The sequence below is a fragment of the Pelobates fuscus genome, chromosome 3 (genome assembly GCF_036172605.1).
Source record: "Pelobates fuscus isolate aPelFus1 chromosome 3, aPelFus1.pri, whole genome shotgun sequence".
Taxonomy (NCBI): Eukaryota; Metazoa; Chordata; class Amphibia; order Anura; family Pelobatidae; genus Pelobates; species Pelobates fuscus.
In genome coordinates this window covers 296,072,086-296,144,174 of record NC_086319.1, presented here as the reverse complement: position 1 = coordinate 296,144,174, position 72,089 = coordinate 296,072,086, and the positions used below count along the sequence as shown (strand labels likewise).

The window sequence follows — 72,089 nt, the reverse complement described above, 5'->3', positions numbered from 1 at the left end:
TTTAAATATTTATTCCCTCCATTTAAGCATAAGTCCTTAGTGCATCCGTCTAAACACTTTGCTTTTGTTAGAGAATTTGCTCATTATTCCACCTCTCCTGCACATTGGAATCTGGCATTAGAAATGTACCATCATAGAGCATTTTATAGACTATCTATGCCTTGTTTTGATAAACTTTAAATTTGTTCTGCAGTTAAAAACCACACAAATAAAATATTTCCCGATCACTACAGATATTCTTAGCTACTCTGCAAAGGATTGTCTCCTAACGATTTAAATGGTGATACAATTCCAAGATGTCTGCCTCCACACTGAAACATTTGCAAACAATGGATTCCAACCAGACTGGAGAACACCTGAGACTATAGTTTGATAATATCGGAATATTAATCCATTTGCATTGTTGTTTTAATTTTATTTAACCCCTTGAGGACCAAACTTCTGTAATAAAAGGGAATCATGACATGTCACACGTCATGTGTCCTTATGATACCGGAGAAACTGACGGAAGCCAAGCACAGAGAGATGGACACAGGTTTCTTCAGGAAGGAAGAGATTCTTTATTGGATCACCGATCGGGACTCAGAGGGACTAGCGTCACCAAAATACAGCAAAGTCTGAGTACTGAATACATAGAGTACATTCCTTATATAGCACTGTAGCTCCTCCCACAATTAACTACACCCACACATACCCTTAACCTATTTAATGAATAGAGTCTAAACTCATCCATCCGGTCTAACCACGTGGCTCATCTGATACAAAGGAGAGGGACGCGTAATTCCAGTTCTTACATTCCTGCACCTGGTCAGTACAGTGATGACAGTATCTTAGCTACGTGTTATTAACTAACTGATACTACAAACACATATACATACATATGCCTTGTGGCAATCTTAGCCTGCTAAACTTGTATTTTACTGGAATTACATCACATTCCCCCCTTTGATGCCTCTGATATTTCACAATTACTTGAGGCATCACTTAACCTTGGTTTGCATATACCTCAGGTTACCATGAACCAGACCAGACTTATCTTATGATGTGAATCTTCAACATTCATCTTCTTGCATTGGTTCTCCCTGATCTAGAGCCTTATACTTATATATCGCCATTATCTGTGCAGCAGCCTTCCTCTCTGCTATACTTCCTATCAGGCTTTGCACAGACCTAACTACTAAGGGTATAAGACACGGCAGGAGTAGACACAACAGTAAAATCAGTAGGACTCCACCTACCACTGCCTTAAGCCCTCCAAACCACTCATACCAGCTACCAAACCAACTACTTGGATTGTACCCTTTCCATACCTGAGTAGGCACATGCGCTAGTTTAACCATATGGCTAGTAAGCTCAGCTATTGCTTGCCCTTCGTCATCTATTTGAAGACAGCAATTACTTAGGTTAAACTTCCCACATACACCTCCCTCTACTGCCAAAAGGTAATCCAAGGCTAATCTATTTTGGTAGACTGCTGTCCTCATCCTGGTGTTATGCTTCGCTAGAAGATTGAGCGCTTGTGATGTCTCATTTGTGATAATCTCAACTACCGCCTGTAATCTTATAATACGGTTGAGCATATAAATAGGGGTTCTATAACCAAAGGTACCATCCTCAGCCCACGTGGCTGGCCCATAGTAATCTATAATACGCTGGGGAGGCCATTCATCATCTTCCCAGGCGCCTATCTCTATGGGTCCCCTTTTCTTCCTATGATTCACATCATACACTTTAACACCTAAAGTCTCACCTGTTTCAATCGGTAACAAGAAGAAGGATGGTTTGAGCATACCCAACACACATGCCCCTTCCCAGTCCTGTGGCAACTCCGAATAGGCTTTCTTACCACAGATCCAGTACAAATTTGCTGGGGCTCTCCAGGTAGATGTGATGGATAGATCAAACCACACATCCTTTAAATTGGCATATCTAGCAAACGGGTTAGATGGTTCTGAGACATTTGAAGCCGACCACCAAGTTGTATTCTTTGTATCATCATCATAAGCTTTTTGCCCTAGACAAGTTAATTCTCCTACAGAAGTATTATACATTATTCCTTTCCTTGCTATGCAAACATAACCTATGATGGAGGTCTTTAATCTCCACTCAGATTTACCTCTAACACTCATATGATAATCGGCTTGTGTAGATATTAATTGGTCAACTGCCTCAGAACCGGACATTACCTCCTTTGTTTCCCAAGGCCATTGGTCTCCCATGTTAGTACCTCCACACACATAGCAGTTGGTAACATTAAGACTACCGGCAATACTTTCAGCTAAATCGATGAACAGGTTTTTAGCATTATGGGGGATCTTATTATCTATACTCATCTCTTCGTAAAAGGAATGGTATACTTGATGAGTCTGGGAGGATACCGTATCAGTCTCTATTCCTATAAACAATAATGTCCCAGGATCTAAACCCGTCCCGTATATTTGAAACCCAAATAAATTTCCATACTTATCTAGGAACTTGTCGGGGTTATTAATAAGTATATGGACTGGGTTGCATTCCATAGACTTACAATAAGGGCTAGTCGGCAACTTAGTCACTATCATGTCTTTATCTACTGTCTGTCCCCAAGTCGCCCACCCCACACAAGACCAATATGGGCAAAAGTTATAGTCTTTATTTGGGCATCTAGGACTTACATATTTATTTTTGCTACTGGGACAAATATATTTATCGTTAGACCCATACGTCCTCTCCCATCTAAGATCCCCACATACATTCCACGGCTTTCTACCACTCGATATCGCTTTACACGCATCAAATAGCAGAACACCCGAAGAATGTACGGATTCTAACACCGTTTTATTAATTAGGGTCCCCTGAGGATCTCCATTCCTGAGAGTCAACCAGATTGTACGAGGCTGATACTCCGGACTGAAGCACTTAGGTTCTCCTACTCTTAAATGGCACACACTATAATCTATATTTAAGTATCTACATCTCGATACATCTCCTTTACATTCGTATTGTGAATGCCAAATTAGGGTTTGGGAAATATGGTTACCTGTTCTCGTAGTCTTAATGCATACCTCACAGCTAGGAGTGTCGGTACCTCTTCCTTCCTGAATATAAAAACACATATAAATAAACACTATCAAAAGCACATCTTTCGCCGTCATCCTCAGTCTTCGTCCGTGCGATGGCGCCTCAGCTTCCAGGATGTGAGGGGCTGCAGGGAATGGAGTTCTGCTCATCTTCACAGGTGTCCCTTCGAGACTTTCCTGGCTTATACACTATGTGATGGTAAGCGGACAGGCTTTATTATGGCCTTCTCACTCACACCTGTAACAATAAAATTTGTAATCCACAATAATTCCTCGTTACTCCGACTGAGTAGTGCGTTTCAACCGGATCTTGCAGGGATTCTCTGGATCTGCTGTAACTTGCCAAGAATCGACTGCTGCTGGTTTAACCCTGGAGTGATGTATCCACGGAGTCACTTCTGCTACTTTTATCGCTGTAGGGGTAGACAAAAGAACAACATAAGGACCTCTCCACTTGGGCCCTAACGGTACATTATTCCACTCTTTAATCCACACTTGATCTCCTGGATGATAACTATGAACAGGGGGATAAATATTCACAGGTAATCTATCTTGTACCCATTTCTGTACCTCCTCCATAGTCTTACCCAACTCTACAACCTGCTGCCGAGTAATTCCTTCTCCCAACTGACTCAAGTCCCCCCTTAAGTTACCAAGTACGGGAGGTGGTCGCCCATACATGATTTCAAAAGGAGAGAGGCCCATCCTGGTAGGGGTACTGCGGATTCGCAATAAGGCTATAGGTAAGAGAACGTTCCACTTAAGTTGGGTTTCCTGACACATTTTAGCCAACTGGTTCTTTATAGTTCTATTCATTCTCTCTACCTTACCAGAACTCTGGGGTCTATATGCAGTATGAAGCCTCCACTTTATACCAAGCATATGAGTCAGTTGTTGTAGGCACTGATGAACAAAAGCTGGACCATTGTCCGATCCTATAGAACAGGGTAGTCCATATCGGGGTATTATTTCTCGTAGCAGGAATCTTACAACTTCTCCTGCTTTCTCTGTACGAGTAGGACATGCTTCTACCCAGCCTGAATAGGTGCACACAATTACCAACAGGTAACGATGTCCACCCGATTTAGGCATTACTGTAAAGTCTATTTGTAGATCGGACATGGGGAGTCCCCCCATAAACTGGACTCCTGGTGGCTTTACTGGTCCTTGTCTTGCATTATTCTTAGCACACGTTACACATCTGCGTACAATGGCCTGAGTCAAGTTGGACAATCTTGGTATGTAGAAATGTTTCCTGAGAGATTCTTCAGTACTGTCTCTCCCAGAATGTGTCCCGTTGTGATAATTTTGGACAATTTCTACCGCTAGTGATGCTGGTATGACTATTCTTCCATCTTCTAGCTGATACCACTTGTTCTCCAAATACTTTCCCGGTTCAGTCTTTAACCACTCCTCTTCTTGAGCTGTATAAACTGGAGTCCATTGGGACAGTGGAGTTGGTATAAGAGCAGCTATATGCCCCACATACTCCTGTCTTCCTGATTCAGCAGCACGCTTAGCTGCACTATCTGCCATCCGATTTCCCTTGGTTACATCACCATCTCCTCTCAGATGCGCTCGACAATGTATGATACCGACTTCTTTCGGCTCCCACACTGCTTCCAATAGTTGTAGGATTTCAGCTGCGTACTTGATTTCTTTGCCTTCTGAATTCAGTAGTCCTCTTTCTTTATACAAAGCTCCGTGGGCATGAGTGGTTAAAAACGCATACTTAGAGTCCGTATAGATATTTACTCTAAAACCTTCAGCCAATTGTAACGCTCGTGTCAGTGCTATCAATTCTGCCTTTTGTGCTGATGTTCCTTTCGCCAGTGGCCGAGCTTCTATCACCTTGTCTATGGTTGTTACTGCATATCCTGCATAGCGGATCCCTTCTTTCACATAACTACTGCCGTCTGTATAATATTGAACATCGGGGTTCTGGATGGAAAAATCACGAAGATCTGGTCTACTTGAGAATACTTCATCCATTACTTCCAGACAATCATGTTGACTTTCAGTAGGTTGTGGCAAAAGGGTAGCTGGATTTAAGGTGTTTACAGTCTCTAAATGCACTCTTGGGTTTTCACACAACATTGCTTGATACTTGGTCATACGGCTGTTACTAAACCAATGATTTCCTTTGTAATCCAACAACGTCTGTACTGCATGTGGGACTCGTACATAAAGTTCTTGACCCAGAGTGAGTTTATCGGCTTCAGCTACTAGCAGGGCGGCTGCAGCTACGGCTCTTAGACAAGGTGGAAGTCCGCTGGCCACTGCATCCAGTTGCTTAGACATGTAGGCAACAGGTCTTTGCCATGATCCCAAGTACTGTGTCAATACTCCCACAGCCATTCTTCTTTGCTCGTGTACATATAAGTAGAATGGTCGTGTGTGATCAGGTAGACCTAATGCTGGGGCACTCATCAAAGCCTTCTTCACATCTTCAAATGCCGTTTGCTGTTCTTGGGTCCATAAGAAGGGGTCGTGCTCTGTACCTTTGATAGCTGCGTACAGAGGTTTTGCCAGTATCGCATAGCTGGGAATCCATATCCTACAGAAGCCTGCTGCCCCCAAGAATTCTCGCACTTGTCTTCTATTCTTGGGTATTGGTATTTGGCAGACAGCTTCTTTTCTCTCTGGCCCCATAATTCTTTGACCTTCAGAGATATGGAATCCTAGATACTTGACAGTTGGCAAACACAACTGAGCCTTCTTTCTAGACACCTTGTATCCTGCCTTCCAGAGAATGTGTAGTAGATCGTGCGTTGCTTGCTGACAGATTTCTTTTGTAACTGCTGCTATCAACAAGTCATCTACATATTGTAACAATACACACTCTCCTGGGATGGACTCGAAATCCAATAGATCTTGACTTAGGGCTGAACCAAATAGGGTAGGTGAATTTTTAAACCCTTGGGGCAGTCTTGTCCAAGTCATTTGGCGTTTTGAGCCTGTTACAGCGTTCTCCCACTGGAAAGCGAAAATACATTGACTTTCTGCGGCAATTCGGAGGCAAAAGAAGGCATCTTTGAGATCTAAGACTGTGAAGTAAGTAGCCCCGCCCGGAATTAAAGCAAGCAGGTTATATGGATTGGGTACAACTGGATGTATACTAACAACCGCATCATTGACTGCTCTTAAGTCCTGCACAGGTCGATACTCATCTGTGCCGGGCTTTTGAACAGGCAGCAATGGGGTGTTCCAGGGGGAAGTACAGAATTTTAGGATACCATACCGTATGAACTTATCCAGATAGGATTGGATGTTCTTCTTAGCCTTCTGCGGAATGTGATATTGTCTTAGGCTCACTGGATAAACCCCATGTTTCAGTTCAATTTTTATTGGTGGAATATTGCGGGCCAGTCCTGGTGGGTTGTTCTCTGCCCAAACTCCTGGTATGTTAAACAATGTCTCATCACTCCTAGGGTTTTGGCTAGTCAACACTGTATAAAGTCGCCACTCTTCTTCCTTTGGTACGGATAAAGTCATAATACCTGAAGGTCCATTAAACTTTAAAGATGTTGTTCCATCTGGTAGGAACGTAATCTGCGCTTGTAATTTGGATAGCATATCACGTCCCAGCAATTGGACTGGACATTCAGGCATATAAAGGAATTGGTGTTTTACTACGTGGCCTCCCAATGTACAGAGTCGACTTTTAAGAACCGGTCTTTCAGCACTTCTTCCAGTTGCTCCTATCACAGTAATAGTCCTTCCAGATGGAGGAGCAACTAGATTAGTCACCACTGAATGTTCAGCACCAGTGTCGATCATGAACGCACTCCTTTCCCCCCCTATTGATACATCGACCATAGGCTCCGCTCGACCAAGGGGGATGGAGCCCGGTCGGTATCAATAGTCCTCCATGACCGTGTCAGCCAATCCTACGAAGTCCCTACCTTCTCTATCGCGGGACCTTTGCGCTGCTGGAATATACCTATCTTCCCTAACACTTCCTCTGTTCCCATTACTCCCTCTATACCCATTACTCCCTCCGGGGCCTCCTCTACCTCTCGCTCTGCCTCTAAAGTTTCCGTAGCCTGCCCTGGGTTGGTCTCTCTCGTACTGCTCTCTTTGCGGACATTCGTTCCTCCAATGCCCTTCTTCCTTGCAATACGCACACTGATCCCTACTCAAAGGCTCCCTACTCCATCTATTATTGCCTCTATCTGGGCCCCGTTTATCTACGCCTGCGATCGCTACCGCTAGCATATCAGCCTTTTTACGCATCTTGCGCTCCTCCTCTTTCTTGCTTTCTGTTTCCCTATTCATATAGACCTTATTAGCTACCTCCATTAGTTGGGAGATTGACATACCTGCAAACCCTTCTAACTTTTGTAGCTTGCGCTTAATATCTCCGTAAGCTTGGCTGACAAAGGCGGAGTTAACCATTCGGGAATTGTCTGCGTCTTCCGGATTAAAGGGGGTGTACAAGCGGTACGCCTCCAATAATCGGTCATAAAAGACACTGGGCGCTTCATCGCTTTTCTGGATCACCTCAACTGTCTTCGACATGTTAATGGCTTTCTTTCCTCCGGCTTTCATGCCAGCAATTATAGCGTCTCTATAGGCTCTGAGTTGAACCATATCAGCACCATTTACGTTCCAATCGGGATCAGTGTTGGGATAATGTGTTGCGGCCCATGCTGCTGGATTGGCTTGGTTCAAAGCACGGGCTCTATCCTCTAATGCTTTAATGGCTGCTTGATTTATTCTTGTCCTTTCCTCATTGTTAAATAAAGTCATTAGTAACTGCTGGCAATCAGCCCATGTCGGATTATGCGTCTGTACTATTGAGGTGAACAGATCAGTCATAGCTTGTGGTTTCTCAGTATACGAGGAATTATGGGTCTTCCAGTTTAAAAGATCGGTTGTGGTAAATGGGACATATACGAAGACAGGGTCAGCTTGTGCCATTTGACCTGCGGCATTAATATAGGCTGACCCGGGATTCAGACGAAGAGGCATCTGATAGTGTCTCAATTGTTGGGCACCGGTCAACTGTCGGGTCTGTATGGGGCTACGTGGAGGGGCGTCAGTCATGGGTTCCGGTCGGGGAGAGATAGGGTATGGGGATGTGGGAGGTTGGTTTTGGGAAAAGGTGGTAAATAGAACACTTCGGGCCGAGCTAGATGAAGCTTGACCGGAAGTCTGAAGTGGCGCCAAATCAGGATATTCGTTTCTAATGGAGGTTGGTCTATCTGGTTCCGGAAGGGGGGATTTAGTACGAGGGGGGGTGGATCCTGCACTGGAGGAGGAAGCGGAAGTGGATGAGGGTAATGAGGGAAGGGTTACAGGACTTCCTGTATTTGCGTCACTTCCTCTTACCGGAAAGTAAGGGGGCGGCAAAGGGATCTCGGACTCAGGGGGCGTGTCCAAAATGGGCCTAACACCAGCCCTAGTGGACGAACAAGTCCTAGCTACCATGAGGCGACACTGCTCCTCGTGGCATGTCTGGAGCCATTTTGGCGAGTCATTTACGGCCTGTCTCCAACAGTCAATATAAGGAAACTGGCCGTAAAGTTCAGGCCTACCCGATACAGCCACGTGTAAGCGCTGTACCAGAGTTAGATCCAAACTGCCACGTGGCGGCCATGCCGCAACCAAAGTAGGCCACTCCCTAGTACACAAAGTGACCAAACGTACAGGAGACATCTTTACCCCAAAATCACAAACTTTGAATCCCTTTTTAAAATTCTTAACCATACATCCTAAGGGATCCGGAATCGTTGACTGCGACGCACCCATACTTAACAATGGAACGTCGTCGACAACGAATACTATACACGCGTACTATTCAACAGTCACACCCGTTTCCTCTGGCAACAGCACCACGTGGTACGGTTACCAAGTGAAACGTACACAATAACAATAAACACTCAGGGAATTCCCGTACACACACAGCTGCTACACCAGTCACTATATAATCAATATTATGCCCTTTGGCGTAACTACACAGTCACCCACGCTATAATTCTCTATATACGAATTACCCGTCTATAACACACCCCAGTAACATCGTCTTTTACAAATAGCGGTTACAGTACGGTTAGCATAGGTCAAAGCACAAGTTAAGGTCACAATACAATTATTAGTGGTTATGGTGTTAAACATGCAATGGACGACAATGATTAGTACTTATTATATAATGTCAGTAAATATACAGGGTTATGGTACCGTGCACTATAATACAGCAACACACTATTAACACTCTCGCTAGACGGCTGAGCTCGCGCTATCTAACAAGATATACACTTTACTAAAACAATCGTTAACACATTTACAATTCCCAACTAAACTATTGGCCAGTACCTTGAATGGACTACCTAAAACTATATACACCCGTTTTGGTTAGCCACACTGCCCAATCACCACATATACATAGCGAGCTAGAGAACCGAATTTACACAGGCGCCTCTTAGTCGCACTATACAACGAGCTAGAGATCCGAATTTACACAGGCGCCTCTTAGTCGTACTATCAAAAGTCTAGTGGGTTCCAAATTTACACGCCTTCCCACTTAGCCCAGATAGGATGAGAACTAGCGAACCGAATTTACACAGGCGCCGCTTAGTCTCCCGGTCCCTCCGACCTAGCGAACGTAATATACACCCTAGAACGCTAGTCTAGACAAGACACCGGTGTCCGGCTAGGGCTATCTTACACCAGGACCCCGCCTGACTAACCAAATCAAACGGTCTGACTAAAGAGCGTTCGATCGAGCGGTGCGCCTTCGCTCCTTCCCTCCGACAGAGGGGGCAGATACAGATTCAAAAACCCCTTTGGGCCTACCGCACAATCGGTATACCCCTAGCGGGTCCTGCCGTCTAAAACAGCAGTTATCTTACCTCCTCGTTCCTGAACCTGAGTTCACACTCATCGACGGGGACACCCCAGCACTTCTCACGTAGAGGCCGATGATCTCCTGGACAACAGACCAGTGGCGCCGAGACGAAGGGAGGTCCACGCAGAAGTTCAGGGGTGCAGCCGTAGAGAACGTGGGCAAAGATAGACCGTCTCACGCCTCTGCCTCTCAGCTACCGTTGAACGATGAGCTTCCCGGCCAATGCACCAAATGATACCGGAGAAACTGACGGAAGCCAAGCACAGAGAGATGGACACAGGTTTCTTCAGGAAGGAAGAGATTCTTTATTGGATCACCGATCGGGACTCAGAGGGACTAGCGTCACCAAAATACAGCAAAGTCTGAGTACTGAATACATAGAGTACATTCCTTATATAGCACTGTAGCTCCTCCCACAATTAACTACACCCACACATACCCTTAACCTATTTAATGAATAGAGTCTAAACTCATCCATCCGGTCTAACCACGTGGCTCATCTGATACAAAGGAGAGGGACGCGTAATTCCAGTTCTTACATTCCTGCACCTGGTCAGTACAGTGATGACAGTATCTTAGCTACGTGTTATTAACTAACTGATACTACAAACACATATACATACATATGCCTTGTGGCAATCTTAGCCTGCTAAACTTGTATTTTACTGGAATTACATCACACTTAAGGGGTTAAAGGAACACTATAGTGTTAGGAATACAAAGCTGCCCCCTTCCTGGCACCCACACCTGCGGCAATTAAAGGGTGACAAAAACTTTTTTCAGTTTACCTTATTCCAGCGCTGAAGTCCTTTGTCACTGCCTTTCTCTTCACTAACAACAACACCGAGGGGAGACCTACTGCGCATGCGCAGCAAGCGCCACGTGCACATTATGCCTTCCCCTTAGGATAGCATTGAATCAAGAGGACATCAGAGTCAAACCCAGTGAACAGCAGGAAGTGCCTATAGTGTGTCTGCGTGCCTATAATGTCCTTCTAAAAGATTCACGGAACTATTTGTTCAGGTGATAGTGCCACTTTTAAATAGAAACAGAATACCTGTCCTTGCACCGAGAGACTACCAAGAGATCCAACTTATTCTCCTTGTTCGTAGACTGCGGTTTTGTAAACCATTGTTTCTACATCGTGTGGCAAGTGCTGTCTTTATTTTCACAGTTTATAGGATCGATAATTGAACAGATTAGATAGATCATCTATATAGGTGTGTCCACACAGCTGTTTTACAATATGCAGTAGGTCAGGGTTTAGAATTCAGTTCCAGTTAAAGTTTGGTTGTGATATCAATGAAACCTGGCCTGTTTGGTTGAAATGGGGATGGCTTTGGAATCACTGACATGGACCACAAAAGTCAAATGTTGTTTTTGTATTTTTCTTGTCCTTAGATGCAGATTTTATTTACTTCTCCCCTTGATATGGATTCTGGGAGTGTTTTAGACATTTTCCAAGTCACCTTTGGTAGAATTTTTAATGACTGTGTATTAAGAGGAGTTGAGAGGTATAAGCACCTGGTGCCTGTTTATTAGAAGGAGGTGCAAAGTATGTGTTTGTTGTTTTGGTCTTTTAGGAAGCTAGAAGCATGTGCCCCTGGTGCCTGTGTTAGGAGAAGATGGTAAGTGCCCCTGGTACTTCTGAGTTAAAGGTATATCCCCCAGGTGCCAGTTTATAAGGAAGAGGTGAGTAGTGTCTTTGATGATGGTCCATTAGGGTGATTTGGCTATTCATAAACAGCAGGATTGCAGTCTAAATGGGTTCAGATTGTTCCAAATCCCCCGATAAGAAACAGGGGATTGCACTTAATCCTTCCCCAGACCCCTCTTAACCCTATAAGGTTAACCCAACCCTAAATCCCCCCAAAGTGACTCTTACATTAGCTGCTATATTGTATTTTTACTTGTAGCAGGGATTTTCAGTTACCATTTAGTTGGAATATAATTATAATTGCAGTTTGGCAGTTCACTGCAGCAGTGAGATCCATTTGAAAATAGCAGAGCCATTATGTTCAATTTGGTTAGCATTCAGTTGTTAGTGAATACAGTGAAAACAGAGGAATTGTATTAGAATTTAACAGCTTAATAGACCCCTTAGTGGTCTCCTAGGGATGCAGAATATTAAGCATGTACCCTGATGTATGCAATATGTGCAGAACACCACAGGGAGGAATTCAACCAATTAAAGGGACATTTCAGCAAGTAAAGAATTTTAAACAAACAAAATACACAAAGCAAAATAAAGTAAGAAAAACTCTGAAAAAGTATTTAATAAACATTTATAATCTTATTATAAATGTGATCAGGTTGCATTACTGGGCACACCTTTCAACTAGCAGAGTTTTTTTAGCATTCCCACCCTCCGTTTTACCCACCCAGTTCAATTTCAGAACAGTCCACTAATGACAGAAACAGGACATCATTGTGCAGCACCAGAAGAGAGAAATCTAACAACGGAGCCATCTCTGCATGCAGGGACGTTTTAGCCGCGAGGCAAACAAGGCATTTGCCTTGGGCGGCATTTTCCAGGGGGCGGCAAAAAAAGCCGCCCCCAAATGCCCAGGGCAAATGCCTTGTTAGCCTTGTGGCTAACAGACATGCCGGCGGGCTGCTGGGCGGACGGCGCGGGCGGCTGGCGGGGGAGCACTTCCTCTGAGCGGTCTGCTCAGCTCCCTTGCGCGCCGCCGAGTGAGGCTGGGAGCCGGAATATGACGTCAATTCTGGCTCCGCCTCCCAGCCTCACTCTGTGGCGCGCGAGGGAGCTGAGCCGACAGCTCAGAGGAAGTGCTCTCTCACCAGCCGCCCGCCCAGCAGCCACTGGACCACCAGGGAGAAAGAGAACCCCCCCAGCATTTCCAAAGGTAAGGAGGCTGGGGGGTTAAATAAAACAAAAAAATGTGTTAATGTGAGTGAGTGTGTGTGTGTGTATGTCTGTTAATGTGTCTGTGTATGTCTGTTAGTGTGTGTCTGTGTGTCTGTTAGTGTTTGTCTGTGTGTCAGTGAGTGAGTGTGTCTGTTAGTGAGTGTGTGTGTGTCTGTTAGTGTGAGTGTGTTTTCCTGTGAGTGTGTTTCTGTTAGCTAGTGTATGCGTATCTGTCAGTGAATGTGTGTGTGTATTTAGAAGGCGGGGTGGGGAGAAGGGTTGGGTGGGGGCAGCACAAAACCAGGATACACCACTGTCTGCATGATTACACTGATCAATACTCCCTCTCTTCTTCCCCTGTCAGGATGTTGCAAGGTGAAGAGATCTTTAAACTGCACAAAAGTTAGGCATATTTAAACTGCACAAATGTTAGGCATATCCAATGCACTTTTCCAACATTCCTAGGGATAGGACACTGATTGGTTAGATCAGTGCCCGCCCCCTAATGTGGTCATGGAAAGCATAATAAAGAAGAAGTAGGTAAACATGAAACAAAAACCCTCCTGCTCTACAGACAATCCTCCTTCTGTTACACAGCCCTTAATTAAGAATTACCACTCCTCACCTCCTAAATGAAGAAACATCAGTCTCCTCTTAATATCACCATAACAATTCCACTTGCTTACTCATAATACAGACATCAACGTCATCTACCTTTCACCAATCCTCACCTGGTTATTTACTGAAGTGAAAATTCTGGGGAATTCAAAGTGAATTTCAAATTTAAAGAAAACAAAATAGCAGAACCAGAAAAAAATCCCCAAGTAAGCTATGCTTTCAGTTTGACTTCTTTTGCCTTAAATTTGAAATTCCCTTTGAATTCACCACAATTCTTATTTTAGTGAATAATCTTAATAGATATCCGGAACACATGTCTCTCATTTCCAAACACATATGGCTTACTTTCTCCTAATGCACCGTTGCAGGGGCACATAGCTCTCATCTCTTTCTAGTTCATTGGCATCAAGAACACAAACCTCTCACCTTGATACTAAGACATCAGGATATTACTGCCTCATAATGAACAGCTATCACAAACAATACCTTTCACCTAATGTACATTTTCCTAAAACACAGACCTCCAACATATATATTTCTCACTTGCTCCTACAACACAGGCATCAGGAGCACACACACCTCTCATATCCCCCTAATATATACGTATCATGGCACACACCTCCCATTTCCTCCTAATAACGCAGACATCATGGCGCACACCTCTCATTCCCTCCTAATACACAGCCACCAGGGGCACACACCTCTCATAGCCTCCTAATACAGAGGTATCATGGCACACACCTCCCATTTCCTCCTAATACCCAGCCATCAGGAGCACACACTCTCCTATTCTCCTAATACACAGGCATCAGGAGCACACATTCTCATTTCATTTCCTCCTAATAAGGCAGACATCAGGGGCACACACCTCTCATTTCCTCCTAATACACAGCCATCAGGGGCACACACCTCTCTTCCCTCCTAATACACAGCCATCAGGGGCAAACACCTCTCATTCCCTCCTAATACACAGCCATCAGGGGCACCCACCTCTCATTCCCTCCTAATACACAGCCATCAGGGGCACACACCTCTAATTCCCTCCTAATACACAGGCATCAGGGGCACATACCTCTCATTTCCTCATTTCCTCCTAATACACAGCCATCAGGGGCACACACCTCATTTCCTCCTAATACACAGCCATCAGGGGCACACACCTCATTTCCTCCTAATACACAGCCATCAGGGGCACACACCTCATTTCCTCCTAATACACAGCCATCAGGGGCACACACCTCATTTCCTCCTAATACACAGCCATCAGGGGCACACACCTCTCATTTCCTCCTAATACACAGCCATCAGGGGCACACACCTCTCATTTCCTCCTAATACACAGCCCTCAGGGGCACACACCTCTCATTTCCTCCTAATACACAGCCCTCAGGGGAACACACCTCATTTCCTCCTAATACACAGCCCTCAGGGGCACACACCTCTCATGTCCTCCTAATACACAGCCATCAGGGGCACACACCTCTCATTTCCTCCTAATACACAGCCATCAGGGGCACACACCTCATTTCCTCCTAATACACAGCCATCAGGGGCACACACCTCTCATTTCCTCCTAATACACAGCCATCAGGGGCACACACCTCTCATTTCCTCCTAATACACAGCCATCAGGGGCACACGCCTCTCATTTCCTCCTAATACACAGCCATCAGGGGCACACGCCTCTCATTTCCTCCTAATACACAGCCATCAGGGGCACACGCCTCTCATGTCCTCCTAATACACAGGCATCAGGGGCACACGCCTCTCATTCCCTCCTAATACCCAGCCATCAGGGGCACATACTTCTCACCGTCTCCTAATACACAGGCATCAGGGGCACACATTCTCATTTCATTTCCTCCTAATACACAGCCATCAGGGGCACACGCCTCTCATTTCCTCCTAATACACAGCCATCAGGGGCACACACCTCTCTTCCCTCCTAATACACAGCCATCAGGGGCAAACACCTCTCATTCCCTCCTAATACACAGCCATCAGGGGCACCCACCTCTCATTCCCTCCTAATACACAGCCATCAGGGGCACACACCTCTCATTCCCTCCTAATACACAGGCATCAGGGGCACACACCTCATTTCCTCCTAATACACAGCCATCAGGGGCACACACCTCTCATTTCCTCATTTCCTCCTAATACACAGCCATCAGGGGCACACACCTCATTTCCTCCTAATACACAGCCATCAGGGGCACACACCTCATTTCCTCCTAATACACAGCCACCAGGGGCACACACCTCATTTCCTCCTAATACACAGCCATCAGGGGCACACACCTCTCATTTCCTCCTAATACACAGCCCTCAGGGGCACACACCTCTCATTTCCTCCTAATACACAGCCCTCAGGGGCACACACCTCATTTTCTCCTAATACACAGCCATCAGGGGCACACACCTCTCATTTCCTCCTAATACACAGCCCTCAGGGGCACACACCTCATTTTCTCCTAATACACAGCCCTCAGGGGAACACACCTCTCATTTCCTCCTACTACACAGCCATCAGGGGCACACACCTCTCATTTCATCCTAATACACAGCCATCAGGGGCACACACCTCTCATTTCCTCCTAATACACAGCCATCAGGGGCACACACCTCTCATTTCCTCCTAATACACAGCCATCAGGGGCACACACCTCTCATTTCCTCCTAATACACAGCCATCAGGGGCACACACCTCTCATTTCCTCCTAATACACAGCCATCAGGGGCACACACCTCTCATTTCCTCCTAATACACAGCCATCGGGGGCACACACCTCTCATTTCCTCCTAATACACAGCCATCGGGGGCACACACCTCTCATTTCCTCCTAATACACAGCCATCGGGGGCACACACCTCTCATGTCCTCCTAATACACAGCCATCAGGGGCACACACCTCTCATTTCCTCCTAATACACAGCCATCAGGGGAACACACCTCTCATTTCCTCCTAATACACAGCCATCAGGGGCACACGCCTCTCATTTCCTCCTAATACACAGCTATCAGGGGCACACGCCTCTCATTTCCTCCTAATACACAGCCATCAGGGGCACACACCTCTCATTTCCTCCTAATACACAGCCATCAGGGGCACACGCCTCTCATTTCCTCCTAATACACAGCCATCAGGGGCACACGCCTCTCATTTCCTCCTAATACACAGCCATCAGGGGCACACGCCTCTCATTTCCTCCTAATACACAGCCATCAGGGGCACACGCCTCTCATTTCCTCCTAATACACAGGCATCAGGGACACACGCCTCTCATTCCCTCCTAATACACAGCCATCAGGGGCACACGCCTCTCATTCCCTCCTAATACCCAGCCATCAGGGGCACACGCCTCTCATTCCCTCCTAATACACAGCCATCAGGGGCACACACCTCTCATTTCCTCCTAATACACAGCCATGAGGGGCACACGCCTCTCATTTCCTCCTAATACACAGCCATCAGGGGCACACGCCTCTCATTTCCTCCTAATACACAGCCATCAGGGGCACACGCCTCTCATTTCCTCCTAATACACAGCCATCAGGGGCACACGCCTCTCATTCCCTCCTAATACCCAGCCATCAGGGGCACACGCCTCTCATTCCCTCCTAATACCCAGCCATCAGGGGCACACACTTCTCACCGTCTCCTAATACCCAGCCATCAGGGGCACACGCCTCTCATTCCCTCCTAATACCCAGCCATCAGGGGCACATACTTCTCACCGTCTCCTAATACACAGGCATCAGGGGCACATACCTATAAACCTAATTTTTTCTTAAAGGGCCACTCCACACCCCAAAAGTACACCAGCTTGTTGAAATGCTCTATGCGTGATTAGTATCCTATTTGAAGACCAGTTTAAAAGAGAGACGATTTTCTTTGAGAAACCAGTTTTATAAATACATTATGTATCAGTCATGGAGGTTTGCAGCCTCCTCCTGAAGCCCATGGAACAGTGAAACAGGGGAGTGGGCCTTGACAAGGCCAGGAAGTAGGCAGGTGGAAAGTTATGGGATGTTCAGGGCGGGGCTAAGTAGGGGAGGAGTCAGGTAGTGTAAATAGGCGGCCATCTTAAGTGAGGAGCCAGTTAATCTGAATTGCACTGACCTGTCACTTGTGGCTGGTCGGCGGAGTTCTTTTTCTTTTTCTCCCTCTGCAGGTAATGGCGTCCCTAGAGGAGATTCTGGACGGAGTTTGGGCGGCGGTTCGTGACAGAGGAATGGCGTGGCTGCACGAACAGATCGGGGCTGCTGCCACCCACGCGGAGGGACCGGAGAGGAGGTCGGCGCGGAGGACCAGGCCGCCGCAGAGGTTGAGCCCGGGAGAGGCCCCTGCGGCCCGGCGGCGGAGGAGCCCTTCAGCGGTCGGCGGTTCGGAGGCCGGACCGAGCACAGCGGCGGAGGAGGGAATGCGGCAGGCGCCTTCGGGCGGACCCGCCAGGCAGGCGACTGCGGGCGCAACACGGAGGCCACGAGGTCAGAAGGCGCCCCGCGTAATGGCGGCCGGCGGGACAGCAGAAAAAGGGACTGCGGCAACACCAGCGGACCATGCGGCTGCGGATGGCTTCACCCACGCGGCCAGTGGGCAACGGACTGAGCGTCCCGGTGAGTCAACCTCCAGCGGTATCACTGAGGGGCAAAGTGGGAATGCTAGTCGGGTTACTACAGCACCAGCGGTCCGCCAGGCAGTGCGGGGAGACCAGGCCAGCAAGGGATCCGAAGGGGCGGCCGGAGGGAGGGCCAGGACTGAGATCAGTAGACTAGGAGTAGAGGACAGCGGAGCGGGTCGGGCGGCTCAGAGGGTCTCTGGAGCTAGGAAGGCGACAGGCGGCCTATCCTTAGGGGCTAGGGCAGAGTCAGACGGGGTGGCCGGTGGGGGGCCAGGCGCAGCGGCTGTGGGAGAGCCTGTGGTTTCAGCACGATACCGGGGAACAAGAGGTGGCAGTATAGAGCGGGGGGGCCCATCCGGCTGCCCTCAGGTACGGCCTAGTGACAGGGATGCGGCAGTAAAGGGCCAGGGCGGCCAGCGGCGCAGCAGCAGCGCCAGGTGCAGCAGTGACAGGAGCTGGTCGGGAGGACGGGACAGCAGGGACAGGAGCCATTCACGGCTAGGCCGCAGTGAGTCCAGGTTCAGCGTCAGGGAGAGGAGAAGGAGGTCCAGGTCAGAGGAAGGGAGGCGGAGCAGAAGGCACAGTGCATCGAGATCTTCAGAGAGGAGCTTCAGGGAGCAGCGACGGGGAGCGCTCGGCAAGGGAGGTCGGAAAGAGCAGTGGAGAGGATCCAGGGCAGTCGGAGAAGAGCGTAGGGAGGAAGGGCGGGTAGGGAGCTACTCGGGCAGACTACCCAGGATGTCTTCTCCTTACAGGTCGCGGAGTAACTCACCAGCGGTTCCGAGGCGGGACCAGGCGGGCAGGAGTCGGCGTCTATTGGGAGCTCCAGTGTCAGAAATGGCGGATGGAGGGACAGCAACCCCGCGGCCTGCGGCGGCCAGGGGCATCAGCGGTGAGTCTTCCTCTACACCACACCCGGGGACATTCATACATTGTTTGAAGTCATTTATAGATTCATGGTCAGAGGATAGGGAGCCACTTAGGTTCGATAGGGTTTGGTCAGCAGGTGAAGGCAGTGGGTCGGGGTTGGTGGGGGTATCCTCAGGAGTGACAGGTGGTACTAGGGAGGAAACGCGGCCCACTGATAAGCCTGACGGATCATCGGTGGGGGACGGGGTACTCGACGTGACGGGGGGGGACATTACGGAAGCAGCACGTCAGAATGTACATGTGTCCTTCGCGGGGCCGTTAGGTTGCCATTTGAAAGGGGAGGTGAAGGAGAAGATTGCGAAAGGGGAATTCGTGGAAATATTTTCCCTTCTTCCCCTGGAGGAATTCTTAGATTTAAAAGAGGAGGACAAGAAGGACGCCAAGAAGGAAGAGGAGGAGAAAAGGCGGAGGTATCGCAAGATACCGAAGACCTTCGGCAACTGGCTGCGAGCTTTTTGCATTTTGGCCAGTGTTATTGGGGAGAAGCGGCCGGAGTGCTGCTCTCAGTTGTTTTGTTACTTGGACGGAATCGGGGACGCATACCGCACCTATGGAGGGTTGGCATGGTGGAGGTATGATGAGCAGTTCCGTCAGCGACTGGCGGCCAACCCTTCCATGCGCTGGGACCAAATGGACCTGCCGCTTTGGATGCGGTTAATGATGGCGCAAAAGAACGCGCCCTTTCCAGGGACTGCCGGCACCGCTCCCGGGGGGGCGGTGGCGGCAGGTCAAAAGAAAGGTGCCTGCTGGGCCTTCAACGAAGGACAGTGTAAGTGGGGATCCGCTTGTAGATTCCGGCATGAATGCTCAGGGTGCGGCGGGAACCACGGGGTCAACAGGTGCTTCAAGAAAGGTAAGTCGGCCGCAGGGGGAGGAGCAACGGGAGCGGCCGCTCCCACAGCTCCCGCTGGGGGTGTCACCAGTGAAGGTAGGCGCGATGTTGCCTTGGCTAAGGCAATACGCTGATCAAGCCGTGGCAGAATTCCTTCGGGCGGGCTTTGCCGAGGGTTTCAAAATTCCCTTCAAAGCCACGGGGCCGGGGGCACCTTGTGAGAACCTCAGGTCGGTCAGGGAACACCCGGGGGTAGTGCGGGAGAAATTGGCCAAGGAGGTGCAAGCTGGGAGGATGGCAGGGCCATTTCCGGCTCCGCCCTTGGCGAATCTGAGGTTGTCACCATTGGGGGTGGTCCCCAAAAAGGAAGAGGGAAAGTTCCGTCTGATTCATCATTTATCGCACCCGAAAGGGTCTTCGGTGAATGATGACATCGACGCCGACCTATGCTCGGTCTCCTACACGTCATTCGACAAGGCCGTCGAGCTGGTTAGGAGAGCGGGGCGTGGGGCGCTGATGGCCAAGGTGGACGTGGAGGCGGCTTTTCGGCTGCTGCCCATACACCCGGACTGTCACCACCTGTTGGGGTGCCACTTTGAGGGTGCAATCTTCGTGGACTTGTGTCTGCCTATGGGTTGTTCCATCTCTTGTGCTTACTTCGAGAGGTTTAGTACCTTCTTGGAATGGGTGGTGCGCACGGAATCGGCCGGGGGTGCTGTTGTGCACTACTTGGATGATTTTCTGTGTGTCGGCCCACGGGAACCTGAGCGGTGTGCTCAGGTACTGAGGGTTTTTCAGCGGGTGGCGCATACCTTTGGGGTGCCGTTGGCGGGGGACAAGACGGTGGGCCCCACCACGTGCCTTAGCTTCTTGGGTCTCGAAATTGATTCGGAGCTCGGGGAATGCAGGCTGCCTAGGGATAAGCTGCGGCATCTGCGACAGCTAGTGGACGTGGTCAAGGGGGCGAGGAAGGTGACCTTGCGGGGGCTCCAGTCCCTCGTGGGGAGCCTTAATTTTGCGTGCAGGGTGATCCCCATGGGGAGGATATTTTGCCGGAGGTTGGCGCAAGCAACAAGTGGGGTGCGGCGGCCGTAGCACTACATTCGGGTGTCGGCCGAGATGAAGGACGATTTGGGGGTTTGGGAACAGTTTTTGGGCAACTTTAACGGGACAGTGTTCTTTCGGGAACCGACGGTGTCGTCGGCCGCAATGAAGTTGTTTACAGACGCTTCCGGCAGTATTGGTTTTGGGGCCTACTTGGCAGGTAAGTGGTGCGCGGAGGCGTGGCCGGAACCGTGGAAGGTGAGTCCTCTGATTAAGAACTTGGCGTTCTTGGAGTTGTTTCCCATCGTTGTAGCGGTGGTACTCTGGGGTACGGAGTTGGCTGACAAAAAGGTGGTATTCTACTCCGATAACATGGCGGTAGTGCAAGCGATCAATAGCTTGACCGCCTCGTCGCCCCCGGTAGTACGCCTGCTTCGACAATTAGTGCTTAGTTGTATGTCATTCAACATAGTGTTCAGGGCTAGGCACATCCCGGGGCTCCAGAACGTGGTGGCTGACTCACTGTCTCGTTTTCAGTGGGAACGCTTCCGGGAGGCCGCGCCGGACGCGCTGGCCCAGGGTCAGGAGTGCCCGGGTGTGATGTGGCAACTCGGGACGGCCTGCTTGGAGACTGTGTGAGGAGGTCACTGGCGCCGAGCACGTGGGCGTCCTACGTAAAGGTTTGGAAACTGTGGGACGAGACGGTGGCTCAGGTGAGTAGCCCCCCTACGGAGGGGCAACGCTTGGATGCACTTTTGTGGTTGCTCTGTCGATTGTTCGCGGCTCAGGCGTCGCCTGCCATGGTGGATAGGCATCTCTCTGCCTTGGCTTTCCTGTTTAAGTTCAATGGCTGGGTTGATGATACCAAACACTTCCTGGTCCGTCAGGCAGTGAAGGGATTCAGGAGGGGGAAGAAAACGGTAGACTCGCGTAGACCAGTGTCCTTTGAATTGTTGCGGGAGCTGGTGGGCGTTCTTCCGGGTATTTGCAGCTCCACATTCGAGGTGTCGTTGTTCACGGTGGCATTTGTGTGGGCCTTTTTCGGGGCTTTTCGGATCGGGGAGTTGGTAAGCGCAAACAAGAAGGGCCTTGGGGGTCTTCAGCTCACAGATGTGGAGGTTCGCGAGGACAGGGTGCAAATTCAGTTACGCCGTTCGAAGATGGACGTTTTTGGTAAAGGTTGCACAGTTGTGCTGTTCGGGTTGCCTGGGTCAGGGGTGTGCCCAGTTGAAAAGGGGTCGGAGTACCGGGCATTGCGCCCGGGGGGTGATGGTTGCTTCTTGGTGCACCAGGACGGCTCGGCCCTGTCGCGCTTCCAGTTCGCGAGGGTGTTTAGGATGGGGGTAAGTAAGCTGGGCCTAGAGCCGGGGCAATTTGGGACTCACTCCTTTCGGATTGGGGCGGCAACTGAGGCCGCACGGCTGGGACTGGGGGACGAGAGGATTAAACGCATAGGGAGGTGGGAATCCTTACGTTTTAGATCATACGTTAGACCAGATAGGCTGGTGTGAGCAGGGCAGTGTGATGCTGTGATGGAAGTGGAATCCATCTGTTTGGTATTAACGTGTTTTTCTTTGCAGGATGGAGAGTGTGGATCTGGGGCCACTCGTATGTCTATTGGGCTCAGAAGAGGGCTGCTGTTCGGAGAAGTGGAGCACAGCTGGGTTTTACTCAAGGAGAAGTGTTGATTTCTTGGTTTGGCTTTAGGGGGTTTAGCTGGCAAAGCCTCAGTAGTTCGTTGTTTAGCAGGTTGGCCGGAGGGTCTGCACCAGAAATAGTTTTATTACACGGGGGAGGGAATGATTTGGGTCTGATTCCGCAAAGGGAGTTGGTTAGACGGATGAAGAGAGACGTTGATCGGCTGTTGGACCTGGTCCCTGGCGTGGTGGTGGTGTGGTCGGAAATGGTCCCCCGTTTCACGTGGCGGCACGCCAGGGATCCAGCTGCAGTGGCTCGATGCAGGGGCAAGGTTAACAGGGCAATGGCGAGTTTTGTGCGGCGAATGGGGGGTATTGTAGTTCGGCATAGGGAACTGGAGGACATGCTGCCGGGCTATTTTAGGAGAGACGGGGTACACTTGTCAGATGTGGGTTGTGACTTGCTCAATCTAGGCTTTCAGGAAGGGATTAGCTTGGCCCTGTTTCAGGGTGGTGGGGGGCGCACATGTCCTTAAGGGATCAAGTCATGTGCTATGGCGGAACAGGGCGTGTTAAAGCCAGGAGTTAGCTGGAATTGGGAATGGACAGGCCAAGGCCTAGGCTGGAGTAGGCCAGATGGATTAGATGTTGGTAGGTTCAAGCTCTTCGGTGGCTACGAACCTAGGGGGTAGGGGTGTCTGGGTACACCCCTACAGTTAACAGATGGTTTTGGGGCCTCTCTGGTAGGCCGTGTGTTTCTGGTTATATGTTAAGTGAATGTTAATTATTGTTCAAAAGATAGGGTCATTGTCAGGGGTATTGTGCGGGGGGATAGTAATATAATGTTAGCTGGACAATGACCCTAAATTGTTAATTTATTTATTGATATATTTAATAATTAATAAAGCTGTGGACGTTATAATCCAACAGATAAATTCGGTGTCAGTGTTTTATTTAAGGTAAACTAAAATAGCACCTGCCGAATAACGACGGTGCATATGTCATGAAGCCCATGGAACAGTGAAACAGGGGAGTGGGCCTTGACAAGGCCAGGAAGTAGGCAGGTGGAAAGTTATGGGATGTTCAGGGCGGGGCTAAGTAGGGGAGGAGTCAGGTAGTGTAAATAGGCGGCCATCTTAAGTGAGGAGCCAGTTAATCTGAATTGCACTGACCTGTCACTTGTCCCACCCTCCCTCCCTATAGTTGAGTTTTGATCCCGTTTGGTCACAGCGGCGGGAACAGGGCGTGTTAAAGCCAGGAGTTAGCTGGAATTGGGAATGGACAGGCCAAGGCCTAGGCTGGAGTAGGCCAGATGGATTAGATGTTGGTAGGTTCAAGCTCTTCGGTGGCTACGAACCTAGGGGGTAGGGGTGTCTGGGTACACCCCTACAGTTAACAGATGGTTTTGGGGCCTCTCTGGTAGGCCGTGTGTTTCTGGTTATATGTTAAGTGAATGTTAATTATTGTTCAAAAGATAGGGTCATTGTCAGGGGTATTGTGCGGGGGGATAGTAATATAATGTTAGCTGGACAATGACCCTAAATTGTTAATTTATTTATTGATATATTTAATAATTAATAAAGCTGTGGACGTTATAATCCAACAGATAAATTCGGTGTCAGTGTTTTATTTAAGGTAAACTAAAATAGCACCTGCCGAATAACGACGGTGCATATGTCATGTTATTTTCCCTGAGTTAATGGAAGTGGCAGTAGGGCATGCCTTCCTCCTCCCACACAGAGCTCAGATCCACTCACCCAGCTATTCCAGACCTCAGATCAGGTGTGTGCTGTGCATGAGCTGGCACGAGCCCACCAACTCAAAGAGTCTCTTCTGGGGGAAAATATTGCTAAGACGGAAGTTTATAAGAACTGCAGCTTTTACAAGAGATATACCCCCAATGAATACATGTGTGAAAAAAGCATGAATGTATTCATTGGGGGTTTATCTACTAAACAGTTTTTAAAAACGGTTTGCTCATTTGGCCAGTGGCGTGTTCCTTTAATACAGACACCATGGACTTGCATTCCTTACTTCTGTCTAATACACAGCTATCCAGCATTAACCCCTCTTCTGACTAATAAAGTACAGGATTATCCCATTGTACAGCGCTACCGAATCTGATGGCACTATATAAATAATAAAATAGGAATAATAATTCAGGATGAACAATTTAAATGAAAACAGTTGCAATTAAGCTATGCTTCCAGTTTGGTTATTTTGACCTTACATTTATATTCAATTGGAATTCCAGGCAGTTCTCTCTTTAGTAAATTACCCTAAACCTCTCACCTGCTAGAAAACCCAGACATCAGGGATAACACTTACCTCCTCCTAATAGATCCCACTTGTGTTATCCTACTACACACATGTCCCTAACCTTATTCCAATACACTGATTATTGTAAAAACAACGAAATACTCAGTAAGAATTTTACTCTATGCAGAATACAAGGCATTGTTGCCTTTCTTTAAAACAAGTGCACCTTCGGTGAAGAATTTACTGACGTTAGGAATGACAATGTGTCATCTAGACTCAGCCAGGACAGGTAGAGTTTGTACCCTCCCTCTCTGATCTTAGTCACTGGTGGGCAGCCCAAACAGCTTGGTGTCTGTCTCTGTACAAACCAGTCTGACAAGTCCTGAATGTTTGGGGCAACAAACAGAAACCAAGGGCATGTATAGTGGAAGAGAGCGGAGCCAAGGGGGTGTGGAAAGACAGGCGTGATTGGATTGAATTGGTGAATGCCAAGCAATATGAAATTAAAGACGGTGTAAAGATTGTATACAGTTCTATGCAGACAGCACTGGTGCAGAAGGTGAGTGTGTGGCTATTACTGAATGGACTTACAGATGCATAGTACTTGCAATATTATATGCCTGTATGTACATTTGCATGTAGCAGTTCTGTTGCAGAGAACACATGAGCCTTGTACAGTTGCTCATCTCCTTTAACACAAGTTTTGGAGAAAGTGTATGTACATAGTTTGGATGGTTTACAGTCCTTTCTCTGAACCTGTTTTAATGGGCAGATTCTTCACGGTCTAAAACTGACCCATAAATAATGGATACTGATTTTATGACCATTTAACCTCAAAGGGGATCCTGTGTTAAAAACTTCACTACCTAACAAGAACTATAGTTATTGGGAATGACTATGAGGGCAAGCACATCATTTTTGTTATAACCTAGATTGGTTAATTTCGCACCGAATTGCAGGGTTATTCACAAAAGTGAGAATTCAAGGTGATTTTGAAATTCAAGGTATAAATAGTTGGACTAGAATCATTCTCTAAGCCAGCTATGCTTCTAATTTGGCTATTTTGGCCGTAAATGTGAAATTCACATTAAATCCTCATTTTAGTGAATAATCTTATTGGAGTAAATCCATTTAGGAAGGTAATTGGTCGTTATTTAATTGGGGCCATTCTATCTGATTATAAAATGCTTACTGAAACACTGCATTAAATTAGTGCAACCTGCAGCCTGCATATTTTAAAATATGTCTATAATGCTTAATTAATATTCTGCAAAAAAAAAAATGAATTAAGGATTTATTCCCTAAACTGCAAACTGTGAAAGAGAGTATTCACTTAAGTGAGAATTCAAAGTGAATTTTAAAATGAATGCCAGAGTAGTCACACTAGTAGCACAGCCGAGTTAGAGAATTCTTTTAATTTGGCTATATTGACCTTGCGTTTAAAATTCTATTTGAATTCTCACATTAGTGACGGCCACTGAAATTTTTAGGACAAAATAGTTGAACTGTAAAATTAGCTCAGTTGGAGATATCTTCCAGATAAGCTATTTTGGGCTGACATTTGCATTTCCATCTTAGACTTTACGAATTTTTACAGTTTGACTATATTGCAATATTTTTGCGCTAAATTTTTAAAGGGACACTCCGGCACTATCACAACTTTATTGGAATTAAGTTGTCATGGTGCCAGGAGGTTGCTGGTGCAGGACTTACCTTTAGGGATTAAACGATTCACAAATGGTTTAACCCCAAAGTCCATGATCCAGTGCTCGATCGCTCTGACCCCTATCCTTCCGCTGCTCAGAATCTTTCTCAAAACTTTTTGTGAATAGGTTACTGCTGATTCTCATCAGTGTAAGGAAAAGGGGCAGAGCGATTCGGATCTGGATACTGAACTTTGCGGTTAAACCGTTCATCCCTAAAGGAAAGTCTATGCCAGGGACCTCCAGGTTCACACTTCAATGAGTAACCGTGTTAGTGTTTCCTATTTTGGTGGGCTTATTTAGGCTGACTTTAGAGAGCAGTATTAAGTATTACATTATCCGCCATATTAAAAAGTGTCACTAATACCTTAATATAAATTACTTTCATTATAACTGAATGTAGTAACATTATGATGTGTATGTAGATGTTTGAGAAGTTGTTTAAAAGAACATTCAAAGCACTATAATTAACAAAGGGGTTATGATGTCAAGAGTGACCCGGTGCCCTCACTGGCTAAGCAGTCGAACTGTATGCTAACGATTTGACAACTTACCTGGGATCCACTGGTCACCTTCTCTAGGAGAGCCAGAAGCTCTGTGCTCTGAGATAGGCCAGTAACAAGGCTACAAACCTGCAGTTCAGGGGAGCTAATGGATGCTCCACATAGGAGCTTCCAACTCTCCAGGAGGCTGTGACTGGCAAAACTGTTTGATTACTTACCTAGGGAGGGCACCGGGACACTCCAAGCAACATAATCCCCATAGCACACTGCAGTTGCTATGGTTCTTTGACTGTTCCTTTTAAAGTTTGTTTTAGTTTTGCAAAGTGTCCCTACTTAGAGGAACATTCCCCTATTTTGGGCCCCAATCCTTATATCTTTCTTTTCCATCCTAATGTTTCTGTTTTTTTAGGAACGTAGAACTCTTGGTGTGTCTGTATGTATAATAGAGCAACTGGACGACAACAACACTCCCAGTAATGTGTCTTTACATTACAATAAATGTGTTTAGAAATCAGTTTGTGGAAATGCCCCCAAAATGTTCACTTTAGTTAATAATAACCCTGCAGAATTCAAAGACAGGTCCGTCACTGCTGTAAAATGCAACCCATCTAAAAGCAGTATATGTAAAATACGCACGTACTAGTTTTCAGATGTTTGGAAAATGTGCTATTGTGTATATCAGTACTATCTCTTTAAATGACAAATATGAGGTACAGTCACAAAGCCTCAACATGAATCTGACTGTATTTTGTTATATTTTACATGCATTCCATTCCACACACACTTTGCCCCAGTCTCTTTGCAGGTGCATGTAGAACTAGTTTGAGTGCAATACTTCCATATTACTCTTTAACAGACCCATCCCCACCTGGTTACATATTAACTCATAAAATATTCCTTGGGATTTAAATTTGTTCAGGACATGACATTGAATCACAAACAGTCTATTCAGGTCATACAGCAATATTAGACTAGTGGTGGGGAACTTTTAACATATGTACTTTCTGAGCTTGTGGAGAGACTTGATCTTCCTAAACTGAGCCTAGCATTAACCTTTTGCATGCCAGAACGGATTAACTGCATACAGCATCCCAGAAGGTAAGGACTGTATAGCTCAATAGGAGATCTACCACCAGGCTGGCCTATTTGCACTTATTTGCGAGGTCATACACCCCAACCTTCTATGCCGTACACAAGAATATATCTAAATCCTAGTTCCAGTATATCTGAGGATGGTAGTAGGCTTCTACCTATACACTCTACACCCCTTCCCCTCCCCCCCCCCAAAAAAAAAACCCTGCAAATTTCTATATATTTTTAATTTTAAAACACAAATAATTCATATATTTCACCTATTCTTACATAAGAATAACACAAGCTACATGCATTTTTACATCCAGCAGCATATGCACCAGAAACATGCTATACTAGCTAAGTGTGCATATCTGCAAAGTAATAGCAGTGATGGCCAATCTGCTACTCCTTAACAAAATTAACTTCCATCAAGCTAAGGCAGTAAAAAGGTGTGTGTGTGTGTGTATGTATGTATGTATGTATGTATGTGTGTATGTATGTATGTATGTATGTGTATATATATATAATGCCAAAATACCAGAGTATTGCAGTATGCAATGATACCTTTTTTTATTGAATATAATATTTCAAAGACAAGTTTTCCTCTCTTCCTCGGGTCTGAAGCAATCCTGATCTACTTGACTAATACTGCTAATCCAGTCTACACTATTTACACATATATACATAAAGTATAATGTTATTGTATATGCATGGTGTATAGAGCCCATCCCAGTACCTTGTAGAACCATCTAATATATTTTTACCACTGTGTGTTATCTCAGGGGAGTGTGACATTATTCTACATTCACTCACTGCTTATCAGACAGCTGTGCCATGTTTAAGTGTTGTGCAGTTATCACTTGCCACTTAGCCTATTGTAGGGTCACGAGACTCCGATATCTGCCACCTGACCAACTCTGTCGAAAATATTGGAGAAGAAAGAAGAGTAAACAGAGAGAGATTGTTGTATAGTTATTAGGATATTGGAAGATCCAGCACCATGTGTGTTAACTTACAGTAAATAATTGTTTGCCCAGCAGGAGTCTGTGCTTAGTGATACATGTATGTGCTACCTCTGTCTCCAGAGAATCAAGAGATGCTCGTGAGAGAAAGGAGCTGATTAGCAGAGGTGCAAGGACTAAACCCCAGTCCAAAACCATGCTGACCTGGAAGCTACCCCGATTGGTGACCGTTCAACAAGTGCCCAAAGTAAGTGTCACTATGTCCTGGGACAACAAGGACATCCATCATGTACTATTAACCAGTCGCTCACACACGTCTTCAATTTTTGTTTCAGGTGTTTCATGAAGACAGTATTATATGTGGCTACCGCTCCCCTCAGAGCTCAGCCACTGCCTGTATCCTGAGTCTCTTCCAAATGACTAATGAGACCGTCAATATCTGGACACATTTCATACCTACCTGGTGAGACGTGGCTACTGGCCTCTTCTTTGTAACTTGTTTTATATGCAGTGAACATATATATATATATATATATATTTATTTATTTTATTATTTTTATTGCTTTTTGAGTGTTTTACCAGAATGAATATATTGAAATTACAGAAAATTATTTTTAGGGTGTGTCTCAGTATACGTACAACAAAAAGCCACATATATAAAGGTGTAATTTGTATAAAACATTTAAGCAATAACATTAGCTACGGTTCCATTGTGATGTAAGGTCCATTTCACTAAATGTCTTGAGGTATGATTGGTTCCAACTCCTGGATAATATATTCTCCCCATGCAGCTAATAAAAGTGGAGACTAGCTTCCTCATTTTGATTCCATCCCCTTCATTACAATTCCCCATCTTTCTGCAGGTACTTCCTATGGAAGATGTTGTCCATGCTGTTCTGCCATGAGTCTTTGCATGATCCGTTCTTGTGGCCCCTACTTGTCTTCATGTTGTCCTGCTGCATTTACCCTTTGGCATCCACCTGTGCTCACACCTTCAGTATCATGTCCACCCAAGCCCGTCACATATGCTTCTTCTTTGACTACGGAGCTCTCAGTCTTTACAGTTTGGGTAGGTGCCAATCATTCGCTACACAGTACTCAAAATAAATCTATCAATAAGCTAAAGCTCCTGCCAAAGATGTTCACATTATCAGGGGAGCAACACTCTTTAACTTCTACAATTTCTGTTTCATTTAATTTTGTGCATGTCTTTGTCTATAGCATTAAATATAAAACAGAATGTGCATATCCGTGATAGTTTGGACACTTGCCATACGTTAACTCTCGAGTATCACAAGACTGTGTGACTCCTTGTTCATAAATACTAATGTTTACAACCAATGTCTCGTTTTTTTAGAGTATTTGCATACATTGATATGTTGCTGGGTCTCCCAGCGATATAACAGTCAGTGTTTAGGAGGTATAAACACTGTTCTGGAGGGTTTGAGGGTCCACCGGTTATACGTCACAGTAATCCAGTAAATTATGGGAAAGGTTACCAAAACAATTAGGACTATTCAGTATAATTAAAATCTCAGCCCTGGAATACACAATTTTTACATCCAATAGTCAGTAATATTAGGAAATTAATTAGGAATTAGGACCTGGCAAAATTCTTCCGAATGGGTCCCCCCCACCCCTTCCAATGACACACCTATACAAACACGCACAGATAGACCTATGCACACACACAGATGCACTCCAAGTCACATAGCTACACATACAGACATATGCACGCAGACCGATATATACATTGTCACAAATACAGACACACTCAAATATATACACAGATACACATACAGACATACGCATATCGACAGGTGCACATACAGATATATGCGCTCATTCAGCTCACTCAGATACACACATTCACTCCAATAGGTACACACACTGACACAGATCCACTCAAATAGATACAAACAGACAAAAACACAAACAGATATACACACAAATAAAGAAATTAAATATTTTTTAGCAACCCTCCTGTTTCCTATTTCTTGGGTACAGTATCCCCGTAAACGTATAGTTCCCCATGAGTAGCATAAACATTTTATGCATCCCTGGATAGTCAGATATATCCCTACAGGATTGAGCTAGTCCTCAAGCATTACCGTTCCTACAAGTGTCTGGATCAGAGGCGCCCAGCCCAAGTAATCCTTGTGTAAAGTTAGACAGAGCTGCAGCTAACCCCTGATTCAATGCAGAGTTCCAGGCTGTTTTGTCCCGATCTCCAATAATGGCTTCCCGGAGGCCCATAGAGAGAAGCTCCCACAAGTCCTTGGTGTTGACGGACGTCTCATCACCTCCCTGATCTCCCCTCCAAAAAGCGCTCTGTTTGGAGGTTAGTGGACCAAGTGATATCTGGTAGACTTTCCACCAGATCGGGGCACAGTTCCGATCTGGTGAGTGATTCAGGGTATGTCCCAGTCAAGAGTCTGGTGCTGAGGCAGTCTCCAAAGATCCTTAAAGCCGGATCAGCTTCATGGGTGTCCTGCAGGAAAGGGAAAGGCAGGAAGGTGACTTTAGCTCTGTTGGGTGAGGATTTTCCTTGAGTCTTGCGTCAGTTGTCCGCGCAGAGCAGGTTCCATCACAAAAACAAAACCTGCTATGGGAAAAGTGTTGGTGTTAATGTATTAAACAGGACCATTATTTGACCAATATTATATATTATATGGGGGTGTTTTTTTTTTTTTTGTTTTTTTTTTGTGTATTTTTGCAGTGCATAGTAAGATTACAAGAGGCTTGAGGTACCCCAACGGCAATCCTCAGGAATATTACCCCGCTCAACATTTGGGGTTTTCGAAGATAGATGCACAATTTTATATTTTTAAACAAGCTAAAGGCATGAAGCATGTTTGGTACACTGTTTAGTTATACAAACAGAAGATATTCAGTACTAGTGCTGGTCATATAATTGTATAGTAAAATAAAATACATTGGTGCAGTGATATAACATGAATACATTCTCTTAGATTGGCTTTCACAGTAAGGATATATGGGGGTGTTTTTTAATTTAGCATTTTAGTATTTTAAGGAATTGCAGGTAAATATGATCTTCTGTCTCAGATATTTTACTAATATGTGAGGGGTTTTAGTCCATATGAATATGAGGAAGTTTTCTAATTTTTCAGTTTTGTTTTTTCTTCTTTAATGCAAATAAAAGTCAAATAAAACAGATAATATTGTGCCAGTAACATAGATGGGAGTCCAGGAACATTTGTACTTTGTATTACAATATACAATAGCATACTACTATAAATGCAAAATAGAAAGATGGCAACTGATGCTACTGATGTGTACATGTGATATGATACATGTTTAATGTTATGTGGACCCAGGACATACTTGAAAACAAGAGAAATCTCAATGTATCTTTCCTGGCAAAATATTTTATAAATAAAGACAATGGAAAAGTGGAAATCATTTTAGTGTAGTAATTCCTGTTGTCCTCTAGTGCTTTGTAGTGGTTATGGTGCTTGGAGTGTTCCTTTTAATGCACTCATGTAATTAGGCCGATACGAAACTTTCAACTCTAGGCCCATGAGGCCCTTAATCTGGCCCTGTATCAAACAATATTAAATCAAGGCCTATGTTGGATGTCACCCTGTATAATACACAGGTCACGCATCCCAAAAACCTACCTTCCTACATAACAAATAATACATCGAATTAGTGGACAGCACTTGGTGAACTATGGTTTGCGTTAAACACAAAAAGCTATGATTTGTTTTATAAGAAGCTACTCAGCTCTGTGAAAGGCATAAAATTAAGCTTGTTGGATAAGCTTTTAAAATGATTTAATATTACGAAAGATTTTAATTTCTGAATATTTTTATAAATATTTTTTTTTATATATTATGATATATGGTTTATATTTTATTATGCTGAAAAAAAATGTATCCAAATGTATTTTAAAATCTTTTTATAAGCTCATCGAAACTATTTTTTTTTTTGTAAATCTGAATTTTTATTGTTTGTTAAATGTCAAGTACATGAACTAGGCTTTGCAGTTGCTTATCCAAACGTTGATACGCGCAGGTCTCCATAATAGCTGGTAAGTATTGTAATAATGCTATTGTATTCATTGGATTCGCAGATCCATAGTGGTTGAGCGTGCGTCTGTACCTAGTTGAGCATAGCCTTATTGCAATGTGTAGCCAAGAAACATTTTTGATGGTGTTGGTAGACAGAAATCACATCAAAGCATAACAGTTGCAAATATAAACATTGAGACGCGCAGGTCTCCATAGTAGTTGGTGAGAAAAAGAGAGACGATTTAATACTGTTGTATTCCTTGGACTCGTAGGTCCCTATTGGTTGAGCATTGGTTAGTTCCTATTTAAGCATAACATTTTTGCCATATACATCCAGGAAACCTATTTTAAATATTTGGTTACTACTGTGGTTGAGAGGTGGTCCCATGAGGGGTGTAATGTCTTCATTGTATTATGCTAGTGTATTTAGTGTCATCGGGTGTGGATTATTGCTTGTATCAACGGATATAGCGGGTGGTAGCCTCATATGTGTAATTTACATTGTGGTCAGTCGTCTTTCAAATGACCTAGTTTGGAGGCTTCTCCTTGTACGTGATCGCTAATGTGCCTTTGTCTTTCCCCTTTGCAGCTTACATCTTAATTCACTCTCATGTGTAGTGGTTTGGGGGCCTTTCACCTTTTACCTGATAGGTTTCATCGTATCGAGATCCCTGCTCATGCTTGCAGCATGGCTATATTCGTGCAGGTGTTTGGGTCGTGTAGCTGTTTGGACGATATTCGCCATGTGCTGCGGTAACTAGCAAGTCACCCGCGGTCCTGTCAAGTGTTATTGTCTTGTGTGTCCTTTCCCTATCATGAGCGTGCTGGTAACCTTTTAGTTGTTGTCTAATGCGTCCTCTGCCGGGCTTAGCCCACTATTCCCCTCCCTGTTGTTTGTCTTATTTTGGTCTCTTCGTGGTGGGTCTCTTGATTCCTGGCGGGTTTGGTCCCTTGGTCCGTGATTGAGTGATGGTCCTTTCGGTCTGAGGTGTGTATGTCACAGTGTCATTTGTTTGTGGGTGTATCGCTTTTGTATTTTGTGGGTTCTGTAGTGTGTCTGGAGGTGGGCATGTGTTCCTATGTGTAGGCGTGTGGAAGTGAGTTGCTTGTGTGGAGTGGAAATTGCCTCAGCGTTCTGCCATCGTGTCTTGTGGGTTTGGTTGCTTCTCTCTCCTCTCAAGAGTTGCTGGTTTATTTAGCTTCCCAATCTTGGGCAACTGTTCCCTGCGCTCCCGTCTCCCTCTGTTCTAACCGACTAGGCTGCTCTCGGTCCAGTCTTCGAATTGTCCCCCCCCTCCCGTGTTGGTCTGCTCCCGCCAAGTTCCGCGCAGTGCGGTATCGGGCTCATGGTTGGGTAGGTGAGGGCAGGTATGGGCAAGGTAGTGTGGCGTCTGACGAGCACGGGACCCTGTCCCCCCAATCTAAACTATTTAAACTAAGGCCTGTAGTTAGACATATTGCAGGCAATCATAAGGATTTGGATCAGTTATTTATTGTCGAATTAGTCTTGGTGCCTGTCCAGGTACAGCCCAGTCTTCTCAGTTAATTGTAGAAAGTAGATGGGCGGTTGCCTTTTTTATATTGTTCTACGTTATATAATCATGTAATTATATAACTTATTATGTTACTCTGCTTGTGTAACACTGTTGAGCGAGCAGTACTTATAAGTAAGAAAACTATTTAGTATTTCCATGTTTCACTGGCGCCCCAGTGTAAAGTGAAAACCCAAGTTTCTCCCTATTTGGAGGGTGTGACGGTTGTTTTGTGTATTTAGCAATGATGTTGTAGTACTCTGACCCATTGTTCTTCCCTTGTTAAAAAAAAATAAACAAAACGGTGACTATGTATGCAGGCATTCTTTTCATGAACCCACAAACAAAGACTGTTTTGAGGTGTGGATAACTTACACTACAAGGGACTTTTAAACTATTCCCACACGTACCCCACCCCTCCCCACAGATATGTTGTTCTACTGGAAATAGTTGTAGCTTTAGACCTCACAATTTATATTTGTTGAAGCATGCAGTCATGTTTTAGGTTCCTGCTAGACGCCAAGTTCTGATTGCATGTAGGCAGGGATGTATTTACCACAAGGCAAAAAAGGCATTTGCTTAGGGCGGCACTCTTAGGGGGGGGCGCCAAATAATGCCACCCTAAGCTCCTGGACAAATGCCTTGTTTCGTGTTCTGGGGCTGTCCACCTTACTGTGAGTGAGTGTAGCTGTCAGTGTGTGTCTGTGAGTGAGAATGGGTGTGCCTGTGAGTGTGTGTCAGTGTGTGTATGTAATTTTATGTGTATCTGAGAGTGTGTTGATTAAACAGTGTGTGCTTATGACTGTATGTGTGTGCCAATGACTGTGTATCTGTCAGTTAGTGTGTATCAGTGCATGTATCAATGAGGGCATGTGTCTGTCAGTCAAAAAAAAAAACACAAATTGGGGGTGGCAAATTTACATTTAAGGGGGTGCTCAAATGTAGTCGTGCCTAGGGCAGCACAAATCGAAAATATACCACTGCATGTAGGGCGTTATTAAATGTGTACTAACTGAATGAAACTCCTAGCATGTTTTCACATTACAAGATTAAATTGGCCAATAGTCATAAAATTCTAAGGAAAGGCATACTATGTCTGCTTAATTGTTACAAATCATTTATGTTATTATAGTCTCAGATAATTGCCATTTTGAAGGGGCCTGGAAACCCAACACAATGACCCTGCCTGTATCACATACTGGTGTTGCTGGCCGTATACTTGTCCTTCTCTACCTAATGTCCAGTATATTTTATGTGTGCCGTTATTGATTTGTTACTATGTAGATCCGCAACCAGAAATCATTTGGACATATGTTTCGGCCCAGCTACGTGAGTGTCCTGACCAATCAGAATTTTCGAGCATTCCATACGCTTGACATGTAGTGTATCACATTGCTTACCTGGGTATTGGTATGTTGGTTTTATTTCTGTGTTCACTGTAGTGTAGCATACTTTTGGTGTCCTCTGCTTATGTTTTTAAACAGTTGTTCTGATTCTCGGCTATTGATGGCATCTTTGGGTCTTGTTCCATTCACTGATTTCATAAGATAATGAGTATTCAAAGATTTATTAAGGTTGCACTTCCTGTAAAACATAACAAAATCTAAAACTGTATGTGTATAGATCAGATATGAGGGTATATTGTTTTTTTTGTTTTTTTTTTAGCAATATAAACCGCTGTGCTACGGACGATAGTTTGTAATTTAGCAATACAGAAGTTTTAGCATTATATTCACTTTGGTAAATATCCCTATATATCTAACACCCCTGCTCTTATTGTCAGCAGTTTTGAAAAGCTGTGAGAAGGTAAATAAAACCATGGAGAATAAATGGTAAAAATGTATACTATGGGGGCGGGGCCTGACTGCAGAGTGGGACGGTCGCAGGTCTCTGTTGCTCCTGCACTCTACCGCACCAAGAACCGATTCCCGCGGAGCAGAACCTGTGACCCGATTTCTCTTGGCTCCCAAATGACTTGGGGCACCGAGACCTGCACAATGACACCACTCTCGAGGCTCAGCGCACTGTTCCCGCTCGCACAGCCATTGAGGCCTACACACATGGCGGACGCGGGGGAGACGGCCGCTCTCCCGCCGTCCCACCGCAATAGGAGACAAGGCTTGAGCCACCGTTCCCCCCTATGGAACTGGCGGGGGTTATCCCGGTCCCCACCAATCTGACACACGCAGCCACAAGGCATACGACTGCCCACCCTGGCTGGGGCCCTGTCAGTACTGAGCCCAACAACCTGGCGGACGAAATACCAAGGCCTCCACCTACACAACCCCAACTTACCAGCCTGGACCTGATCTTTCAGAAGTTCTGGGACCGGCTGGAAAAACGCCTCGCCAAGACCTCCCTCGTCCATGGAGTGCAGACAGAGGGGAGGGCAAAGAGGAGACGGAGCGGACCGACCCCGAGTAAAGCCTGTACCCTTACGCCCGCAACAACCGCTGTCCGCCCACCCGAGCCGCAGTTCACTAGGGGGCACCCTCTAAAGCTTCAGCCACCTCGCCGGAAGCCCGCCCGCTGCTGGCGGCGGCGAAACACCAGGGCTATCCGCAGCGCCCGTTCAGGGGAAGGCCCAGCTCAATTGCATACCCGAGCCTGTGGCACGCCGAAGCCGACCCACCAAGAAGCTTGGGGCTGGGGAGAGGTCCCTCCTTTCTTACGACTACCCTGCACTCTCCAGATCACCCACGCTCCGACTGCCACGCATCCTATCACGGGCATTGTATGAAGCAGAGACCCGAACACTGGGCCGGCACACGAGACCGATCACCCTACACGAACTGCCGTCGGGAGAGAAAAGTACCACCACAGCTGAGTACTGCCTAATACCCGGGCGGACATTGGCTCTTGGTGACCCAGTCACTTGACCCATGGTCTCATACTTAATGACCCTCTCCAAACTTTGGCTATACCCTTCTATTTTACCATGAAGTAGTCTGGTCTGCTCTCTAAGCCCTTGGCAGCCCTCATAATGGCAGTTGTTTAAACGCTTCTGTGTGTCCCTAGTCAGACCCTAGCATTTAAAGGGGGCTAACCCCCATACACTTGGACTCCAGCTTGTAACCAACCATGTCTTTCCTGAGCAAAACTTAAATTGAACCTGCGTTACTAACTGTTGCAAGAAAGCTAGTATTAGCCTATAACAATTACCCTGACCGTCTCACTAGAATAATCATAAATGCTTATCTAACTTGCTAACCTTATATGTGTTTGCGCTACTAGAAATGTATGTTTAAAGCCTGTAATATAACGCATAGTTTAAAAACAGAGTGATGCCTGAATAGCCTATGAATCCCTCACAATTAGTCGGACGCATCACTGTTGGCTAGTAGTTAACCTGTACTGTTACCTTAAAATATAAAAAGAGGCTGACTCAAGCGGGAGTTTACGCACTGAATATGACTTGTATACCATACGTTTATATGCTCTAACTCCCTGATTTGCATTCTGTACTGTCTTAATCTATGCCTCAATAAAAACAAAGATTGACAACAACAAAAAAATGTATACTATGAATTCATGTTTAACTTATGATGTTTTTTTTTTTTTTATTCACCATGCAATCTACACTCAATGCTTCATAATGACAAAGCAAAAAACAGATTTTTGAAAAATGTGCAAATTTTTTAAAAAGAAAAAAAAACTGATAGTCACTCTTGATGAGTTCCAGAGATCATGTGTGAAGATGGGAGACGACCATTTGCAAAAAAGCACCTAAAGAACTCTTAGGCTGTAAGAACAAGATTATCTAGTGAAACAAAGATTGAACTGTTTTGTCCTCAATTCAAAATGTCATGTCAGGAGGATACTGGGCACCGCTCATCACCTGTGTAACACCATTGTGGTAATAGCATGGTGGTTGTATTATCATGCATTGAAGGTGTTTTTCACCAGCAGGAAATTGGAGACTGGTCAGGGTTGAGGAAAAGCTGAACACAGAAAAATACAAAGATATATCACCAATAAGAATCTGGTGCAGCGTGCTCCGGATCTTAGGTTGGGCCAAAGGTTAATCTTCCAACAATACAATGACCCTAAGCACACCGCTAAAACAACGCAAGAGTGGCTTACAGAGAACTCTGTGCTCCGAAATAAGCGCCAATTTGGAATATCAGGTCCTAGAGCATCTGATTGTGCAGTGCAAGATGTTTCCATATCGCAACCTAAGACTAAAAAGAGCAGGTCCGCAGGGCAAGATGGCGGCGGGGAATCAGGGACTGGTAGTCCAAACTCTACCTCAGAACATCAGGAAACCTGCACACAACTCACAGCAACTTACCTCCAACAAGCCCTCGACGATCTATCAACCAAATTTATATCCTTGCTCAGGAAAGATATTCAAGATTTAGGACGCCTCACCATGCATATGGAATTCAAAATGGATGAATTTGTCTATGCCCACAATGGCATGTTAGATCATGTCCGAACGCTGGAGCAGAAGGTACAAGAGATAGCGATGAAACTCATGGATGTGGAAGACAGGGCATGCCGAAATAATCTTCGCCCTAGAGGGGTCCCCGTAACAGCACTGCCACTGGACCTACCTCTCTATGTCAGAGGCCTGTTACATGCTTATGACCCAGAAAAACCAGCGGACATGCTATTAGTTGACCGAGTACATAAGGTATCTAAACCCAGACATCTGCCAGACACAGTGCCACGAGATGTACTACTGACAACACACTATTTCCACATCAAGGAAATCAAGGAAATAGTGCTCAGTGCCAGCAGAAACAGGGCTCAGCCACTAGAGGAATATACATCGGTGAAAATATTTGCCAATCTGTCTGCAGCCACGCTTTGGAGGCACAAATTGTTCCAGCCGGTGCTCGATATTCTCAAGAACAACTTCATTTGATATAGATGGGGATTCCCTACCAATCTCCTTGTCACGCGGGAAGGCCGCATCAAAGCCCTACAGACGCCAGAGGAAGGCCTACGCAAGATGGCAGAGTGGGGCCTGGTGGGACACCAACCTGTGCAGGCTCCTAAGCCGAGACAGAAAATCTCTATGGAATGGCACACCGTAATGGCCACTACGACCCAAGGCTAAGCGGAACTGTCAAAGAGCCTAAACGGATGCAAGTGTACTTGCTATCTCTAATGTTTACCATCACTGACCCTATGAGGGTGATGAAGGACAATATTACCATACGGGTTCTGAATATTTGAAAAGTTTAATAGTTTAATTCACAAAAAATTAGGTAAAGGTCTGGCAGTCCCTGATATATAGCAAAACCCAACTAACAGAAGGGCACACAATAGTAGGGAATATGAATGTCCATCAAGATATGAATTTACGCTCTTAGTATCACTACAACAACCTAGGGTGGCCCTTAAAATGACACGAGACAACTAGCTATGGCCGCATCGAGCCTAAAGGCAGAGAATGGCCAGGTGATTCCCAGCGGGGGGGCACGTACTTGATCTCCGTGCATAACCGTAAGGTTAAGAAAAACTAGAATATGAAAAAAAAATATATATATATATTATAGGTTTTTTTTTTTATGAGAAAGGAAGGTTTCCAGAAAAAAAAAGTTGGTAATGATCTCATGGGACTGCCTGTCAATTTTGTGTATGTTTATGTACTGTGCTAATCTACTCAGGTTAAGCTGACTGAGCCCCAACTGGTACCCCTATCCAAATATAGAGAACCCCGGCCTTGTTATTGATCCACCAAATCGAGCCCCTAGCCACAACAGGAGATGCGATTCTCTGCTACCCCCATAGTGCGTCCAGTCTGCACTACTTCTCCACGAGAGAACCATTGTACATACTATTATTTAGTTCTCCCAGTTCTACCTGTGTTGCAGTTGCCGGCCCGCCGCGTGGCACGGCTGTGCCCGACCGGCACAGTCTAGCCGACGGCACGAGCTTACCTGCTCGACAGCGAGCCGGCAACCGCTTCCCCGCATCCTCCGGCCGTCGCACCCGGATCCAAAATGGCGCTGACCGCGTGGTCGCACCTAAACATAGCTCCGCCCCCGAAGTTTATACTGACGTGCGCTTGACGTCACAACGTCAACGCGCACGCACGTTTTGGGGTCAGAGGTCGCCCTCTGACCAATCAGACCTCTGAGAGGGATATTTAAATCCCTAGCTCACTCCAGTACCTTGCCCTGTCGTGGTTTCCTGTTCCTGGTTTCCTGAGAGTGCTTTATCATTGTGAGTCTGATTTCCTGGTATCCTGATCTTGGCTTTTCCCTGGTTATTCTGAATTCTGGTTTCCCTGACTTGGCTTGTGTAAATGGTATTGTGTATTTTCTGGCTTCCTTGACCTCAGCTTTCCCTTTGACCATTCTCTGTCTCCAGCGTATTAGTCTGGCCATTCTAAGGTCCGGTTTACGCTCTGTCCTTTTATTTTCCTTTTCTTGCCTATGTATATGTTTACATAGTTTCTGCGTGCTGGACCACACTAGTAGTCGGGACAACCTGTTACTTCCCTTTTAAATTTGATTCTTTCTTACGACCGTCCCAAAATGTAAGAGGCACATCACTTAAAGCACAGCACCACATCGTAAGCCGCCATGAAAACCAAGACCAGCAGCAGGGAGACGCACTATACACAGAACTTCCAGCAGTACATATGACCATCCATATAAAATATGAAAATAGTAACACATTATGTTCGCGGTGCAAACACATCGCACAAAAGACGACTCGTATTAGAGGAAATGCACTTTATAAACAATAGGATATCCAAATTTGGCTTGCAAGATTTTCCCATATAATACCATGATGCAAGACACATGTTTAAATCGAGAGGGGTGTCCTTCTTAATGCATAAATCAATTTATGCCTTCGAACTTCTACAATTAAAAATAGTCAAGGGAGATTTGTTATATTACACTGCATACTCAATGCCCTACCTGTCACTTTGGAAGGGGTCTATGGTCCCAATGTACATCAGCCTAACGTCTTACATAGACTACTCACAAAGTTGCCTCAGACACAGAACACCTCAGTTTGTCTGCAGTGATTTTAATCATGTGCTGGACTCGAGAATAGACACAACAATACCGTGCAAATCTACACGGCACACCACACTCTTAAAGCAAAGTAAAGCTATCACCAAATTATAGATTAAGATTATGTTGTTATGGTGACTGGAGTGTCACTTTTTTATATAGCTAAATAAAAAAAACGTACTATACAAGTATATACATACAACAAAAAGTGTGTTCACGGAGGGCTTTCCTACAGCTCATGCTGGAAGGACGCAATTAAGGAGAGCTCTGTCTGGAGACCAGGCCGCAGCAATGAACTTGAGCAGATCTCAGCGTCCACTAAGCTCAATAGAGCATGGATAGCACCTACAATTATTGTAGGTCTCCCCACATAAGCCACAGGGGCTCGGAGGTCTCTTGTGTGCTCGTCGGAACGCCGAAGAAAGACAGGACCTGCGGCACACAAGTTGGCACCTACAAAGAATCAACCTGCCCAGCACCCAAAACTTCCTCAGAGAGTGACTTGTTGCTCTCAGACACACACCCTGCTATTGAATGCAGACTTCATGCAGATACTGCAAGACCTCCGGGGCACATTGCAATCAGATTTTTTTTTACAACCTAGCCATAGACATAAGACCAGATAAAAAGAGAGAGAACAAACTGCCTGGAAGGGAAACTAGATGAATTGTGCTAAGCACACAATGAGGTAGTTAACAAGTTGACCACCACAGAAGCTAATCCTAAACAAATTTGGTTGAACACTGGCAGATGCGGAGGACAGATCTTGCATATCAGATGGGTCCCCGAGACTGTCACAGCAGAAGATCTGCTGGAATACCTATGCCCCCTGTTCCATGCGATAATGCCCAAATCTCCTGAGTTGGGCTGGCTTCTTGATTGAGCGCTGCGGAACCTCTCAGCAGATTTACCAAATCAAAGGTCAAAGAGACCTTAATGTCCGCGGCAACAAAAGCACCCAACTTACATTACCCATTCCAAGACCTTGCCCTGCATGCTTTCCTATCCACAGCCACAATGGCATGAAGAAAAGAATACATAAACATCACCAAGTCAACTATAAATCAATTATTTATTTATAAAATATTTTACCAGGATGGATACATTGAGATTTCTCTCATTTTCAATTCATGTCTTGTGTCCACAAAACATTGCATCAATACAATAGGATATAATATTACAAAAATACAATATACAAACTATAAATATATATATAAATGTAATACATAACTGGCAATAAATATATTCAACCATGACCTGTGCATTCTGTGCTGAGGTATATTGCCATAGATCTCTTAAAAGATATTAGATTGAATGAAGATTTGACTGTGTCCCTGAGGTTATTCCATAATTGCGATGCTCCGTAGGAAAAGGAGGATCGAGCCACTTTATTTTTGTATTGCTGCATGCTTAATATCGTGCTATTACTGGATCAGAGGTTATAAGAGGTGGGAACAGCTGAGGAGAGAATTCTACTCAGGTAGGGTGGGAGCTTCCCAGAAATTCTCTTATGCACAAGGCTGGAAAGATGAAGAGTGCGTCGGGGTTCCAGCGGCAGCCAGTTTAGCTCTTCTAACATGTCACAGTGGTGGGTAAAGTAATTACATTCTAGTACAAAGTGGCAGAACGAATTATAAAGTTTAAAGTTTATTAAGGTGGGTTAGCGGTGTGTGTGCATACACTACATTCCTATAATCAATGACCGGCATTAGTATTTGTTGCACTATCTGTTTCCTTACCGTAGGGCTTAGGCAGGATTTGTTTCTGTACAGGGCACCTAGTTTTGGATAAAGTTTTGAAGAGATTTTTTTTTCAATCATTGTAACTATAAATTGGCTATTCAATAAAACATCTGGTATGGCTCACTTTGAACAGTTGCATCCCCTGTGGATGGTCTGCACTTGCTGAAATCATGGAATCTACTAGCAGAAGAGCATTTAGAAGCCTCTGTGCTTCCCAATGTGCAATCCAACTGGAAAAAAGCTGGTAATACCGCATGAACACAACACATAGGCCAATGGAAATTAACTTTTTTTTTTTGCATCAGCATACAGACAAAGGTGTGCTTACTGTTTTTCTTTGTTTTGCATTAACCATTTCTGACATAGGAATGTGTTTAGATTAGCTTAATTATCTGATAAGTTGATGAGGTTCTCATAGTACTGTATAGTTAATGAGAACACTGCATAAATGTAAAAAAAAAAAAAATTAAAAGACCAGTATTTCGGCTGCACAAAAATGAGACACAGACCTAATAAGGCATCAGATTCAGAGGCAAACACTGGCGATTTAGAGAGACCAGCGATTTTAGTGTATGCAAGTGAGCAGAGGGAATACGGCTAGTGGGGGGGAAAAAAATTGGAGAGGCCCCGCTTTTCTCTTATGGTCCAATTATTTTCTATCTGCTTCAATAGCCTAGCGCTTTGTTTGTTCTGTGTTTCCTTTATGGTTGCTTTGTATGCTTTTCGTACCATTTGTTCCATTGGCAAACAGCAACTGATGCCAAACATACCAAATTTTAAGGGCCACTCATACCAACTTACGTTGGGTATGTCCAAGAACCAATTCTCAACCACCACTCATCTCCCCCCTACCCCCGAGAACAGCAACAAAGGAGTATACAAACTATTCAGTATACAACCACTTTAATGTCTAGAGCTCAAACAAAAATACCACACTGTTACTAAACAACCTTGCATGTGCTATATGATAACACTGTTTCATGATCTGCTAAGTATCAAACCCTATGTTTCCCTCCACATTGAATCAGAGGACTCACACACAAGCACACTGACTGATAAGGACATAGATGAATTTTATTTATTTTTTATTTTTTTATATATTCTTTATTTTTGGTAGTGCATAGTATAACATACAGGAATACGTAGACATTTTTCAGAGTTAAGAATAGCAAAAGCAAGTCAAACAATGTCAAGAATACTGCACTTTTTGTTGTAAAAAATACATACATACAGGCATTAGCGATACAATTCCACAGATGAATTTTTAGATGACGTTTCCCTACCGAAGATGAACCCAAACCAAGCCACCTCCCTGAATTTCCCAATAACCTCAGATTAAAATTATCTTCGCAATTAAATCACTGCGAGACAATAAAGCCATTAGATGGATTCACAAACTTGTATTCCGCAAGTTTGCAGATGTTCTTGTACCTTACCTGACAGACCTGTTTAACCTATTTTGAACATCAGGCCAGATCCCCCGAGAAATGTTAATTTCATCACATTAATTATCACCCTCCCAAACCCAAGCCAATTAAAGCACGTGGTAATTTACACCCTGTATCTCTTTTAATTGCACACGTGAAACTTAATGCAAAATATTTGACCCCTAGATTGATCAAATCCTATCTTTGCTGGCCTTGGCTGAACAGGCAGGCTTTGTTCTGCACAGATAAGTGTCTGACAATACTAGTAATGTGCTCAATCTCACTAATGTAATCAGACACAAAATATCCGAAGCCTGTAAGTCTCTTTGGACGCTGAAAAAGTGTTTGATTCTATCACCTGGAACTATGTGAAGAAAGCATTGCCCATATGCATACCCCAAATCCCTATGCATATTTAGACAAGTGGAGTTTTTTTGTTTCACTCCAATGGCCATTAGGTGTAAGTCCACAAACTAACAATTCACCTAGCTTCCTTTAGCTTCAGACAAAAAATCTCTATGAAGATAAAGGGGTATTTTTCTCTTTACCCCTACATACTTATTAACCCCAATAGGGTTAACCATATTTGACCTTCCCCAGACCTTTATAACTTCGATCCTATGCTTAATCTGTGCCCCATTAACCAAAGCCATGACTGCAGGCTTTTATCGCACACCTTCCCATTTACAAATGGCACCAGACAGGGCTGCCACCTTTCCCTCTAAATTTCATCCTTGCCTTGGAACCGCTAATATTTAAAATAAAGCACTCCATTTTTGGCATAGCCACACTGGGAAATATACAAGTATTTTTGCTTTTTACAGGCAATGTTTTGGTCACCCTAACTAATCCAACTAGCTCCTTACCACAACTTACCTAGAGATTTTAGAATCATTTGGAGCAGTTTTCATATTATCACAATAATGTGACCAAAACACAAGCTCTTCTCATAAATTTAACTAAACACTGTGACAATTCTCCCAGAGAAATTCCCATTCGATTGGTGTTCTTTCACCTAGTCTTACATAGGCGCAAAACTTACTGCACCCCGCAACTCCCCCATTACAGAGAACCACACAAAACTCCTCACCAAACTGCACATCCTATATGCCCAATGGTCTAAAGTAGAACTCTCCTGGTTCGATTGTATACACACAACCAAGATGAATGCTCTTCCACTCATTTTATACTTATTTCGGGCACTGCCAAATAGCCTACCCCCATTGTTGACCCAGAGATTCCAATCACAAATGAACTCGTTCATCTGAAAAAGACAACCACTGAGGGTGAGTCATCACATTATCTGAACCAGTTCCAGAGGAGGTAGCTTAGGAGTACAGGACTTGTGACTTTACTGTTACGCCTCCATAACTGCTCAGGACTTGTTCTGTATTTTGCACATTGTTGCTACTCTCCATTACTGATAACGTTTTAGCGGTGGTAATATAAAAAGTGACACACAAGGGGTAAGGAAGAACACAGGCACAAAAGGAATAAGAGTTTATGAGACTCTCAAATAATTTAGTAGAGCGATACAAGAGAATGAGGGGGTGAGTAGCAGAGCCAGATTACTGATAAGACTGAATAGGTGGCCGTCTTGGGCCAAGGCCTGGAGCTCTGGCTCAGGCGGTGAGGAGCCTTTCTTGATCTGGCAAGGAGATCAAAAATCTCCCTCCTTGACCCTTTGCCCCCACACCTGCTTGATAGAGTTGGATCTGCACCAATATCAGATGCAAATCCCTTTAAGAGCTCGGTCGCTTTCTCTCAAGACTTCTCAGTGACACAGAGTTCTGCAGCCAGTGAGTGAGTGCCAAAGGTGAGGGAAGTTTTTAAAGTGATCTGTAACTGATGTTACAATCCTCTCCCCTCCGGACCACCAGGGAAAGGTAAGCAAGAGCGGGCAATACACACACTCCAACACTACTGTGGTGGAGCTCCCGTACTCTGACAGTGTACCACCGCCAAATCCGCTTTCTAGGACGCTGGAACCCTTCAGCCCCAGTTGCCAAAGCTTTACTGGGGTCTCTCTGGAACTCTTCTTTCTTACTAGGCTGCATCTCTCTTCTACCAGGTACGTATCGTCCCCTCTGGCTTTACCTCCTCAGGTCTTTTCACAGGCAGGCATCCACACCTCTGCCTGCACTGTGACCAGATAATGCCTTTACAAAGGCACTTGTGGTTCTCAGGCCTAGCTCTCTTTTTACTTTGTCCTGGGCTACAGGAATCACGCAGCCAGCCAACAGTAACAACAACTCTGGGATCCCTAAACAAATCCACACAGAACACACACAGTTTTAAATGGAATTAACACACCCAGCTTTATTTTAACCCAGGACTAGCCCATATGTGCATAACCTATATGACAAACTCAATATAATACAAATAACCAAATCATATCGAAAAACATATAGGATCTTATAGCCTATTTATAAAGCGGTGGGGAAGTTACTAACAAGTTATTTCTCCTATTCAAAATATGCAAGTCTACCTGAATATGTACATTAACAAGTCTTGCTAGTGCATGTAGGTGTTTCAGGATCCCTACAACCAACAGATGGCGCTCTACAGGCTCCACAGCCAAATCCACTTAGTTTGTTGAGAGTAGCAGCAGGACAGGAGAGCATGCAAAACATTTAACGCCAAACAACCATGTTACACCCACCCTGCACTCACAATGGGCACAGGGTGACTTAAACATAGGAGTTATTCATGGATCTAATTCAAGTGTCCATCTTATGCTCCCAGTGATGGTGACTACTGTCGCATGACATACATACAACACTTGGTCACACTCAAACTACCTTACACACACAACACACAAATGCTTAAACTCTACCACACACAACACTAAACCAGTGCGCACAGAAAGGGAAACGTAGCCTCGCACATGCAGCTCTCAGCCTCCTTCATACACACTACACCCCCCCCCCCCACACACACACACATCACTCACAGAACTGAGCCCAGTGTTCTAGGAGAGAGACCCAATCTGGCATCTTACCTAGGATACTGTCTGTGGGGCCATATAACCAATGTATGCATCTGCATCTCAGTAAACTCTTATATTGTTATTACTGTGGTGAGAGAATGAGGAACTGTTACTTCCAATTTAAGGAATGACCTGTGTAATGATCAGGTCCAGATATGACCATCATATTTTTTGCCTGTTTCATAATCATTCATCTGGAAATCTTCACACTATCTGAATAGCTTACTCAATCGATTTTCCTGCTTCCTACACCTCTCCCATCCATCAGTTCAATTTCAGCACTTTATTTGCGGGTCTACATTCTTTGCGGTAGTAACATTACTGCAGATTTGTGATTTCTGTGGGAAAAGCAAGTCTTATGGCTTGACTGGTGTGCAGATTTTTGTTGAACATTGTATGAACTATTCAAAAAATAAAGCGAGTTTAGAGGTCTACTGCAATAGCATTCGACAAATCTGAAATAATCTTGAAATCTCCGAAAAGATCCACTTCTCTAGTTACAAAAAACTTTAACATAAACAACTGCATTAAATACGTGTTATCGTTATATCACTCCGTTGGTAATTAAAAAAAAATAAAATTAGAATCATTTTGTGTTCGTCCTGGAAAAACAATATGTAAATAAACAAACACTATTGACTGCCTAAAGGAAGTTAACCTGCATGCAGGTATCGTGTGCGTTTTAAAGATGAATTGTGATACAGACTTTGTATTTACTGAAGTGCATTTCAGATTGAGCAGTAGCTAAAATGAAATCTTAGCTGACAGAGAATTGGCCATTGTCGCTATTTTGACCGTACATGTGAAATTCCGTTTGAATTCACCATGAATTCTCACATTCGTGGATATTCCTGTTAGTGTAATCTAGTTCATGATATATTGCTGTGGCTCATGTCTTTGTTTTCTAATCTATAGGATCAGCCATTGCTTACTCGACATATGTGTTTCCGGATCGGTGGGTGAATAGCCTTTTCCATCAGTGGTTTGTGACGTGTGCTGTGCTGAATACCATTATCTGCACTGGGATGGCCTGTTACTCTAGGTAAGACTGGGATGCACAGCCATGGCAGTGGAACATAGATTTTGTTTGGATTATTTTGAGAGGTTTATTCCTGCACAGAAATGGTCACTGTGTCATGCTTTAATTTGAATGTTGTCAGATTCTGCGCCTCTTCCTTCAGCTATCCCCAGGGCTATGCTCGTGGCTCCTAAATGTTAGTATGTAGTATAACACGATCCACCCCACCACACTGTCTTTATAATCTCTGACTGCTGGGCAAGGTCCGAATGTTTTAAGTAAGGTTGGGATTATAGAGTTTGCTATAGCACTGCATGTTAAATAGGTTAATGTTTGGGTTACGAGTAGGACCTTGGTTAAATTTAGATAATGTTAGAGTCAAGCTTACATGTTGTGTTTAGAGATGCAGTTACAGCTCAGATTCGGGTTAGAATCTGATTTGGGATTAGATTAGATTTAGCACTAACCAAGGTTTTTTTGTGCAACATTCCAGACTGTGTAAATCATTGAGATTCTCAGGGGGCAGTAAGTGTTGGGGCAAATTGAAGTGTGCATAATTAAACCATACTCGTACATTGGTTCACCCCTGAGATCCATACTCGTACATTGGTTCACCCTACTCGTACATTGGTTCACCCCTGAGATCCTCATTAGATTTATGCTTAATTATTTAATTGGACCATGACGTGTTTGAAAAAGGTATTGCCTGTATAAATAACAATCACAAGAAGTGGTCTATGTAGCACTGCACGAAGGCCAATGGTAGTTTTGCATGCCAGAGTATTGTAATACAAAGTGAATGATGGCTGTGAACTCTGAAGGTCATCCAAAGCTTTGCTATCTCTGACACTTATTTACCATCAACAACTTCTTAGCATCCAGATAATAAATCGGTATTTAGTAAATATCCCCGTCAGTATCGTTATAGGTCCACTATATGTTTCCAATACAAAATTAGCCAAATCGAAGAATAGCCCACGGAAAGAAAACGCATGTATACATCTGAAAACCATTAAAGGACCACTCTAGTGCCAGGAAAACATACTCGTTTTCCTGGCACTAGAGTGCCCTGAGGGTGCCCCCACCCTCAGGGACCCACTCCCGCCGGGCTCTGGGGGGAGGAAGGGGTTAAACTTGCCTCTTTCTCCAGCGCCGGGCGGGGAGCTTTCCTCCTCTTCTTCCTCGCGACGTCATCGGCTGAATGCGCATGCGCGGCAGGAGCCGCGCTCGCATTCAGCCGGTCGCATAGGAAAGCATTCATAATGCTTTCCTATGGACGCTTGCGTGCTCTCACTGTGATTTTCACAGTGAGAAGCACGCAAGCGCCTCTAGCGGCTGTCAATGAGACAGCCACTGGAGGCTCTGGAGGCTGGATTAACCCTCAGTATAAACATAGCAGTTTCTCTGAAACTGCTATGTTTATAAAAAAAAGGGTAAAAGCTAGCTGGACCTGGCACCCAGACCACTTCATTAAGCTGAAGTGGTCTGGGTGCCTAGAGTGGTCCTTTAACTACATTTGCATGATGTTCCTCCTACAATTCATGCTTTAGTGAATAACCCTGAATGTTTAAAGGAATACTCCAAGCACCATAACCACTACAGCGTGGACTGATCTTTTATTGGCTCTCCTAAGCTAAAGCTAAGCCTTGCAAGCCCAGCTCATTGGCTGATAGCGTTGTTTGTTTGCTCTCAGCTCCAGGCAAGCTCAGAGCATTATACAAAATAAACAAAAAACGGTATACCATGCCCAGTGTTATTGTGCAAACTTTATACATACATTTGTCATTGGGTTATTCCAACAGTTCAGAGCATTGCCGCTTTCAATAGAGAATCGGGCAGACCCCAGGTAAGTTGTCAAACATGAGGGAGACGCGCGTAATGAGATTACTAGCACCATAACCACTACAATGTGATGTAGTGGTTATGGTGCTTGGAGTGCTCCTTTAAGTGTAAGCAGCCATGCCCTTTTTCTGCAATGGTACAGGTTCATTCCTTTTGGTTTGGTTTGGATTGTGTTTGATGTTTTTGTTGGGCTTACTAGGTGTACTTGGGTCCTTTGGAAACCTGAATGGTTTCTGATATCTTGCTTCTATAACTGTCCCCGACAGGCTGGGAGCTCCCCTTCTGCATTATAACCAGCTTCTGATAGAAAGGTAAAATGTGATCAGGAAGCTGGTGAGACTTTATCTTGGCCTCTAGGCTGTGACTACTAACCATACTTGATCTAAATGTGACGTCGATAATCTGCTTGACATTCAGTTCATTCACCCGTAGGATATTAAATTAGATCATCCTTTAAAAATCTGCTTGCTAAATCAAAACCCATGAACTTCTTCTAATTTGCTTCAGCAGAATGAATGTACTTTGTGAGGGATTGACTCGGAACGGTAATTCTGGAAACATTTTAAAATGGATTTAAATGGGATTTTCTTTTAGATTTTAATTAGATTGGATTTTCTATTAGATTTTCAAAAACATACACAAAGTACTTAAGGTGTAAAAACGTGTTCTAAAGTTAAAAAAAAGGACATTTCTTGTATGCAAAGGTATTTATCTCCAGATGCATCACTTGGTAGGAGCTGGTTGGCAACAGTTACAGTTTAAGAGAATTACCGTATATAAGGAACAGAAAAAAAATCAATTTAATGTCTCATCCCATATCTTACACCATCGTGCAGGCTCCAGCTCCAGGCTGTCCCCCCACTAGAGATAAGGCTGCCCCCTGCCCAAGGTAAGCCTCAGGAATGGGGGAATACTTTGTAGTTTGTTTATTTTAATCAAAAAGGTTTGGGGTTTTTTGTTTTGTTTTTTTAATCAGCCCCTGTGCCCCTCTCTGGTGCCCCTGCCCCCCCACTCTATAGCACCTGTCCGACCCTCTATAGCCCCTGTGCCCCCCTCTGGTGCCCCTGCCCCGCCTCTATAGCCCCTGTCCGCCCCTCTATACACCCTGTGCCCCCTCTGGTGCCCCTGCCCCCCCCTCTATAGCCCCTTTCCGCCCCTCTATAGCCCCTGTGCCCCCCTCTGGTGCCCCTGCCCCCCCTCTATAGCCCCTGTCCGCCCCTCTATAGCCCCTGTGCCCCCCTCTGGTGCCCCTGCTCCCCCCCTCTATAGCCCCTGTCCGCCCCTCTGGTGCCCCTGTCTGCCCCTCTATAGCCCCTGTGTCCCCCTCTGGTGCCCCTGCCCCCCCTCTATAGCCCCTGTCCGCCCCTCTGGTGCCCCTGCCCCCCGCTCTATAGCCCCTGTACGCCCCTCTATAGCCCCTGTGCCCCTTCTACTTTACCTGTACCCCCTTACTACCACTGCGCCCCCCTACTGCCCATGTGCACCCCCTACGGCCCCTGTGCCCCCTCTACTCCACCTGTACCCATTTAAAGCCCATGTGCACCCCCCACTGCCCTTCTTTAGTAGATGCACGCTGAGCTACATATCAAGTGTGGGGACATAAAGGAGAGTTTTGGACTTCCAATAGTTTTATAGTTTTTTTAAAATGATTTGGTGTTGGTAAATATGAGAATAGCAAATCGGGTTAAAATCCAGTCATTTACCAAATTTTATCGACCTGGACAAAATTCGGTGCTTAAGGGACAATATAAGCACCCAGACAATTTCATCTCATTGAAGTAGTCTTGATGCAGTGTCCCTGTTCCCTTAAATCTGCAATGTAAAACAACTGCAGTTTTAGGGAAACTGCAATATTTACATTGCAGGGTTAACACTGCCTCTAGTCACGGTCTACCAGCCGGCCACTAGAGGTGCTTCCTGCAATTTGAAGAAGTTTGACTCCTTGGCTTTGCATGAGGACGTCAAGCATCTTTAAAATCTCCATAGGAAAGCATTGAGTCAATGGGGAAGGCCCAATGCGCCCATGGCGATTGCCGCAGATGCGGATCAGGTTCCCCATAGACTGAAGTTGGAGAAGGTGGACCTCGGCACTGGGTTTAGGTTAAATGTTTACAATGGTTATTTAACTCTTTACTTACTGGGGCTGAGGGATATTATAGTATTAGGAATACAGCTTTGTATTCTAGCACTATAGTTTTCCTTTAGTGAGTAACCCCCGTAATGTATAATTTGGAGGTCTTTCTCTTCGTCCCAAGAAAGCAAACTAATTCTCTAAACTCATCCAGAGCGCCATTTATTATTTGCTTACTTTATCACCAGTACCAATGTAGATCATCTCCACGCCTCTCTTAATAATCTATTCACTATATCAAAGGAGTAATCAAACAGGCTACTTGAAATTTGGCAAAATTAGTTTAAATACTCAGTGCGGAATATACAATCTGTCTTTTCTTTAAATTATCTCAGTAATTGAGACCCCTAACAACACAGAAACAATGCGTCCTGTCTGTTATCCAGATACATACCTAGTCCTCCTCTGATATAGGGAGAAAAAAATATACACCTAAGAACAAAGGTAGTTTGAAACATTTTACACATGTGTTCCTGTACAAACACTTGGTGTGTTTGAATAAAGCTGTTCAAATAATTCTCTGTTAAAGGTACAATTTTTTTTTTTTTCTTGTTGGAGTGCCCTTCGGCGACCTGACAAGTAAAGTTTAATAACTTATAACTTTTTTTTCCCTTTTTTGTTAACTGTATTGCCAGAGTTTACCTAGTGATGCCACAGCCACAGCAGGTGAATAATTATACAAACGACTTTTCAACACTTACAAATTAAAGCTATTTTGGGTGGATCAAACCAAATAATAATCCTATTGAAATCCATTTTAATGCCAGTGGCTACGCTATAAAATGTTGAAGAATGAAAGGGATGAACATTTTTGCAAAGTAATTCCTCTTGCTTTCTAGTCGTGCTGTTTTAAATGTCAATATCTTCATCAATCTTTGTCAATAAATTCTCTGTGCTGTCTGCTCAACGCCTAACCATACTTTCCAAGAGCTTAAACGCGATCTGTCTTTGTTTGCAGGTTCCCGGAAGTGGCGCGTCCACGGTTCAGTAAGGTTTTGCGCACAACAGCCTTTGGATATCCATACTTTTTTGACACAATCCCCTTGTTCTACAGGGTATGAAGCTGTGTGCAAATTGAAATTTGAAAACTGTGGTGAAGACACTAAGATACATTGGTGATCCATCAAATCAGCTAGTCCCTGTAGAGTGTATATATATATATATATATATATATATATATATATATATATATATATATATATATATATATGTGAAATGCATTTAAAGACCATGTTCAGAGTATAAACCGGACACAAATTTCCATTAGCGATTGGTGAGTGAAAGTTCACTCCTGGACTCTCCAGACTTGCAGTGGCAAGTAGCGTATAAGCCTGTTGAGTAGCCTAGGACCTGGAGTTTTCAGCCTTGGAAGCATGCATTAAATGTCATTGGTTCCCATCCCACACACATACACCATTCTGCCATTCTGGGGTCAAGAAGGATGCTTTTCAAAAGCAAAATTGGTGCTTCCAACTGGTTTATGTCTTCTTTAGGGTCAATATAAGATATATTTGCCTGAAGCTCAAGGAAGCAAGGTTGTTAAGCCAAATAAACTTTCAATTGATTTGCCAACTTGGCTATTTTGTTCGTAAACTTTGCAAATAGTTTTTGAGTTCACTTGAAGTGAACACCATAGAGATATCCAATACTGATCACTGTGCTCTGCTTTTTATGGTGTGCTTTTTGTTTTACCTTGCCAGTTGTTTACTTTAAACAGCAGATTAGAGTTCTGCTGTTGTTCCAGTAAGACATGGATCTATGGTTCTATCAGGTTTTGCTGTAGATTTAATCTCTGATCTATTTCTATACAGCTGTTCCTGTGCTCAGGTAGTGACTGCACACAGAATGCTACGGTAACCTTGCACATTGGGCACACTTTCCTGGCATTACTCACTGGTTTTCTCTTTGCCACCCATCTCCCAGAGAGACTGGCCCCTGGACGTTTTGATTATGTGGGTGAGTGATTGCAGCCGATTATAATATCCTTTGCTTGTGGAATCTCATCCTGCCCTCTTCTGAACTTTCTTTAGGGTATTCACATCCCAATTTCCTCCAATACTTAAAAATCGCAATATGAGCCCAATTTGCACAGCACATCTCAAGATGAACTGTTTACCATATTATAGTGCCCTATTGAGTTATAATCACTGTCACACAATATGAACATTATCAACATTCAGCAGCCACCTCTGTCATTGGTCATGGGTTTCCCAGCCTGCACTAAATATTAGGATAATAAAAAAAAATTGTGGCTAATATTTAGGATAATTTTAATTATTGTAAGCTTGTCTGTTTTAATCTCCCAGGCATTAATTCCAGGTATGAGCAATAAGCATGGAATTCTAAATAGAATATCGTCACTCATAGCTATGAATTGGAGAATATCCTACATCTGCAGAGACTATAAGCACGTGACTAAGTAGTGTTTGTATTTTTTTTCTTTTGCACAGGTCATAGTCACCAGCTTTTCCATGTGTGCGCTATCTTGGGCACTTACATCCAGATGGAAGCACTTATTATGGACATGAATCTGCGTCGGAGCTGGTTCGAGAAAAATGGCAGCTTGCCTTCCTTATCCAGCACCTTGGGAGCATGGAGCTTGGCCCTGGCCCTCAGTCTCCTGCTGGTCATTGGATTCTCATGGGCTCTGTACTGGAAACCAGAGCCAGAGAAAAAAAAGAGACGCATGTGAACTGCTCAGATTTAAATTTCCTCGATGAGTCTAACTATATAAGAAAGTACGCGGTATGAGTGAGCGCAAACAGATCCGTTTGGTTGTCCATGTCAGTGGCATGTTATCCTGGTTTTTCTGCTTGGCTTTCCTGAAAATCCTAAAAATGCAATGAATAGCCAAGAGAGGGAAAGCTGCTGATGTCTTATTGCTCACCTGTAATAGCAAAGACTCACCCAAATGACTTTACTACCGTAACTTATTGTGGACCTATGCAGACATGACCACAAGCACTTACTGATGCCAGGTTAGCAGTTTCTTCTATATCACCAATTCAAGTGACCTTTATTAATTTTTCTCATTATTCTCCTGAAATCATGTTCATCACTCAGACAGCTCTGGCCAAACTGGACGCAGGGCCGGCCTTAGGGGTGTGCGAGCTGTGCGGCCGCACAGGGCGCCATGGAGCAGGGGGCGCCGTGCGGCCGCACAGCCGATAAAAAAAAAAAAAAAAAAAAAAAAAAAAAAAATTTTTTTTTTTTTTTTAAATTTGCAGCGGGGGCGGAGCTAAAAGCGCCGGAAAACGGCTGCAGGGGAAGCAGGAAGGAGTCCCTGCTTCCCCACCAAACAGTCACCAGGAGCTGCACTGCCTCAACAATGAACTCCACAGGTAACTGTGTGATTGTCAGGTGAGTGTAACTCTCTGCCTGTGTGTATGACTGTCTGCCTATGTGTGTGTGTGTGTGTGTATATGACTGTCTGCCTCTGTATGTCTGTGTGTATGACTGTCTGCCTGTGTGTGTCTCTGTGTGTGTGTGTGTGTGTATGTATGACTGTCTGCCTGTGTGTGTGTGTGTGTATATGACTGTATGTGTGTGTATATGACTGTCTGCCACTGTGTCTGTGTGTATTACTGTCTGCCTCTGAGTGTCTGTGTGTGTGTGTGTGTGTGTATATGACTGTCTGCCACTGTGTGTCTGTGTGTATTACTGTCTGCCTCTGTGTGTTTGTCTGTGTGTATTACTGTCTGCCCTCTGTGTGTGTGACTGTGTATGACTGCCTCTGTGTGTATGACTGTCTGCCTCTGTGTGTATGACTGTCTGCCTCTGTGTGTATGACTGTCTGCCTCTGTGTGTCTGTGTGTATGACTGTCTGCCTCTGTGTGTCTGTGTGTATGACTGTCTGCGTGTGTGTGTGTGTGTGTATATGACTGTCTGCCACTGTGTGTCTGTGTGTGTTACTGTCTGCATCTGTGTGTTTGTCTGTGTGTATTACTGTCTGCCTCTGTGTGTATGACTGTCTGCCTCTGTGTGTATGACTGTCTGCCTGTGTGTGTCTGTGTGTATGACTGTCTGCCTGTGTGTGTCTGTGTGTATGACTGTCTGCGTGTGTGTGTGTGTGTATGACTGTCTGCCTCTGTGTGTGTCTGTGTGTATTACTGTCTGTGTGTGTCTGTGTGTATGACTGACTGTCTGCCTGTGTGTGTCTGTGTGTGTGTGTGACTGTCTGCCTGTGTGTGTCTGTGTGTGTGTGTATGACTGTCTGCTTGTGTGTGTGTGGATGTCTTCCTGTGTGTGTATGGCCGTCTGACTCTGTGTGTGTGTCTGTGTGTGTGTGTGTCACATACAACCAATACACGCATATCACACACTGTTAATATACCCATTACAATTATCACACATAGCATACATATCACACACAGTCATCACACGTACTATTACATACACAGACAACACAAACATAACAGCATACATGGATGACGGGGGGGGGGCGCTGTGAAGATTTTTCGCACAGGGCGTCTAAATGCCTAAGGCCGGCCCTGACTGGACGTAGATCTGTTAACTTCCTTATTTTGTCTTCAGATCAAATATCACAGCAAATAATAAATTGACACGTTAATCAGAATGCCAGAGATGCACCTGAAGACGTGGGAAGGAGTAGTTCAGGGGAAAGATCATCACAGGAAATCCATATGAAAGAACGTTTACGTAGATTATGTTGATTGCTTCCTGGCTAATCATTGTTATTGCATTGTGTCGGGCTCTAATTCACTATTCGTGCTTTCTTCTGATTCCTCTTAGATACTCAAGCACAAGTTGCATCTTCCATGTACAACAACATAATACCTCTAAGCTTTCTTCAAGTTACAACACTGATGCTGTATCACTCCATATATATGATAATATGATCGATGTACAGAATTTGTATATGAAGGAACATTTAGAATCTGTTTTATATGGAGAGAATTTATTTGAATGTACAATATATTTATTATGGAAAAAAACCCTGTGAATCTGTGTATTCTTTCTGGATAGGTTAATTAATTGAGAATGATCATGTAAAGTATATATGTATGGATATACACTGCGTGCAGAATTATTAGGCAAATGAGTATTTTGACCACATCATCCTCTTTATGCATGTTGTCTTACTCCAAGCTGTATAGGCTCGAAAGCCTACTACCAATTAAGCATATTAGGTGATGTGCATCTCTGTAATGAGAAGGGGTGTGGTCTAATGACATCAACACCCTATATCAGGTGTGCATAATTATTAGGCAACCTCCTTTCCTTTGGCAAAATGGGTCAAAAGAAGGACTTGACAGGCTCAGAAAAGTTAAAAATAGTGAGATATCTTGCAAAGGGATGCAGCACTCTTAAAATTTCAAAGCTGCTGAAGCGTGATCATCGAACAATCAAGCGTTTCATTCAAAATAGTCAACAGGGTCGCAAGAAGCGTGTGGAGAAACCAAGGCGCAAAATAACTGCCCATGAACTGAGAAAAGTCAAGCGTGCAGCTGCCAAGATGCCACTTGCCACCAGTTTGGCCATATTTCAGAGCTGCAACATCACTGGAGTGCCCGAAAGCACAAGGTGTGCAATACTCAGAGACATGGCCAAGGTAAGAAAGGCTGAAAGACGACCACCACTGAACAAGACACACAAGCTGAAACGTCAAGACTGGGCCAAGAATTATCTCAAGACTGATTTTTCTAAGGTTTTATGGACTGATGAAATGAGAGTGAGTCTTGATGGGCCAGATGGATGGACTGGTAAAGGGCAGAGAGCTCCAGTCCGACTCAGACGCCAGCAAGGTGGAGGTGGAGTACTGGTTTGGGCTGGTATCATCAAAGATGAGCTTGTGGGGCCTTTTCGGGTTGAGGATGGAGTCAAGCTCAACTCCCAGTTTCTGGAAGACACCTTCTTCAAGCAGTGGTACAGGAAGAAGTCTGCATCCTTCAAGAAAAACATGATTTTCATGCAGGACAATGCTCCATCACATGCGTCCAAGTACTCCACAGCGTGGCTGGCAAGAAAGGGTATAAAATAAGTAAATCTAATGACATGGCCTCCTTGTTCACCTGATCTGAACCCCATTGAGAACCTGTGGTCCATCATCAAATGTGAGATTTACAAGGAGGGAAAACAGTACACCTCTCTGAACAGTGTCTGGGAGGCTGTGGTTGCTGCTGCACGCAATGTTGATGGTGAACAGATCAAAACACTGACAGAATCCATGGATGGCAGGCTTTTGAGTGTCCTTGCAAAGAAAGGTGGCTATATTGGTCACTGATTTGTTTTTGTTATGTTTTTGAATGTCAGAAATGTATATTTGTGAATGTTGAGATGTTATATTGGTTTCACTGGTAAAAATAAATAATTGAAATGGGTATATATTTGTTTTTTGTTAAGTTGCCTAATAATTATGCACAGTAATAGTCACCTGCACACACAGATATCCCCCTAAAATAGCTATAACTAAAAACAAACTAAAAACTACTTCCAAAAATATTCAGCTTTGATATTAATGAGTTTTTTGGGTTCATTGAGAACATGGTTGTTGTTCAATAATAAAATTAATCCTCAAAAATACAACTTGCCTAATAATTCTGCACTCCCTGTATGTATATAGATAGATATACACCCACACAATACAGCATGCATTCAGGCTTATCATGGGAGTGTTTAAAGTTAGAACATATAGGACCAGTGACGGAACTATGAAGAGAGGGCCCTGGTGCAATTAAGTTTTTGGGCCTCCTTCTAGTTCAAGAGTGGCAAAAATCTTCATCTGTCTTAAGTCCAGCAATGCTATGCCAGGTGGCGATCTACCATTTGCCCGTCTGTGCAGGGTTGTATTTGTGAACAGTGTGCATTTGAATGTAAGCATGTTTTTGTATAGAGTATATGTGTGCATACAGCGTGTTTGGTTCATGCCATAGGGCAGGGGTAGGCAACCTTTTAGCAGCACTGTGCCGATACAGGAATGTGATGTCCCGTAGCGTGCCGGTCCTATTTTTTTTTTTTTTTTTAAATCTAGGTGTGTATGCTGCCGTATTCTGTTTGTGTTATTTTTTCTGTAATTGCTTTGTGTTGTTGTATTTGTGCATATATGCAGGGCCGTCTTTAATTGTGACTGGACCCTGGGCAAAGCATTTGCTTGGGGCCCCCTGGACCCTGTCCCCCCCTCCCCAGGCATGCAATCACGTCCTCCACCTCAACGCAGTGGCGGACCTAAAGTAGAGAGGTGCAAGAGTTTTTGGGGGTCTCCCTGTTGCACGGGTGATTAAAAGGTAGATCCCCATCTGTCGTGCAACTCCAGAATGCATTGACAGCTGGGGCTCTACCATTTACTCATGTTTGCAGGTCTGTATTTAGCACTAAGCAGTTTTTGTGTGTTTGAATGTAAACAGGTTTTTGTATGGAATATGTTTGTTTGTGGTGTTGGCGTGATTGCAAGCATGTTGTTTGTGTAGTGTTGTTTTTTTAATGCAGGGGTGTATTTACATATAATTTTGGTGTGTAACACAGACATGTGTTTGTACGTAGTGTTGAAATTTGAATGCAGGGGTGTATTTGTGTGTAGTGTTAGTGTGTGAATGCTGAGATGTATGCACATACACACACACACACACAGATATATACACACTGAAATGCGCGCACACACCGATATACTGACACACACACAGACATACTGACATACAAACATACTGACACACACACAGATATACTGATACACATACTGACACACACAAAGACATACTGACACACAAACATGCTGACACACACACACAGATATACTGACACAGACATACACTTTAAAACCCTCCAGTTTCCTACCTTTCCTGCTGGTGGCTGAAAGGTGTTGGGAGTTGGGGTCTAGCGCTCTCGGCCAGCCCCCCTTCAATCTGCCTACTCTTCTTTCCCGCGCGCTCCTCTCTTAGTGGGAGGAAGTGGTGCGCGGCCGTCACTTCCTCCCAGCCGCTGCCGAAAAGCAAGGGGCCCGCTCCCGCTGTTAAAGTGCCTCAGCGTGCGACCGGGCCCCTGCTGACAGAAGTCCACCAGGTGGTCCTTTGTGCATGGGCCACCCGGTGTGCCTCCTTAGTGTGCGGATTACCGGCCAGAGGGTTAGAAATTGTTGTGGCCAGCAGGGCTCACGGTGCAGCTAGCCAGTTTGCCCTTCATTAAAGACGGCCCTGTGTATATGAGCTATTATATTGTATATGTTCATGAGTAGTTTATGGTATTGTGTATGATACATATGAATGTGGGCTGTGTATGGGGGCTGCTTGTGGAATTGTGTGTGTGTGTGTGGATGGATATGTCACAGTGTGTGTTTGGTAGTGTGTGGGGGGCTGTTTGAGGTATTGAATGTGGGGTTGTGTGTATGCATGTGGATTGTTAGTGGTGTTTCATTTGTGCGGATTGTGTGTATGTTTGTGTGTGGGCTGTCCATATTATTTGTATCAGGGGAGGGTTATTCTGCATTTCTGTGTATATCTAGCAGTGTGGGTGCCTTCCAGTGGGGACCAGGCCAGCCAGGTACATGTCAAGGACAGGAGCTGCAACAGCAACTGCAAGCTGCTCTATTGCAGTGTGGATTCCTATTCACAGGTGCTGGGAGGAAGTGATCTGAGATCACTACCTCTACGTGCTGCAATGCATAAATTGAGGATTGTCCTTCACCACCTCTTCGTATTAGCAGATATCTGAAGTTTTACTGGGACTCCTGATAGGCCAGAGCCTGTTTGGCTCTAGCAGCCTTGAGTGCCGTGCAAAGACACCTCGAGTGCCGTGCATGGCACTAGTGCCGTAGGTTGCCTACCCCTGCCATAGGGAATGGTATTAAGATGGCAGGTTATATCTATGATTGGAGGTTGGAGGTTGATAATTGCCCTACTCATTTAAACCTAAAGTGTAAAGAAATAAAAATAAAGATGTGATAAAAATCCCAGGGAGAATATTTACAAAATCTAGATTATCTTGCCACATCTAAACATATAATTCTTGGTACATAGTCAAGTAAATAAATATAAAAAATATATATTTTTTTTTTATTTCACACACTGTGTTTACTGGCATTTCGTATAACACCATGTACTACATAACCCTGTCACCCCTTCAAGTGGCTCTGTCACCTCGCATTAAAGGTATTAAGATATTGCAATAAGATAAGAGCCAAATATGTGACTGTTTATGTTTAACAGTTATCTAGAGCAGTGCTCCTCAAATGTTTCTCACCCAAGGCACACCAAAGCTCTTCCCAGAATTTCACGGCACACAACAAGCAAAAAATATATATATTTAAAGCTAGGAGTAATAACGTGCATACACAGTACAGTTTCACTTTTCCCCATAGAACATACTACAGTCAGTGTGCCCATTAAAAATATTCCAAGCCAAGTACCCATTACACATACCACAGTAAGATTGCCCATTATAAAAGACGACAGTAAGGCTGCCAATTACTAAATACCACATTTAGTGTGCCCATTAAACATATGCTAAATTAGATGCCCAATAAAATACCACAGTAAGTTTGCCTATATATAAATATCACAGTAAGTTTGGCAATTATTATATGTAAATATCACAGTCATGCTGCTCATTAATAAATATTAGTCAGTGTAGCAGAGCTGCAATATTAAAATCAATATCTCCGCCTGTAGAACATCAAAGATCAGCGCAGTACAGCAACACAATCCCAATCTCCCAATAACCGGACGATACACAGTTCTGGGAGTCAACTGATTTTTATTCAGCCACAGCTGGCTTTTATTCAACTCCCCATGCAAGGGGTTGCTTTAATTACATTCCAGGGCTTTTCCACAGGTGGACCTTGTTGGAGACGGGGACAAAGTAACATTTCCCAGACTCCTCCTCTGTACCTGGGAGATAATTAAGGACAACTCTTTAATTACATTATCTCCCAGAATGGCAGGGATCTAAGCGCCCACCCTGTGGAAATGTAACTGAGATCCGTTCGGTAGATAAAGAACACCATTCGAGTGAAGTTCAGACAGGTCAACCACGAGGTGAAACCCCAAAATAGTTCCAGATGGTTTTAGGCTTTGATTGGTCTTCTTTCGGGAGTAAAAAGAAGAAAAACTACCAGAACAAGAGGACATAGTCTTAAATTAGAGGGACAAAGGTTTAAAAATAATATCAGGAAGTATTACTTTACTGAGAGGGTAGTGGATGCATGGAATTGCCTTCCAGCTGAAGTGGTAGAGGTTAACACAGTAAAGGAGTTTAAGCATGCGTGGGATAGGCATAAGGCTATCCTAACTATAAGATAATGCCAGAGACTAATGAAAGTATTTAGAAAATTGGGCAGACTAGATGGGCCGAATGGTTCTTATCTGCCGTCACATTCTATGTTTCTATTTTTCTATTCACCATTAAAATAACGAAGGGAACTGTTCGTGTAACTGGGGGTCGTGTGCCCTGTGCTCTGTAGTTTCTTTCATACGAATGCCACTCTTTATAGGTGAAGGAAAACAAACACACAAAGGGATGGTAGTTCAGCAGTGTTCGCGCCGTTGAGTGTCCGAGTATAGTTCCATGCACTCAACGAACAAGCACAGCTGTCTGTTCGTGAACAAAGATGGCAACCGCCATGTGTTCGTTCATACGAACGACGGCCACCCATCCGACCACTTAGAACCTTGAGGTTTCCAAGTGTGAATACCGTCAATTGGAGGCCCACGACTTCCCTGGGTGGTCTCACTGTTCGGTAGTTTGTTCAACTGATGAACAATATGCCTTTAGTCTGTTCGGGAACCCGAAATTGGCGAACCAACTCAGTCTTGAATACGAATAGTCAGTGTGCCCATTAAACACATAAGTGTCCAATATGCTAACACATCATTAAGCTCCTCTTCTTTGAATAGTGTTATGAACCCTGTACCTGGCTTGAACGTGGACTCAGAATACTGTGTGTTCCCGGTGCTAGGTCTAACCGTTTTACCACCTTGCGCAGCATCGGCACAGTATTCTGAGTCCACATTGAAGCCACATGGTAACCTGCAGTAAATCTCTGACAGCCAGCTTTTACTAGAGTTGGAGAGAACCCTGTAGTGGGGGAACATGGAGTCTGCTGAGCCCTCTATACAAACTACTGTGCTACTGGACAACCGTGGAATTCAGTGTCTTCAGTACAGAACCCAGCAGGGATATATAGATGTATATACACAATTAGGTTACAGGGTCTGGGCTGGGCCTCAAACAGCTGTATTATTATTATTTATATAGCGCCAACAAATTCTGCAGCGCTGTACAATGGGTGGACTAACTAACAAACATGTAATTGTAACCAGACAAGTTGGATGCACAGGAACAGAGGGCTTGAGGGCCCTGCTCAATGAGCTTACATGCTAAAGGGAGTGGGGTAAAGTGACACAAAAGGTAAGGGTAAAGAAGTAGATTGGTAGAATAGTATTCACTTAAGACTTAGTGTGGTTTTAAAAAAAATATATTTTTGTGTAAGCTTGGTACTAACAGGCTTGAGGTACCCCAACGGCATTCCTCAGGCTTAGGCATGTGCATGGTGAAAATTTTCGGTTCGGTTCGGCATTCCCAAATTTGGGATTTTCGCAATTCGGCACTTCAAGACTTCGACACTTCGGAAATTCGGTGTAATGCCTTAACTATGGTATCCTCTTACTTCCTGGTTCCACGGAGCCTAGCCACACCCCTGTATGACACGGTCTGCCTATTTAATCTGACTGCACCAGCTGATCAAGGCTGGATTATTGAACTACGTTCCTTACTCACAACCCGGCTACAACTTCGTTGTGAAAGCCTCTGCTACCAGACCGGACTGAAAGACTCTGCAAAGTTCCCTTCACCTCTCCTCATCCACGACTAAAGATTAAACACTCTTCATACGCCTCTGAGGAGATCTCGGGAACCAGTGTTCTATGTGCCGGAAGCTAAGTAAAACCAATGTGATAAGAGTTGCATCTAAAAGCTGTTATTACCTGTCTCCAAAAGTCCTTCGGTAAAAACAATCCCGTTACAGCTAACTTCAACTCATACTTCAAATCAGTTATCTGCATCTGTCTTGCTTCAGTTAAAGTATGGAACAGCTATTGTAATTACTTATCACCTAAACCGTTAACTCTACTAAGAGACTCTTTATTGATTCAGTGTCTGCAATTTACTATCGTTTACTCCTTAAAGCTACAGTGCCTGTAATTGTGGACTTCAGTTATCATTTACTACTTAAAGCTACAGTGCCTGTAATTGTGGACTTCAGTTATCATTTACTACTTAAAGCTACAGTGCCTGTAATTGTGGACTTCAGTTATCATTTACTACTTAAAGCTACAGTGCTTATAATTGTGGACTTCAGTTATCGTTTATTACTTAAAACTACAGTACCTGTAAATTGGAATTAAAGTCAATACCTTTTACTTTTTATAATAAATATTCAAACTATACGAAATCTGCAGTTGTGTTCCTTCATAACAAATGTTTAGACGTGACAGAATAATCCAGCCATTGTAATGGATCCAGCAGATTTCGATTCTACTATAGCTACGCTGAATCAAAGAGTTAATGCACTAGCCCAAAGTGTGCAAGACCTGCAAGTTACTAATGAAAGACTTCTCACTTATATCAGAGATTTACAAACTCATACTCCTCATACTACTCTGCACTCGGCTAGTGATCCTGCTGTGTGTAACCCTGAAAAGTTCTATGGAGATCGTTCCAGATACAGGGAGTTCCTCAACTCTTGCAAACTTTTAATTGCTTTGAAACCTAGATCCTATCCTACAGAAAGAACTAAAGTTTGTTCGGTTATTTCTTTTCTAAGAGGTGAACCTATGTCATGGGCTCATTCCTTTCTGGAAAACGATGACCCCATTTTAAATTCACTAGATGAATTTTTTGAAGCCATGTCTCTTCTCTATGAAGATCCTAACAAACAAGCTACAGCTGATTTAACAATCAGAACACTACAGCAAAGAAATAGACCCGTTGAAGATTACATTGCTGAATTCAAAAGATGGGCTATAGAAACGCAATGGAATGACATCACATTGCGCAACCAGTTTCAAATTGGTTTATCGGAAGCTGTAAAAGATGAATTATCTAGAACAGAACTCCCTACTAATTTGAACGCTCTAATTCGCCTATCAATCAGCATTGACAGAAGATTAAGAGAAAGAAAGGCCGAAAAAGCCCTTTCACATTCAAAAGACCGCAAACCTTTCACTCCCTCAAAAGCTCCAGATAAGACTTCCATACCAATCGAACCTATGGAAATAGGGATAATAAGAAGTCCCCTCACTCCTGAAGAGAAAAATCGAAGACGTCAATTAAACCTATGCATGTATTGTGCCTCTCAAGTTCATTTAGTCTCTGATTGTCCTTCATTGAAACGGATAAAAGGCAGAAGGCAGTCTCATGCGTCTTCCATCCTAAGTGTACTTCCCTCTACAGCAAATACTCAAATGTCCCCTATCGTTCTTGTATTACAGTGGGACAATAAAAGAATTATAACCACGGCTGTTATCGATTCCGGTGCAAATGGAGTATTCATCGACTCAGCCTTTGTAACAAAGAATAAAATTCCTTGTGTTCGTAAAAGAACTTCTGTACCTGTTAAAGTGATTGACGGGTCCCTCATCTCATCGGGACCAATACTTCATGAATCCATCCCTCTAAAAGTAACCATCAATCATACTCATACGGAAAGTCTTATATTTGATGTTATCTCATCACCATTTTTTCCTATTATATTAGGGATCAACTGGTTAAGGAACCACAACCCTCAAATCTCATGGTTTCCTTTCTCTCTCACCTTTAACTCACATTATTGTAAAGAAACATGTTTACAGCAAATTCCAATTCTTCAGTCTACGAAAGAACCAGCTAAAACCTCATGTTGTTCTGACACCGAACTGGAGTCTCCTCCTCCTACAGTCATTGGTGAATTAAAGAGAAAGTTTACAACAGCTCCTATCCTTCAACTTCCAAATCCTTCATATCCTTATGTCCTTGAAACGGATGCTTCGGAATTAGCAATTGGAGCTGTCCTTTCTCAACACAAAACTCCTCAAGAACCTCCTTTGCCTAAAGTCATTGGAATCTTATCTTCTCTTATTGACGACATTAAAGGTCTCAGTGAAGATGCTCTTGAACTTCCTAAATCAATGAAATTATCCAAGAAAAACGGTCTCTACTATTTTAAAGACCGGATTTATGTACCTCCCTCTTTCAGAATTAAAGTACTTGAATTTATTCATGATTCTCCTCTGGCAGGTCATCCAGGTATGAAAAGGACCCTTGAATTGTCTAAAAGATACTGTTGGTGGCCTTGTCAAGACCAAACTATCGAATCTTATGTCAAATCTTGTTCTGTATGCCAAAGATCCAATCAATTGTCCTTGTTGAAGCCTCATCATCCTGATCCTTTCCAAAGAAATGTCACTACTTCTCCTGATCCCATATTGGTCCAGGGTGAAGAAGAATACGAAATTCAAAGTATACTGGATTCAAGGATCCATCGTGGCTCCTTACAATACCTCATCAGATGGAAAGGATATGGTGTTGATGAAGATACATGGGAAAACTCCTCTGTTGTTCATGCTAATAAATTGATTTCCAAATTTCACAAGCATAACCCTTCTAAGCCAAATCAATAGCACCCAGAGGTTGCTCATTAGAGAGGGGGTACTGTAATGCCTTAACTATGGTATCCTCTTACTTCCTGGTTCCACGGAGCCTAGCCACACCCCTGTATGACACGGTCTGCCTATTTAATCTGACTGCACCAGCTGATCAAGGCTGGATTATTGAACTACGTTCCTTACTCACAACCCGGCTACAACTTCGTTGTGAAAGCCTCTGCTACCAGACCGGACTGAAAGACTCTGCAAAGTTCCCTTCACCTCTCCTCATCCACGACTAAAGATTAAACACTCTTCATACGCCTCTGAGGAGATCTCGGGAACCAGTGTTCTATATGCCGGAAGCTAAGTAAAACCAATGTGATAAGAGTTGCATCTAAAAGCTGTTATTACCTGTCTCCAAAAGTCCTTCGGTAAAAACAATCCCGTTACAGCTAACTTCAACTCATACTTCATATCAGTTATCTGCATCTGTCTTGCTTCAGTTAAAGTATGGAACAGCTATTGTAATTACTTATCACCTAAACCGTTGATTCTACTAAGAGACTCTTTATTGATTCAGTGTCTGCAATTTACTATCGTTTACTCCTTAAAGCTACAGTGCCTGTAATTGTGGACTTCAGTTATCATTTACTACTTAAAGCTACAGTGCCTGTAATTGTGGACTTCAGTTATCATTTACTACTTAAAGCTACAGTGCCTGTAATTGTGGACTTCAGTTATCATTTACTACTTAAAGCTACAGTGCTTATAATTGTGGACTTCAGTTATCGTTTATTACTTAAAACTACAGTACCTGTAAATTGGAATTAAAGTCAATACCTTTTACTTTTTATAATAAATATTCAAACTATACGAAATCTGCAGTTGTGTTCCTTCATAACAAATGTTTAGACGTGCCATTCGGCAACTTCGGCAGCTTCGGCACTTCAGCACTTCGGAACTTCGACACTTCGGAAATTCGCCAACTTCGGCACTTCGACACTTCGGGACTTCTCTTGCAGCCGCTTGGTAGATAACTCCCTAATTCCCACGGTATTAGGGAGTTATCTACCAAAAGGCTGAAAGAGCTAAATTGGTCTTTCAGCCAAATTTACTAATACTAAGTAAAAATTACTTAGTATTAGTAAATTTTGCCCCTACTCGCTATACCGCGAGTAGAAGCATGTCTAGTAAACAGTGAGCAGCCTGTGACTGCTCACTGTTAAAAAAAATAAAAAAAAATAGTGCCCCCCTGGCCCCCACCCCTCAGCGATGGGTGGGGGCCATAAAGTAAAATGATGGGGGGGACCTAATGTCCTCCCCCCTGGCCCCCACCCCTGAGCAGTGGGTGGGGGCCCTAAACTAGAATTAGGGGGGGGACCTTATGTCCTCCCCCCTGGCCCCCACCCCTGAGCGGTGGGTGGAGGCCCTAAACAAGAATAAGGGGGGGGACCTAATGTCCTCCCCCTGGCCCCCACCCCTGAGCAGTGGGTGGGGGCCCTAAACTAGAATAAGGGGGGGGACCTTATGTCCTTCCCCCTGGCCCCCACCCCTCAGCGGTGGGTGGGGGCCCTAAATAGTAATAAGGGGGGGACCTAAGGTCCTCCCCCCTGGCCCCCACACCTGAGCGGCGGGTGGGGGCGCTAAATACTAATGGGGGGGACCAGTGTCCTCCCCACTGGCCCCCACCCCTCAGCGGCGGGTGGGGGCCCTAAATACTAATAAGGGGGGGACCTAATGTCCTCCCCCCTGGCCCCCACCCCTGAGCGGCGGATGGGGGCCCTAAATTGTAAAAAGGGGGGGGACCTAGTGTCCTCCCCCCCTGGCCCCCACCCCTGAGTGGCAGATGGGGGCCCAAAAAACAAACCCCTAGTCACCTCCCCCCCCCAATAAAAATGATGCCCCTACCTACCCCCCTCACCCTAAAAATAATGAGGGGGGGGACCTTTTAAAATAAAAGTTACCATTCAATGTTTTCTTTCTTCTAAAATCTTATTTTTTCAGCCCCAAAAAAGGCCAAACAAAAAAAACATAATAACCGATGCAATTATAAAACAAAAAAAAACAAACAAGTGAAAAGAAAAAAAATCCTTCTTCACCCATGGAGGGCTCCGCGCAGTCTGAGCTCTGCAGGGCGGGGGAAGGCTTTTAAAGCCTTGCCCTGCCCTGCAATTAGGCTCAGAGCATTCTGATTGGTGGGTTTAAGCCATCCAATCAGAGTGCTCTGACAGGTAAATGAAGAGACTGACAGGTATATCTCTACATTTACCTGTCACAGCACTCTGATTGGTTGGTTTGAAATCCACCAATCAGAGTGCTCTGTGTCATTTTACACAGCGTGGGAAAGTTCTTTGGAATTTTCCCACGCTGTGTAATTTGACTCATAACGCTCTGATTGGTGGATTAAGAGTAATTTTTTTTCTTTTTTTTATAATTGTGTCGGTTATTATGGTTTTTTATTTGCCCTTTTTTGGGGCTGAAAAAAAGAAGATTTTAGAAGAAAGAAAACATTGAATGGCAAGTTTTTTTTACAGGTACCTAGTTAAAGGTCCCCCCTCATTATTTTTAGGGTGAGGAGGGTAGGTAGGGGGATAATTTTTATTGGGGGGGAGAGGTGACTAGGGGTTTGGGAACCCCTAGTCACCTGGGGGGGACACATTGTTTTTAGGGCCCCCACCCGCCGCTCAGGGGTGGGGGCCAGGGGGGAGGACACTAGGCCCCCCCCCTTATTCCAATTTCGGGCCCCCGCCCGCCGATCAGGGGTGGGGGCCAGGGGGAGGACATTAGGGCCCCCACCCACCGTGCAGGGGTGGGGGCCAGGGGGGAGGACATTAGGTCCCCCCTTATTAGTATTTAGGGCCCCCACCCACCACTCAGGGGTGGGGTCAGGGGGGAGGACATTAGGTCCCCCCTTATTATAATTTAGGGCCCCCACCCACCGCTCAGGGGTGGGGGCCAGGGGGAGGACATTAGGTGTCCCCCCTTATTCTGATTTAGGGCCCCCACCCACCGCACAGGGGTGGGGGCCAGGGGGGAGGACATTAGGTCCCCCCTTATTCTGATTTAGGGCCCCCACCCGCCGCTCAGGGGTGGGGGCCCGGGGGGAGGACAATAGATCCCCCCCCCATTATTTTACATTAGGGCCCCCACCCGCCGCTCAGGGGTGGGGGCCGGGGTGGACCTCACTGCTGCTCACTGTTTAATAGACATGCCCCTACTCGCGGTATAGCGAGTAAAGGCATAATTTACTAATACTAAGTAATCTTTACTTAGTATTAGTAAATTTGTTTTGAATATTTTTATTGTTTTCACAATATAAACGCATTTAGCAATCTGATTTGTAATAAAGCAAGTAGTTGCCCGCGCAGGGGCATAAGCATTGGTTAATAAAGGTGCAAACATTTTGTCGCTTACGCAGAAGCGGATTTGTCATATCCTGTATAGCTGGTTTGAGCGAGTGCTTTATGTCAGCTGGTTTGTGCAAGTGTTTTGTGTTAGCTGGTTTGAGCGAGTGCTGTGTGTTAGCTGGTTGGAGCGAGTGCTGTGTGTTAGCAGGTTGGAGCGAGTGCTGTGTGTTTGCTGGTTTGTGCGAGTGCTTTGTGTTTGCTGGTTTGTGCGAGTGCTTTGTGTATGCTGGTTTGTGCGAGTGCTTTGTGTATGCTGGTTTGTGCGAGTGCTTTGTGTATGCTTGTTTGTGCGAGTGCTTTGTGTTTGCTGGTTTGTGCGAGTGCTTTGTGTTTGCTGGTTTGTGCGAGTGCTTTGTGTACTGGTTTGTGCGAGTGCTTTGTGTACTGGTTTGTGCGAGTGCTTTGTGTGCTGATTTGTGTATGTGTTTTGCATTGGTTGGTCCGTGCACGTGTGGTTTCTTAGGCATAGCATAGCATATACAATGTAGTATTCAGGCAGGTAGATAGGCAATAGGAAACATGTGGAGCTTATGGTAGTCATTTAAAAACATAACGTCATGTCCTCGCTGCGCTACCCTGCGCAAGTTCAACTAGAGGTAGTAAGTATATAAACACTTCAAATTAGATGTGTCAATATCACTTAGTCTATTAAAACTCTGATATGCTGGGTAACATATGCTTATATATCCTTAATCGCCAATACTATGGGAATACTATGAATTCCTTTGGCAGTTTGAGCTAGCTTGACCATAACTAGCTGATATCAAATAAGCAAAGCAAGTAAAAACTAAAAAACAAAAATTGCAGAGAGAACGGGTTCACAAACGGAGTATCAAGAAACAGTCCCATTAGCCTTGTCAGTCCTTCGTTGATTTATTTATCCTTTGCTTGGGACAGTGCTCAGGTGAAGTAGAGCTGTATAGCGGCATTAATTGAGCCTCTCCGCTGGAGGTGGCAAAGTAGTGCCTGGCAGGATAGGTTGTAGCGGTGCAGGCTGCTCTCTACTGTGGCCTCTGGAATGCTGATGTCAGGTGTGCCCCTATTTATCCAGTTGGCCGGTCAGTGCAAGGTCTCTCTAGCACCCCCAGTGCATCTGTCCCCCTCTTTTCCCCCTCCAGGCCTGCTCCGGCCGTGTAATCGGGTGCACTGCAGTGCTGTGGGCACTCAGGGATGTCGGTAGTCCGGCAGACTCCCACCCCTGAAAAGTCCTCGGCCCCTTGTCCCCTGCACCTCCCCAACTCCCACAGGTCCCCGTCGGAGCTCCAGCCCCTAGGTGCCTCACCCTTCTCCGGTCTCACACTTGTCGCCGGTGTTCGCCTCCCCGGCTACCGGTCCGCCGGGGGTCCAGCTCGCCCCAACGACACAGGGCTCGCAAAGTTGGGGGCATCCCTCCCTGGACCACCACCAAATCCTGGGGTACAGGCCGGCTCCGTGCCGTCCATTCAGCC

At 44.7% G+C, this 72,089-nt stretch overlaps 1 protein-coding gene across 4 annotated transcripts; it reads left to right on the top strand.

Annotated features, from left to right (window-relative positions):
- Positions 1 to 25,121: 25,121 nt before the first annotated feature.
- PAQR5 (progestin and adipoQ receptor family member 5) lies at positions 25,122 to 55,643 on the top strand. Of its 4 annotated transcripts, none has more exons than XM_063448719.1 (9): positions 25,122 to 25,283; positions 29,090 to 29,213; positions 29,302 to 29,429; positions 29,830 to 30,035; positions 48,586 to 48,712; positions 50,797 to 50,841; positions 53,620 to 53,716; positions 54,473 to 54,617; positions 55,112 to 55,643. In XM_063448719.1, the coding sequence occupies exons 2-9, from the start codon at positions 29,163 to 29,165 to the stop codon at positions 55,351 to 55,353; spliced, it is 1,041 nt and encodes a 346-aa protein (XP_063304789.1). In that variant the 5' UTR covers positions 25,122 to 25,283; positions 29,090 to 29,162; the 3' UTR covers positions 55,354 to 55,643. The 4 variants fall into 4 exon arrangements, with proteins under 4 accessions (XP_063304789.1, XP_063304787.1, XP_063304788.1 ...); XM_063448717.1 differs by lacking the exon at positions 25,122 to 25,283 and adding an exon at positions 27,873 to 28,028; XM_063448718.1 differs by lacking the exons at positions 25,122 to 25,283; positions 50,797 to 50,841 and adding an exon at positions 27,873 to 28,028.
- Positions 55,644 to 72,089: the final 16,446 nt, after the last annotated feature.

What these genes read in the sequence shown, in the direction of transcription:
- PAQR5 (XM_063448717.1), top strand. Translation starts at nt 27,991, where the DNA reads ATGCCAGAACGGATTAACTGCATACAGCATCCCAGAAG. An exon ending in CCGTTCAACAAGTGCCCAAA is followed by an intron (nt 29,214 to 29,301) that starts GTAAGTGTCACT and finishes TTTTTGTTTCAG; the next exon opens with GTGTTTCATGAAGACAGTAT. An exon ending in GGGATGGCCTGTTACTCTAG is followed by an intron (nt 48,713 to 50,796) that starts GTAAGACTGGGA and finishes TGTCCCCGACAG; the next exon opens with GCTGGGAGCTCCCCTTCTGC.